This window comes from Pelodiscus sinensis, chromosome 5 (assembly GCF_052426305.1).
Source record: "Pelodiscus sinensis isolate ZL-2025 chromosome 5, ASM5242630v1, whole genome shotgun sequence".
Taxonomy (NCBI): Eukaryota; Metazoa; Chordata; order Testudines; family Trionychidae; genus Pelodiscus; species Pelodiscus sinensis.
The window spans coordinates 1,598,877-1,670,965 of NC_143056.1; positions in this window are offsets into that span (position 1 = coordinate 1,598,877).

The window sequence follows — 72,089 nt, forward strand, 5'->3', positions numbered from 1 at the left end:
TTACCAGGGAATTTAGGCAAGGAGAATGTGCTCACTATGAATCAAGGTCAATTCCGTCTTGTTTTTCAACACCCACGCACAGCGCCTCTCCCTGTGACGCAAAGTAGAAAGGCTGAAGCCCACTTACTATACTGCAGCATCGATGTGGCTGTTTCTGGCGTGCAGCCTGGCTCAGATAGGGGATGTCTACACAGCAGGGCAAAAGTCGAATTAAGCTACACGACTTCAGCTACATCAGTTCCGTAGCTGAAGTCGACATAGCTTACCTCAGCGTTTGATGCTGTCTACATAGCAGGAAGTGGAAGGAAGGGCACGCTTCCTCCGACTTCCCTTGCTCCTTGTAAAATGAGGGTTACAGGAGTCGGAGTAAGAAGTCCTCTAGCTCGCGGTATTTCAAAATAATGGCTTGTGGTTGCAGTTAGTCAGGAGGGGCCAGGGTTTACTGCCGAGGTGTCCTCACAGGTCTCTGTCTCCGTCAATGAGGATAACCAGACGGCTGCTTGCGTGTGTGCTCAGTGATGTTTGCCGTGTCGACTTGTGCACTTAGTCTTCACAGCAGACCCTGAGAGAGCCCCCAAAGACCACAAACCAAGGATCGAAGGTGCCAGGCCAGGTGGATTGTTGAGTGTAGAACAGTCCTAGCTGTCAGTGACTACTGAACCACTACACATATGTACCCTAGAACAGTGGACTGACTCAACAAGTGGGAAACCCCCACCTCCCCCTAGGTCAGTGGTCCCCAACGCGGTGTCCGCGGGCGCCATGGTGCCCGCCAGGCCATTTATGTGCACCCGCGGAGCAATCTGGGCTGTCCCCGCCCCCGAGCATGCGGCAGGTGCCAGCCCCGGGAGCATGGGCGGCCCCTGCCCCGGGGTCACAGCGCATGCTGGTGCTGGCCCTGGGCATGCGGTGCCTGGGCGGCCCCTGTCCGGGGTCGCAGCACATGCCAGTGCCGGCCCTGGCCCTGGGTGCACGGCACATGCTGGTGCTGGCCCCGGGCTCACGGCACCTGGGCGGCCCCTGCCCCGGGGTCACAGCGCATGCTGGTGCTGGCCCTGGGCATGCGGTGCCTGGGCGGCCCCTGTCCGGGGTCGCAGCACATGCCAGTGCCGGCCCTGGCCCTGGGTGCACGGCACATGCTGGTGCTGGCCCCGGGCTCACGGCACCTGGGCGGCCCCTGCCCGGGGTCGCAGCACATGCCGATGCCGGCCCCGAGCGTGTGGCGCATGCTTGGCCCCGCCCCCAGGCACATGGCCTGTGAGCAGCCCCGCCCCCGTACATGCAGTGCGTGAGCGGCCCTGCCCCCAGGCGCCCGGAAGCCCCAAAACGTTGGGGACCACTGCCCTAGGTCATACAAAGACTGTCCCCCCAAGACACCACTTTATATGCAGGTACAAACAAATCACACCTCACTACTGACATGTCAGGTTACCACCCTCTGACGGTACTTAGATATCCCTGAGTTCACTGGAGATCCCTCCCCACCTCCCTACCTTCAGCCGGTCCCTTATCCTGTTTTCCTAATGCGGGAGCCAGGTCCATCCACAGCCGACCCAACACCCCGTACCTCGTGGTTCGATTAGAAAATTTCTATCCAGCATGCTGTCATTTTAGACCCTTTCCTGAACCTGGGTCACTATCTGTGGGGAGTGGGTACCAAGGTCTTTCTTAACGAGCTGCTGGTACCATGTGCTTTCCACTTATGAGTGTTGTACTTCAGTGCTCAGTGTCATCTGGTCAGGGTTCTTGGGGGTGTCCTGGGGCGCTCCTGGCAGGACCTCTACTCCATTGATGATGATAAACTTTCGGCTGCATGTGTCAATGTCAGTACTCCCTTTATCTAGAGTGTTAGACCCTGTGCACTTGGGTCAATACAGGAGATCTCTGAGATCCCCCAGAAACGACAGATTCAGGCAAGGATAAAATCATTGAGCAGGTTAATTGTCAAATGCTAGGCAGCAACAGTCGTTAGCAGACAGTCTCAATGCGAAGCCACTGTGCATTCTGCAAGCGTTGACAATGTACCGACACTTAGCACCATAACAGATATTGCCACATAACAGATATTAACAGTGATTAGCCAGTGTTAAGCCACTGTGCATTCTGTAAGTCTTGGCAATTGTGTTTAGTTCCTCATGGTGGCCTGGGAATGTTAGGCCCGGGACCATGACTGAGGAATGTATGTTTATGACTGAGCCTTAGAAGCACTCCCATATCTATGACTGGATCTACGGTTTATCTTTGTAATGGATATGGGCATAGAGGACATGTGTGTACATATGACACAACCTTATAATTGATTTTCCAATTGGTGTTGTGATTGGCCCCTGTGGTATTGCAGATAGCACCTCAGGAGTGTAGACGTGCAGTTTGTTATTTTGAAATAACGTTGGTCATTCGGAAGTAACGCTGCTGTGTCCATGGACCCGTAGTATAGGCGAGTGTAGAACTCGCATCTGCCAGTCCCAGTGTGAAGCATGGCTCTGGGCCAGTGAGCACAGGGAGCGGTGCGCTTTCTCCAGGCCAAGCCGATCCCCTGGAATGCTGCAGGAGCCCCAGTGCAGCCGTTCAGCTGGAATGTGTGGGCACCTCGGGCCCGATTAAGCCAAGCTAAGGCACTAAACTATGTCAAGATTAAGAGGCCCCCCAGCATTACCAAAAAACACGTATTATTCTAACAGAAAGGGCAATGAAAATCAAAATCATGAAGCTTTATATTTGCACAGATACCGGTGCATAGGTGATGATGCAACAAAAACTAGTCATTTTTCTGTATTTAGAGGCCTCCCATAACCTGAGGCCCTAATTGTAGCTTAATTAGTGTCACGTTACTGGATTTTGAGGGGAGCAGCCAGATCACTGTTGTGCCCGGGGGGGGGGGGGGGGGGGGTGTTTGCCCCAAAAGTTGGTACAAAGGGGCCATGGGAGGGGTCAAACAAAAGCTTACTGTCTACTGGTTCTGTATCTGCTCTTCATATCTCTGTACAATGTCTGTGAGTGGAGTTAGGAATCTGTAATCTGTATGGAGACTGGAAGTCTCTCTGAATGTGGCTGATCAATGGGCGAGGAAGGCTCAGCCTATGGACATGCTAATTAGCAAGCCACCAGGGACAATAGGTCTCTTAAGTGCCAGAGACCCACTTGGGAAGGAATCTAGGTGCCTGGCCACTGACCACATGACTCTTTCCAGCTTAGAAGAAGCCAGGGGGGATATAAATAGGCCATGTGGCCGACTCCATCTTGGTGCTCAGCTCAGCTCTTCATCCCAGAGGCAGAAGTGCAGGGATCAAGGAGCCAGAAAGAACTGTGGACCCATCCTGCCATAGGATGTGCACCAAGGACTTTTAAGCCTGCAGCTGTAACATCTCTGCTAGAGCCTGCATCGAGAACTGGGAGATTCGATGCATGTAACATTGATACTTTAACAACCTCACTCTCATGCTTTTCTTTCTGGTAGTAATAAACCTTTAGATTGTAGATTCTAAAGGACTGGCTCAGCGTGACTTGTGGGTAAGATCCAGAGGGGAAATTGATTGGGACCTGTGGCTGGTTTCTTGGGACCAGGAAGAACCTGTATGGGGTAGGTGAGATTGGGTCCTGTAACCCCTCACTTGTGTGTTAGGCCCAGGGCTGTTTGGGGCACAGAGAGAGCTGGAATGTTGGAGGGGTTTTGCTCGTGAGGCTTCTAGCTCTCCAGATAGGCAGCTGAAATGCTCTGTGGTACTGGTTTGTGGACTATTTGGGAAGGTCTTCAATCAGGGGCTGTAAGGAGCCCCGAGTTGGAGCATTTCACCCTGAGCGGATGCCCTCAGCAGTGCCCAGACCTGGCCTGGTCTGTCTCACTTAGCTCATGCAGAAATGTGGCACCGTTTATTCCCATGCCTGTTTATTTTCTATTCACAGACCATCACCAAGGGCTGAGGTCCAGAGGTATGTACTCATTTTAGATAGACCTACAGCTATAGGGTTGGAGGAAGTGCAGGACTGCCAATCTAGGAAGTGCTAGCATTTTTTTACTGAGACGATTTTAAAGATGGAGACCTGTTTTGTGGATCTGTCTGAAGCCTTCCATAACTTGACACCTAGGAAAGACGCAGTTTGGGAGGGATGAAATACCTTTGCTGAACAAATTGTGTTGTATTTTGGAGTTTCATCTTTCTGGGATTGGGTGCCGTACAGTGAGTGGCACTGGGATCTCACTTCGAGTGGAAAAATTCAGGCTTGTGTTCAATCTTCAATTTTATATACTGCCCAGAACCCTGTAAGCTCCAAATTAATGACTGAAAAGCGTTTAGTACATGAAAGTGCAGCACACGTTTGGAATTATCTCCACGAAGGTGGGAAAATGTATGTAGATAAATGAAAGGGTCAAATACTGCATCTTAATTCACACATGCAGTTCCGTGGAAGCCATGTGAGTTGTCCAAGGAAGATTTTGACTCAGGGATTTGTAATGTAAAACTAACTAGAAACAGGAAAATATTGGCAAAGTGTCTTTCTTTGTCTACAGATATGTTTGCAACCTGTCAAATCCCTCTGGTATCACAGAACGAGGGTGTGAATTTGCATAATTAGATGGGATGATGTTTTTCATATGTAGAATTGTAAATTGTAAAGTTCCAGAGAGTTATGTCATTTCAAGTGAAAAAAAATCACTCTAGGAATAATAGAATTTTCAGTACATGTGAAGTGGTACTTTATAGGTATTGAATTCTCATTGTTTTTGTAATTATTCTTTTTCCTTTCAATATCCACCACTGAAAGCTATCACTACATCTACTTACTGAAATGCAACATTACACACCGCAAATTGCATTTACTGAAATTCCCCCATATGAAAACTGCTGTTATTCATTCCTCTTTTCATTAGCCCAAGCTCACCGGCTCCACTTTCAGTTGCCATTGCTAATAAAGAATGTTTATCTGTCCATCACCCCAGTCACTGCTTATTCATTATTCTCCAGTTGCCTTAAAAGATGTGATGTTATCTAGCCCCATTGCTTAAAAAAAACATAAACAGACGTATCCGACAGTTCTGCAGCATGCAAAAGAAAATGCAGGTTTAAATTAGTTTTAATTTTGTAATTAAAATTTGGGGGAGAAACTCAACCTAAACAATAAGGGGGGGAAAATCCCCATTTAAAGAGGAGCTCTCCAATACTTGGGGAGAAGAGTGAAGTTAGAGGGTTCTTATCAATATGGAAAGAGGGCGAGTTATTTTCCCCAAGATATTAGTTGTTGAGGTCTTTAAAAAGCATGCGTAGGAATGAATTCTCATACCTGAGCAGTGCAACAAATCACTAATATAATTTATTTTCTTTAGTTTCAGTGGGATATTGAAGGATCTGTAATTGCTGCAATTAAAAGGGCTAAAAACTAATTACAGAAATAATTAACAGCAAACACAGGCTAATGCAATGTGATTATAGAGGAAGCAATAGTAGGTCAGACTATGCTAGGCTTGTTGGGCTCTTCCTTCACAGCTCTTGCTGCTTCCAGCTGCCTCCTGCCTTTCCCGTTCTGGCTCCTCTTTGAACAGCACGAGTCCAGCTCTGTCCTTTCCTCCCTCCCCTGCTGCTGTCAACTCCCGTCCTTTTGCCTTTCACTGCGAGGGCTCGGACAAAGTCTCCAGTGTCCTTTTCCTCGTTAAAGCTCCGAACCCATCCTCCGTTCTCATCCTCCTTGACCTCCTTGACAGGCATCCATTCTTTTCTGGAAATCTCGTCCAGAGTTGGGCACTAAAATAACACTCATAAGCACCAATAATACAGCTTGCGCAATGTCGGGGCAGTTATGGAGAATGGTGAAATGGAACTAACCGAGGAAGATACTGAAGAGAACCAGTCCCCAGACTGATCCTTGTGAAATCTCACTGGCTACGCCCTTTCAGTGTGACTGTGAACCATTGATAACGACTCTCTGAGAACGGTTAGCCACCCAGTTACGCACCCACCTTATAGTAGCCCCATCTCAGCTGTATTTTCTGAACAGGACATGTGAGATTGTATCAAAAGCTTTACTAAAGTCTAGATATACCACCTCTACTGCTCCTGCATCCACAAGACTTGTTATTCTGTCACAGAAAGCTAGTGGGTTGATTTGACACCATTTTATTTTGACAAATCCATGCTGACTGTTACTTGTCTTATTATCTTCTGGATGCCCATTCCCTTATTCTCGTATAGATTCTTGCAAATGGATTCCTTAATTATGCGTTCCATTATCGTTCTTGGCACAGATATTAAGTTGACTGGTCTGTAATTCCCTTGGTTGTCCTTATTGCCCTTTATTTGCCATTTTCCAGTCTTTTGGACGCTTTCCTGTATTCCATGACGTTTCTCAGAGAATAGTTAATGGCTCAGATATCTCCCCAGTCATCTCCATTTCATCAGGCCATGGTGACTCGAAGACACTTAATTTCTCTAAATACATTTTAACTGGCTCTTTTCCTACTGCTTCTGAACCTACCCCATTTTCACTGGCATCCAATCGCCATAAAACTTCTCAGTGACAACGGGAACAAAGAAGTCATTAAGCGCCTCCGCCATTTCCACAGTTTCCGTTATTGTGTTTCCCTCTTTATTGAGCAATGGGCCTGCACAGTCCTTGGTCTCCAGTACATTCCAGGAATTTGTTGGGTAATCTGAGCCCAGCTGGGTTATTCTCCCAACTGATGTCTGGACAGTTGAAGTTCCCCATCACCACTAAGCCCTTCGCTTTGGATGATTTAGTTAGTTTTTCAAAAAAATCATCACCCAGCTCTTCTTCAGCCTGGGCTGGTGGTCTGTAGTAGACTCCCTAGCATGACATCACCTTTGCTTTTTACTCCTTTTATCCTTATCCAAGGACTCTCAACATCCATCTCCACCTCAGTCCAAGTGTGTTCATTTTTAATATATGAGGCAAAACCACCTCCCTGTTTTCCCTACCTAACCTTCCTGAGTAATCTGTACCCTTCTAAACCGCTATTCCATTCCTGTGTATTACCCCATCACGTCTCTGCGAGGCCGCTGGGACATGGTGTTTATTTACTAGCAAGTTCTTGCTTTTTTCCCATGCTAATTAGTAATAGACATCTAAGGCACTAATGTGATGTCACGCACCCCCGTTGTATCTTGTCTCTCTTTTCTCCCCACTCTTACAGCCCATATTCCTCCCCAAATTGGGACCCATCTCCCAGGGCTCCTTATGTTTTGACTTACCTATGGGCTTTGGTCACCTGCCCCCTTTCAAACTAGTTTTCCTAATTAGGTTAGCCACTCGGTATCGAAATATGCCTTTCCCCTTCCTCAGTAGGTAGGCCTCATCTTTGCTTCGCAGTCCTTCTTCCTGGAACAGCATCCCATATCTATCTCTCCTTATATCTCCTAGGCATTGTAGCTTTGGATATTCCCAATAGCCATATAAATGTCTGGCTCTCTTTTGACTCCTACTCGATGCTATCCTTTGGCAATGAGTTCCACAGGTCACTATGTCTTTAAATCCTGCTCTCTCAACACATTATATAAGCTCTAGTTTTCCTGTGTCTTCTTTCCTTTTATCAGGAAATGGCAAGGCACTGTGTTATTGTCATTTTTGATCATTTTTGGCCTGGCCAAACTTTAAACCTTTAGAAAGGTTTCTCTAATTGATTAATTGGTGCATTGATTACTAATTCTGTAGACATCAGTGGTCAATAAGGGTTCAGTCTTATAAATGGCTACAGCATCTGGAAGAATGCTACTAATGTCTTTGGAATGAGCACATGAGAAACATTTGCAACTGATCACAAGCTCCTTGGTTAACAAATTCACAAAGCAGATCAACAATCACGTAAACACTGAAATGACCCAGCACCTGGAGCGAGTACCAAGTGCTTCTTCCCAGGACCGACATCGCTCCCACCTCCTGCTGTGAAAGCCCAGACTGGACGGTATTATCTTTGTCCCCATCGCTGCCACCACCACCAGTGGCTGTCCTTCTGGAGTCTCCTCAGGCTGGTCCCACATTTGTAATGGGTCCAACTACTGTCACTTTGGTTCACACACATCAGTGAAGATACTGGAAGGGACTTGAGAGTCATCGAATCCAGTTCCCTGCCCTCACGTCAGGACCAAGCACCGTCTAGACCATCCCTGACCGGTGTCTGTCCAACCTGCTCTGAAATATCCCCAGAGATGGAAAGTCCACGACCTCCCTAGGCAACTTATTGTTCTCATTCAGTCACAGAACCACCTGGGGTTAGCCCATTGCTGATGCCCGGCTTTGACAAAAGTCCCCCAAATACTCTGACTTGCTTTAACTGGCATGTTGCTGGGGATATGCCCCACATCTCAGCAGTCCAGCCTACGCCCTTAATGCAGCAACCTCTTTTGTGGCCTGGAGTCATTGCTCTCCCGTGGCGAATACAGTCGAGGGTCGGGTACTGCTGAGTTGTTTGTTACAATCTTTCTTTAGGTTGGAGGCCTTGTTTGGCTAAGGCCTGAGATGGCAGGTTTTTGTGCAGTGCCTTACCCCACACCTTTACCTTGTGCCATGGAGCTACAGCACAGAGCAGGCTGCAGTACAAACAGAAAAAATGACTCCCCTGTTTGCCCTACTGATTGCTGCAAGGACCCTCACTTACCAAAGGTTCGTGGGGATTTACGCGGACAAGGAGCTGCAAAAGAAGACCCCAAGGGCCGGTTTGCAATGGGCCAGCTCTATACACACGTCCCTGTTAACTGACACCACTCAGTAGGGCTTAACAGGTTGTGTAATTAGAATCAGTTCACTGGCTTCTTTCCGATTCCCTTTCTTCTCTCCATGTGCAAACCCTATGCCTCACTCACACTGTGAGTACTTCGGATGAAATATTCATTACAACCTGGGAAGGCATGGATCCCATTTTGCACACTCCAAATACAGCTCCACCTCTGTAGAAAAGTTTGCTTTGGATATACAGACACGTGAATGACTCTGGCTTTTCAACAGTGCAAAATAATAATAATAACAGAAGAAAAATAACTACTTTCACATACTTGAGCCTTTTGCTGGAAACAGCATTTTAACCACACCTTGCATTAAGATACTAGCACTGTGAAATTACAGCACTGTACAAGTCAGGGAAATGTTGCCTGGAATAACAATAAAATCAACGGGGTCGCCAACCCACAAGAGATGTATTTCCTAGAAGTGTAGTTGCTGTGCCCTTCGTCATACACTCATAGAGCACGGGACCAAGAAGGGACCTCGAGAGCCATCAAGTCCAGTCCCCTGCCTTCAGCCCTGTGACCCTTTCATAAAACACCTTCCTTAAAAGGTAGGAATATTGTTACAAGTGCTCCACATGGGGTATGGAAAATCCTCCTGGCCGAACAAACTTGCTCTTATTCTCTGAAGAGATTATAAGTTTGATTGGAAAGGAAAATTGTAAACATTGACTCAACATAGGCCTACGTAAGGGATTCGGATTTAAAAAATAGCAGTGCAGGCTGCACCTCCATAAACCGGAACTCTGTGATCTGGCACACAGCTCAGCTAGGCTGCAGAGGGTGGGGGAACCAGGAATTTTGGGGGTGGGCAGTGTAGGGGGAGGGAAATAAAGGGGCCCAGAAATGACCTCCCATAGTCCAGAAAAATCCCTCCTCCTGGACCAGTCAGGTCCCAAGGGTGCCAGACCAGGGAGGTCAGCCCTGTAGCAGTAAAGTAACTGGTAAATTGTATAATAGCTGGCTAACTGACATCTCATAATGCAGTTGTCAAGGGCAAAGCATCATCTAATGGACAGGTTTCCGGAGGGTTCTGCAGCAACTGGCATTCAGCCAAAAGCTCTTTGGCATTTTCATCAATGATCTGGGAGTAAAGATCAAATCGCTGCCGGCAAAATGTGCAGCTGATACAATTCGCAGAGTGGGAAATAATGATGAGGCAAGTTTATCTGTGATTGCCCAGTGAGCTGGGCCTGGCCACTCAAAATGTGTTTTACTCCAGTGAAATGCAGGTGTCTGGGAGCAAGCAATGCAGGCCCAGGCTACACAATGCAAAGCCAGGCACTGGCAACCAAGCAATGCAGGCCCAGGCTACACAATGCAAAGCCAGGCACTGGCAACCAAGCAATGCAGGCCCAGGCTACACAATGCAAAGCCAGGCACTGGGAACCAAGCAATGCAGGCCCTAGCTACACAATGCAAAGCCAGGCATTGGCAACCAAGCAATGCAGGCCCAGGCTACACAATGCAAAGCCAGGCACTGGGAACCAAGCAATGCAGGCCCAGGCTACACAATGCAAAGCCAGGCACTGGCAACCAAGCAATGCAGGCCCAGGCTACACAATGCAAAGCCAGGCACTGGCAACCAAGCAGTGCAGGCCCAGGCTACACAATGCAAAGCCAGGCACTGGGAACCAAGCAATGCAGGCCCAGGCTACACAATGCAAAGCCAGGCACTGGCAACCAAGCAATGCAGGCCCAGGCTACACAATGCAAAGCCAGGCACTGGCAACCAAGCAATGCAGGCCCAGGCTACACAATGCAAAGCCAGGCACTGGCAACCAAGCAATGCAGGCCCAGGCTACACAATGCAAAGCCAGGCACTGGCAACCAAGCAATGCAGGCCCAGGCTACACAATGCAAAGCCAGGCACTGGCAACCAAGCAATGCAGGCCCAGGCTACACAATGCAAAGCCAGGCACTGGCAACCAAGCAATGCAGGCCCAGGCTACACAATGCAAAGCCAGGCACTGGGAACCAAGCAATGCAGGCCCAGGCTACACAATGCAAAGCCAGGCACTGGGAACCAAGCAATGCAGGCCCAGGCTACACAATGCAAAGCAGCAACTCTGGAGCAAATTCAGAGGTCATAGCTGACAACTCCACATGGGCACCTAGCACAATGCACTGTCAAACAGGGTAATGTGGTCCTTGGACGTATGGACGGGGGGCAGGGAATAGGAGTAGGGAGGTGATTTAAACATTTTTTAGCTAAGGAACATGCAGGAGATGGATTACACCAGCCCTCAGTAAAGCATTTGACACAGCAGTATACGGGAGATGATTAGTTAAATTACGGAGGAGGGGGACCAGTACCTGGATGGACAGGCGGGTGAGAGACTGACTGAAGGGGAGTAGAGAAGGAGCAGAGCTGAAAATCAATTCTGGACTGGAGGGAAGTTCCACGTTTCTTGGTCTGGGGCCCATCTCACGCAATATTTGTATTAATGACCAGGGTACAAAAAGGAGTCGTCTTCAAATGAAGATTCCCAATGATACAAAATGTGGAGGCATTACCAGACAGAGGTGCACTGGACTCCTGTACAGGACAAGCTGCCTGGCCTCGCAGACTGGGGTGACAGAAAAGAGTTTAAATTCAGTAACACGGAGAGAAAGGTCACACACTTGAGGAATAAGAATCATTTCTGCTACATTAGTTCAAAGAAACAGTGGAGGGTGACCTGGGTGTGTGGGTTGACCCCAGCACAACTGAGCCACCAGCGGGATGAAGCAGTGAAAGAGTCAAATGTGGGTTATGTGGAGGGTGGGGCGTAGCATTTCCAGTAGCGATAACGAAATAGGAGGTTGTGAGAGCTCATTTGGATACTGTTTGCCATTCAGGTAGGGAAAGGGGATTTTGGGGAGATAGGAAAATGACATTTAATCAAAGTGTATCCAAGTGTTGTACAGCAGCAAAGAGAATGCAGGAAGAAGAGACACGTTCCCACCCATGATGTGAGGTCGCCCTTGGAGCTCTCCCCTCTATAACTGGTGGTGTTAGCAGTCCCTGTCTACTTCCCAAAATATCTGTGTTTTCATGGGATCTGAGACAAAGAAGCCTGCTTTTTGGCAGGGAAAATACATTCCCAGGATGAATTTTTCCATGTTTGATGTTTTCATGTTTTCATTTTACCTTGTTACTTATGGAACTTCCTTTATGGCACCGTTGGCTAGTATGACTAGTAAGCAAGAAGGGAATGCTAATCCAGTCATTGCTACTGAGCATTGGGAGAAGCAGCTGTTCCAAACACATCTTTTCATGGATCTCTGTTTCCTCATTACAGAAAACATATGCAATAATAACTCTTGCTAATGAATCACGCAGCGCTGCTTGTATCACTGTAGCCACCGGCAGTCCTCTGATGGGGTCTCTTCCCTGGAGATCTGTTTTCCCACAGACTTAGGGTGTGTCTAGACTACAGTGTTTTGTGGACTTCTGTTGACAAAACGATACTTGCGTCTACACTGCCGCTGAGTTCTGTCGACATAACGGCGACAGAACTCAGTAGTTTTGTCAACGGCTGCAAACCTCATTCTACAAGGAATAACACCTTTTGTTGACAGAGTTCTGTCGACAGAAGGCGTTATTGCATCTACACTGTCCTTTGCATCTACACTGTCATGTCAACAAAGTGGCTTGCTTTGTTGACAGAACTGGATGTGGTCTAGACGCTCTTTGTCAACAGAAGCTTTGTTGACAGTATCTGTCGACAAAACGTCTGTCAACAAAAGCCTGTAGTGTAGACATACCCTTAGAGGTGCCAGCCATAATGGGGTGTAGCCCAGTACACAGTCCTGCAGTTCATCAACATGGGTCACATAGGTTATAACCAACACTCTGGCCTTACTATCCAAACACTGTTTGCCACAACCATCAAGATTTGGGGAGAATGATTAAAATTGCATATGCGAGAAATAGAGGATGAAAGGAGTTGTTTTTCTTCTTTCATATGGTGACACTGGGACAGGGAAAGCAATAACGTGGCTGCAGTTGGCCCTGACGGTCTCTTATCCTGTCCAGAGCAGAGGGGTGTAGCCAAGCAATGGCTGATTGCTCTAGGATGAGCATGGATAAGAATGTTCATGGATAAGAACATAGGAACATCCAGACTGGGTCAGACCAAAGATCCATCCAGACACTGGGCCAGTGACCCGTCTGCCAACAGTGGCCAATGCCAGGTGCCCCAGAGGGAGTGAACAGAACAAGGAATCATCCAATGATCGCTCCTCTGTCCCCACTCCCAGCTAGGGACACCCTCCCTGCCCATCCTGGCTAACAGGCATTGATGGAGGTACCCGCCATGGATTTATCTAGCTCTTTCTTGAACCCTTTTCTAGTCATGATTTTGCAGACCTCTGTCGAATCCACCCTTTTCCAGGCTGTTGAAATATCCAGTATTATGAATCGTGCCTCGCCAGGCAGCCTCGCCAGGCGCGGTGTCCACTGGGGAGTGGGCAAGGGAGAGAGCCGATAGTTGGTGAGCACAGGCCATGCCTCCTTGAGCTGCTCTGCGACTTTCTGTGGGATGCTGGAAAACCAATCTCAAGTTACTACTTGCTAGCAGGTACTAAGAGGGAATTTAGATTGGCAGGGGGCAGAGGGGAGGGGCTGGGCTGACTGAGGTCGGGCGCCCGGCTGCGGGAGGAGACTGGGAGAGCTCGGCTCATTCGGTCCAGCCGAAGGAAGGCCAAGGGGCTCTGGTAACGTTCCGTCCATAGGGCAAGGGAGTAAAAGCTGGGAAGGGCTGTTCAAATGGAAGGCCCGTTTTGGCAGGAGGACCAGTGGGGAGACCCTGACCACACCGATTCAGGCTGGACACTGGCTTTCCAGCCAGCCGGCGGGGAAATTCAGCAACCACTTCCCAGTGACAGGCCCTGACGGGGCTCGGTCACCTGGCAGAGGGAGGCACGGTGAGAACCAACGATCAGAAGTGGGATCCAGGCCCCTTCAGAATAAAAACAAGGCTTTGTGACAGCAGCACTCACCCCTGCCACAGGCCCGGGTGCCGGTGCGGAACAGCAGTCACTTCTTTGCCCAGGTGGCCTCGGGGAGCTTCAGCAAATTCAGCAGTGCTTGTTTACATTGAGCCGTGCCCCAGGATGGGCCGAGTTACTGAAATCCCCAACCATTGTAGGAAACAAGGCCTCTCTGTCCACCGCTCTACTGCCTGCAGCTCCGCAGCTCTGGTCTGCTAACTCAGCCTACCTCCCAGGCTTTGGGGGCCATTCCTGCCCCGGGAGCCTCTCCTCCACCGCAGGGGGATTCTCACTGACCCCCAAACCTTCTCAAAGGCCCAGCTTTTCCCTCCCTAATCAACTACGGTCAAGTAGTCCACCGTCCTCAGTGCCGGGCTGCCGTGTTCTCCTGTCTGTCACCCAGCTTAACAAGGTAGATAGGGTTGGACAGCTGTTCTTCCATGTACCCACACCTTTCCTTGTTATTTCTGTCCTAACTGGTTATTTTGGTCTAGTCTTTAACAGGTTATTTCAGGTTTTCCAAGTTGTGGGGCATCTGTTATTTTTTAAAGGGCATGAACTTAGTACAGGTTGTATGCCGCCCTACTTTAACGCGCCCTCTGCAGACCTCATGCTTTCGCTTGTCACCGTCGGTCTAGGCGAAAGGGCCCGAAGATGTCTGAGCCCCCTTTGCTCTCTCAGTGAAAGGTGCCAGGCGTGTGCCAGGCCTATAACTCCCTCGTGTTACAGCCGCACGACTTTAATATAAACCTGTTGTTACCTATTGTATTAAAACAAAGAATCAGAACCCCAAGGAAATATGGAATTGGTAAGAAAATCTCTCCCTTTGCCCTGTGAGCTACCGTAGAGTGGTGCTTACACTGCACACACCTCGCATGCTCACCAGACGGGTAGAGACAGCAGAGTGGAGAGCTGCCCAGAAAGCAGGACCGAGCGTGTACATGGGCAGCTGGGATGGCACGCCGGAATGGGCAGCCGGAATGGCACGCTGCTTCTTGTGCCATGTGCATGTGCCCTGATCGCAGACGAGGGGGCGTTTGCTCTGCCTCATCACAGATCACCCTCGTGGGCCTCCATCCGACACGGGGAAAATATACTCGCCCATGGAAGTAGCTCAGCCTCCTGCATTTCGCCGGGTGCTGAGTCATGGAGATGAATGGAGCTGTGCCAGTTTACCCCGTCGGAGGCTGTGGCCCATGTAGCCAGATTCCCTGCAGCGTAATTTCATGCATATTGAGGGTCTCTGCTTTGCAGAAGCTCAACACACAATTATGGTGTCGAATGGTGTCCTCGGGGGGTCAATTTTACTTCATTTCAATGAATAGTCTTCCAGCCAGCAATTCTGCTTTTCAATTGGCGCTGTCGCTAGTGAAGGGTTTCCTTTTGGATCCGTTTTGTTAACTGGTTGATGATGCCTACAGTCAACAGCAATAACACCGACTCAAAACACGCTTATTATTAGAGCTTTCCCAGAAATATGCGGGATTTCCTGACCATCTTATTTCATTATAATACACTGCACCGCCAGTTATCCCGTAACAGAGTAATTGCCAAGCAAAGGTTCTTCTAATTAGATCTTGGGGATGAAATCATCATACTAAATAGTCATAATGTTGTGACATACTCAAGTGGATGGAAAATTATGCCTTCTCACTGATTCAATGGATAGTCACTTCTCTGACACCCACCTCTGCCTTCACAATACACAAAACACCTCCGTTCTCCGTGCCTCTTTAATTCTAAGGGATGGTGCACTCTTGCTGTCAAATATAGTCTAGATCTCGTCTGTACGCCCCAAATTCATTGCGGCCCTAAACATGGTTTGGGTTTCGAGGAATCACAGCAAAGCACATCATGACTGTGGAGATATTAGTTGCAATTCCGTTAAGGTTGAGGTTTGATACAGCCTGACTGTTAGGCATAGCTACTGCTTACACTTCCCCCATTTCGGCTCTAACTCTCAGAGGACACCGAGTATTTTCTGAGCATTAACAAGAAAATCCATTCATTACAGGCTGAACTGCCCTAGTCCGGCTCTCTCTGGCCCAGCAACATCCACCGTCTGGTATGAGTTTAGTTAGCCAGGTGTGCACTTATCACGGGTGTGGCTTAGTTTCCCATGGTCCCATAGAGCTTGTTTACAGACCCCAGTCCTGGCTCAGTGTTCGATGCTGTGATTTAGCTCTGATTGACCCCTCAGTGTCTTCTTAGCAGTGGCAGTGTTGGTATTGCTGCTAGATAAAACTTACAATCCCATGTTTTGGCAAATTCTCTAGCTTGGCACAAGTCAAGTCCTGGGAGTGCTGGACTAGAGAGGTTCCACCGGTAGGTTGAGTCACAATTCATGAAAAACTGTGTCCTTTAAGAAGTTTAGCGTGCCGGTGTTGTCTGGCATGTCCCCAATGAACATTTTCAAACCATAACGGACTTCTCAAAATTTCCATAAAGTTAATTGGAACTTATTTCTTGGCTATATTTGAAGAAAATAGATAATGAATAGGGCTGATCAAGGGTTTCTTGTCCACTGTTTTTTTTTTTTTTTATAGAATGGTCAGATTTTGACAAAATGTGGTTTTCCACAGACATTTATTATTATTTTTTATTTAAAAAGTACTTTTTTCTGTATTTGGTTAAAATGCTGTTGTTTTTTCAACAAATATAGTAAAAATGTCATGTGTGAATTTTTCTTCCACTAGCTCTAGCTATTACCAATTGGTATAATTAATCGTAATGATTAAATATGCCACAGAAACAGACCAAATAACATAAAGTAGGGCTATCATGAGCCAAGCTATTATCAGGCTTCTTTCTAATTTGCATGCAACAATTCTATTGGCTGTGATTATTCAGTGGACTGAGGGAGACAGAACACTGGTGTCAGGAAACGTTTTCACTGGTTGATTACGTGGCCCAAATGTCACAGCTCTTTACAGGTTCATCATGCACACAACAGGTTTAAATCACAGGAACCTTGTATTCTGGACCTTGTTCTCTGCCTTGCCGGTGACCTCTCTTCCTGTGTCTCTTATACCTTTCCTTCTTGCACCTCCCGCTTTAACCCCCTCCCTATTTTCTGGCAATAGAGACTCTCAGTGCTTCTCTGCACAGGAAAGTTTTACCAGTTTTCATGCCCCCCCCCCATGCGTTATGCAATCGGCTAATGAATATGAATATGCAGAATGCAAAGATGCTACGGGCAAAACGCGTCGTGTGACATTTATCATTTTGAAAGTTACAATCCGCTGAATGTGCATGTGCTATTTCTGAGCATGTGTCAGTTTGGGATGTGACATTAGAAATACTAATTGTGGATCTCTTTGTGATTCTAGATGTACTACCGAGGGCCATTAGCAACACACCGGAGATACAATGGCCCAGTGCCCAAGACAATGATCTGTAAATGGGTTTGTTTTTCATAGAACCAGAGAATCCCAGGGTGGGCAGAGACCTCAGGAACCGCCGAGTCCAGTCCCCAGCCCAAAGCAGGACCAGCTCCAACTCAATCAGTTGTTTCCTGTGAGCCCAAACGGTGCTGGTCCTACAAAGTCAAGTGGCCAGGCCACCTGATGCTGGAACCCATTTTGGGTCAGGTGCTTCTCCTCTCAAAAGTTTGAAGCAAGCACAAAAGATTCCCACTTTTGGCAAAAGGGGATTTAAAGGTGGGAAACCGATCAAAGGGGGTGGTTGCCAGATGCCAGGACACCCCCACTTATCACTTAAGATGCCACCTGGAAACATCTAAACTGAAGAGGAGGAGGGACCGGCCCCAGGCTAGGAGCTGCCTGGCTTGTGGCAGAGGTGCTTAGAACAACTGTGAGGGTAAGAACGTGCATGTAACAAGCTACTTAGTGGATTAGGATTAGCTGGCGTGTTTTGTTTATTTTGGCTTAGTAACTGATCTGTCTGTTTCCACTTGCAGCCACTTAAATCCTACTTGTAATACATTGATTATTATCCTTGGTGAGACAGACACTTGTCAGGGATGGTCTAGACGGTGCTTGGTCCTGCCGTGAGGGCTGGGGACTGGACTCGATGACTCTCAAGGTCCCTGCCAGTTCTATGATTCTGTAGAGCCCAGTGCAAACAATTGTTACGGGGGGGGGGGGCAATGCCTGTGCATCTTTCTCTTTCACTGATAAAGGGAACTGACCTTGGGAGCTTTCTCTGTATAAAACTTGTATGTGGAGTCGGCTGGGTTATGTGGGGGCTGGTCCCTTTGGGGCTGTGTTCCTGGGTGCTCTCAATGACCTTATAGCTCAGCCCACCCAGAGCTGAGCTGGTTCGGTGTCTGTGTAGCTCCGCTGGGGGCTGTTACCCCATCTCTGTGCCTTGGCTGAAGGACACCAGAGCTTCTGGCCCAGCAGGACAGGGTGGGGGGCGCCGCAGAGGGCAAGGAAGCAGACTCAGTGGCATGACCTGCCCACCAGGTGACAGTCCCAATGGGACCCCTGAGATCGAACCCACCACACAGTGACAGTATAATTAGAAGGATATTTACAGAGGCCTTCCTACACCAGCCCCTGAAAGCTATTTGAATGCTTTTGAAATTCCCCTTCCTACGCGCCTGGACTCGTGACATACCTGAATTCTGCAGTTCCAGGAAGGAGAACGGGGTGCATGAGATTTTTAAAGAGCAGATTCAATAGAAACTCATACAAATGCAAATAGCTTTGCTGCTTGTTAGCAATAACGTTTCTGGGTATGTCTACACTACAGAGTTTTGTCAAAAAAAGGCCATTTTTCCTACAAAACCTGAGTTACGTGCACGCTGCAATTGTGTTCTTTCGAAAGTAAATCAAAAGAACAGAGGGGTTTGCCAGAGCTGGTTATCCTCTTTCTACGAGGAAGAAGCCTTTTCCGAAAGAGCTCCTTTGGAAAAAGGTGTGCGTGGGAGAGAGGGCGTTCTTTCGAAAGACGAGGAAAGAGCAAGAAACACAGATGCCCTGGTAGCCATTCCGTCCATAGCAATCCCAGCTTACGTGTGTTGGGATTTTGTGGTTCCCAAAGAGTCAGATGCCAGGCAGAATCGAGGGTCTTCCATACTTCATTCAGTTCAACAAGACTTTATTCAGTGCACACAAAGGGAAAACCCCTGCTACAAAAATCAGCCAGAGCCCCTCGAGCAAGGAGACCCTCCCCTTGCTGTTTTATAGCACATGGCAGTTACATAACAGGTTACATAACAGGTTACATAACACAAACCTCTAAACCAATCAGATTTAACCTTTCCATATATGAATTTGTTCGTCACATGCTTGTACTTCTCCACTCCACATGTTGAGCTCACCCCCCTCTCCTTGGCCTTTTCTAGACTGTTCCTAGGGTGGTGAGCCACAGCATGCTTCTTTATGCATTCAGACCTTCTAAATCACATTTTGTTTTAAATGAACACAAGCATTCCCTTCACATCGAGAGAGCGTCCGTTCAGTGTGGATGCTCTCTTTTGAAAAAGCAGATGCCTTTTCAATGCACTCTTGTGTGGACGCTCTCTTTCGGAGGAAGTGTTTTCAGAAACTCTCTTCCAGAAGCCTGCTGTCTAGACGTAGCCTCCGTGCATTGTCTGGTGTTCCAGAAGCCACTGACGGCTGGGGGGTGGGATGAGATTAGACACCACCGCTTGCATCTCTTCTGCTGCCTGCTCACATGAAAATGCTGTTTTACCAAGAGGCTGAGGCCATCCGTTGGCTACCTCTGTAGCTGCATTCTAATGCTGAACCACACCACAGGGAATGTATCTCCAGGCGCGGGAAAGGCGCTTTGGAGACAGCAAGGACGGAAGGGAGAAAAAGGACGGTAATTGTCAGGCCTGCGTATCCATGAACAGTGCACCAGCCACTGATCTGCCATGGAATTATCTCCAGAGCTGAGCCAGGCCAGGTTTGCTGCCAGACTTCTCCTTGCCCCGTGCCCAGGAGAGTGAGTATAAAAATCCTGCCCTCCCCGCACAGAGTCCCCGTATGAATAGCTAAGGTTGAAATGGAGGCGACATGGTGTTGGGTCTCCCCCTCCACCATCGGCTCTAGCAATTCTGCAGGAGAAGTGCTGTGGGTCTCGTGCCGGAGCACGCTCTGGGATCAGCTAGCATCCCTCTTGCACACACGCTCGGGGCTTGTGGGCTGAGCGAGCCTTCCCCCCAGTGGGTCCTTCTCTTTAACATCCCAAAGAAAAGAAAATTGCAACATAAACTGTCCTTTGGCACCTGGAGAAGGAAGGAAGCACAAGCACTTTGGACTGAACATCACCCGTTCCTCCAACTGGTTTTGTGCTAGGTAGAAAGATCCAAAACTGGGTTGGGGAACAAGTAATCTGCCCAGGTCCCTAGAAAAAGGTGCCTCTGCTAAAAGACAGAAACCTCCTTAAGCGAACAAAATGCATTCACCTCGGTAAGAAACTTTTTCAGGAATAAATTAAGTCGAGACATTTCCCCTGAATAAGCCAATGTGTAGGTGTGATATAAGCCAAGTTATTAAAGCATCGGCTAATTCTCCAATTTATCACCGTTACGAAAGAATGGCCTCTAGAATCTTTCATTAAGAACTAGCAAGAGCCGGGACGCGGTAGCTCTCCAAAGAGCAGCATGCGCCGTGCGGCATCTCAGAGGGATGGCATTTTCTGAGCCAGCTCTTTGGCTGCTGCACTTCAGCATTTCTCCACTGGGCACCCTTTGATTTACACCAGATGAAGATTTGGCCCATAGTAACACACCGGCGAGATCATGCTAATGAGGCACGGGATATTTAAATCTCCGCTTCATTGCCTATTTCAAATGCCTGAATTTGCATCCCTAGTTCAAACTAGGGTACAAGTGTAGACATACCCTAAGGCTGTGTCTACACTGGCCCCTTCTTCGGAATAGGCATGCTAATTTAGAACTTTGGAATAGGGAAATGCGCGGGGGATTTAAATATCCCCCGCAGGATTTAAATAAACATGGCCACCGCTTTTTTTCCGGCTTGGGGAAAAGCCGGAAAAGAGCGTCCAGACTGGCGCGATCCTCCGGAATAAAGCCCTATTCCGGAGGATCTCTTATTCCTACTTTCGTGTGTAAAGCCCACTTCAAGTAGGAATAAGAGATCCTCCGGAATAGGGCTTTATTCCGGAGGATCGCGCCAGTCTGAACGCTCATTTCCGGCTTTTCCCCAAGCCGGAAAAAAAGCGGCAGCCATGTTTATTTAAATCCCGCGGGGGATATTTAAATCCCCCATGCATTTCCCTATTCCAAAGTTATAAATTAGCATGCCTATTCCGAAGAAGGGGCCAGTGTAGACGTAGCCTAAGGGTACATCTCGACGGCTTTCCTCTTCCGAAAGAGGAAATGAAAATTAAATGCTGATTAGCATATCTCATGATTCATTTGTATATCCTCCTCTGACCCTTTCTGCGGAAGAGGTTTTTTTTGCCAAAAAAACCACTGTCTAGACGTGGCTTTTTCATTAAAAAAACCTTTTTTGTAAGAACTCATATTCCTCAAAAAATGAGGTTTACAGTTTCTTTAGAAAAAAGGTTTTTTTTTCACAAAAAAGCTGTATCTAGATTGTGTTTTGGGGTGAAAATACCTCTTCCACAAAAAGGATTGGAAGAGGATATGCAAATGAAGCATGAGATATGCTAATCAGTGCTTCATTTGCATTTCCTCTTTCAGAAGAGGAAAGCCGTCTAGATGTACCCTAAGTGGCATTAGTGGGAATTGGCTTTGACCCTGTGTTTACACAGACCACTACACCCTGAAGAGCTGTGTGAGACATTTGCTAGGGCTGTTTTAGGAAGGCAGGAGGTGTGTGCTGTGCCAGGCCTGTCGACTCTGGGGCTTCACCCCGCACATAGCTAAGAGATCATGTAGCTGCCCAGTTGCAAACCCCGACTACGATCAGGGCGAATGACTAACTTTCCACCTGAGGTTATCAGAGAAACAAGGTGGGGGAGAAAAAGGAGCCGTCCTGTGGCAGCTTAGAAACAAATTTCTGACAAACGTATTAGGCCCTGAGCTTTCGTGTGTAAAGCCCACTTCATCAGATGAGTAGGAGTGGAAATGGCAGAATCTGGGGGGTATAGATAACAGCAAACAAAGTTGCCTGCAAATTGTAGGACCCATGTTAATGAAGCTAATTATGTCAAGGTGGCCATGGCTAATCCACAGCATTTGATGTGCAGATGCAAATGTCGGGGAAACGTTAATACAGTAAAAACGGCCTTCTCCAGACAAGGAGAAGCTATATCTCCTTGGTATCTTCCAAGCTGGAGCAAGTCACGTGGCCCAGAGACCTACCCCAGCAGTCGTGTTATTAGCTGGTTTGCAGGTCCCAGACACATTCCTCAGGTATGTATTGACCTCTCTGAGAGCCTGGCTAATTAGCATAGTCGCCGAATGAACATTCCTGGCCCATTGCTCTGTCTCAGAGGGTACGTCTACACTGGCTCGTTAGTTCGAGCTAGGTAGGGTAATTAGGGCAAGCAGAGTTGCAAATGAAGCCCGGGATTTAAATATCCTGGGCTTCATTTGAATGTTCCCGGGCGCCGCCATTTTTAAATCCCCCTTAGTCCGAACTCTGTGCCCGTTTGAATTAGGATCTTTAATTCGAACTACCTACTCCGTGCTGCGTGTAGCCACGGGCACGGAGTTCGGACTAAGGGGGATTTAAAAATGGCGGTGCCCGGGAACATGCAAATGAAGTCTGGGATATTTAAATCCCGGGCTTCATTTGCAACTCCGCTTGTCTTAATTACCCTACCTAGCTCTAACTAACGAGCTAGTGTAGACATACCCAGACAGAGAAACTTTCAGCATCAACAGAGGACATGTTTATAACTCCACATACAGCTATCACACGAGTACATGAATAACACACATAGAATCAGTAGGACTCAAGCTTCCATTTGACATCGCACATGACCCCCTTTGTACAGACTTTGGGGCTAACACCCTCCCCCCTCTTTTGAACGTCACACAGTCCCTCAGCTTCTCCATGCTCCTCATCAGAGCAAGCTCCCGCAGACCCCGGAACACCAGCAACACAACCTGCCAGGAGACCGGGTGCAAACCCTGCGGCCGTGTCTCTAATGCTGCGATGGCTGGGAAGGGTCTGGCATGAATTCTGACCCAGCAGAGGTGTATTACAAAGGTGAGCCACTGAGCTGTGGCTAAATGTCTGATGCCATTGCTCACTCCGCGGGGAATGAAGAGTTCGGGGGGCATGCAGAGCTCTCAAGTCGAGCTGTGCTGCTGTTTCTCCTGTGGAAGTGAGCATCTGCGTTGGAGCAAAGGCTATCAAATCAGCTGGCAAAACCGATGGGTGTAATTGGCAAGATCAGTCATTAAACTAAATGGACTATTTAATCTTAAGAGTATCACTTTCTAATGAGCAGAAAATTACAGGGCACAGTAATGAAGTAACTGCATCTCAAATGTAAGGCTTTGATCTGGTGTGAGCTTACCTCGATATCATTTGTGATGCATCAGGTCATCCAAAAATGGCTTTGGGCAAAAGATCAAGTGTGTGCTTGGCAGACGAGGATGCATTTCTCTGCACACAGCTCTGCGTGGCCTGGGTTCCTTGGTGCCTCCGATTGCACAATTCTGTTGTCTCTGGGAGGAGGTGGAAATTTACATGGCTGCAGATGAAGAAGAGGCATGCAAGTCATAGAATCCCAGGGCTGGAAGAAACCTCAGGAGTCATCAAGTCCAGCCTCCTGCCCAAAGCAGGACCAACCCCAACTCAATCCGCCCAGCCAGGGCTTTGTCAATCCAGGACTTAAAAACCTCTAGGGATGGAGATTCCACCACATCCTTAGGGAACACATCCCAGTGCTTCCAACCCTCCTAGGGAAATCGTTTTTCCTAATATCTAATCTAGACCTCCCCCACTGCAAGTTGAGCCCATTGCTCCTCATTCTGCCATCTGCCACCACTGAGAACAGCCTCTCTCCACCCTCTTTGGATCCTCCCTTCAGGAATCATAGAATCATAGAATAATAGTACTGGAAGGGACCTCAAGAGGTCATCGAGTCCTGCCCCCCGCCCTCAAGGCAGGACCAAGCTCTGTCTACACCATCCCTGACAGATGTCTATCCAACCTGTTCTTAAATATCTCCAGAGAGGGAGATTCCACCACCTCCCTTGGCAATTTATTCCAATATTTGACCACCCTGACAGTTAGGAATTTTTTCCTAATGTCCAATCTAAACCTCCCCTGCTGCACTTTAAGCCCATTACTCCTTGTCCTATCCTCAGAAACCAAGAGGAACAAATTTTCTCCTTCCTCCTTGTGACACCCTTTTAGATATTTGAAAACCGCTATCATGTCCCCCCTTAATCTTCTTTTTTCCAAACTAAACAAGCCCAGTTCATGAAGCCTGGCTTCATAGGTCATGTTCTCTAAACCTTTAATCATTCTTGTTGCTCTTCTCTGTACCCTTTCCAATTTCTCCACATCTTTCTTGAAATGTGGCGCCCAGAACTGGACACAGTACTCCAGCTGAGGCCTAACTAGCGCAGAGTAGAGCGGCAGAATGACTTCACGAGTTTTGCTTACAACACACCTGTTGATACAACCTAGAATCATATTTGCTTTTTTTGCAACAGCATCACACTGTTGACTCATATTCAACTTGTGGTCCACTATGACCCCTAGATCCCTTTCCGCCATGCTCCTTCCTAGACAGTCGCTTCCCATCTTGTATGTATGGAACTGATTGTTCCTTCCTAAGTGGAGCACTTTGCATTTCTCTTTATTAAACCTCATCCTGTTTACCTCTGACCATTTCTCTAACTTGCTAAGGTCATTTTGAATTATGTCCCTATCCTCCAAAGAAGTTGCAACCCCACCCAGTTTGGTATCATCTGCAAACTTAATAAGCGTACTCTCTATCCCAATATCTACATCATTGATGAAGATATTGAACAGTACGGGTCTCAAAACAGACCCTTGAGGAACTCCACTTGTTATCCCTTTCCAGCAGGATTTAGAACCATTAACAACAACGCTCTGACTACGGTTATCCAGCCAATTATGCACCCACCTTATCATGGCCCTATCTAAGTTATATTTGCCTAGTTTATCAATAAGAATATCATGCGAGACCGTATCAAATGCCTTACTAAAGTCTAGGTATATAACATCCACCACTTCTCCCTTATCCACAAGGCTCGTTATCCTATCAAAGAAAGCTATCAGATTAGTTTGGCATGACTTGTTCTTCATGGAACAACTTCAGGAAGTTGAAGGCTGCTCTCAAATCCCCCCTCACTCATTTTGGTTGCCCTCTGCTAGACCCTCGTCAATGTGTCCACATCCTTTCTATAGTGGGGAGCCCAGACTGGACACAATACTCCAGATGTGGCCTCACCAGAGCCGAATAAAGGGGTATAATCACTTCCCTAGATCTGCTGGCAATGCTCCTCCTAATGCACCCTAATATGCCATTAGCCTGTTGACTCATATCCAGCTTCTCTAACCCCCAGGTCCTTTTCTGCAGAACTGCTACTTAGCCATTTGGTCCCCAGCCTGTAACAATACTTGGGATTCTTTCATCCCAAGTGCAGGACTCTGCACTTGTCCTTGTTGAACCTCATCAGATTTCTTGTGGCCCAGTCCTCTAATCTGTCTAGGTCACTCTGGACTCTATCTCTGCCCTCCAATGTATCTACCTCTCCCCCTAGCTTACTGTCATCTGCAAACTTGCTGAGGGTGCAATCCATCCCCTCAGCCAGGTCGTTAATAAAGATGTTGAACAAAACCAGCCCTAGAACCTACCCTTGGGGAACCCCACTAGAAACCGACAGCCAACCAGACATCGAGCCATTGATCACTACCCGCTGGGCCCAACAGTGTAACCAGGGGTATGTCTACACTACAAAGTTAGTTCGAACTAACGGACGTTAGTTCGAACTAACTTTCATAGGCGCTACACTAGCGCTCCGTTAGTTCGAACTTATTTCGAACTAACGGAGCGCTTAGTTTGAACTACGTAATCCTCATTCCACGAGGATTAAGCCTAGTTCGAACTAGCTAGTTCGAATTAAGGGGTGTGTAGCCCCTTAATTCGAACTAGTGGGAAGCTAGCCCTCCCCAGGTTTCCCTGGTGGCCACTCTGGCCAACACCAGGGAAACTCGTCTGCTCCCCTCCCGGCCCCGGAACCCTTAAAGGGGCACGGGCTGGCTACGGTGCCCATGCCAGGTGCAAGCCTGCCAGCACCCAGCCAGCAGACCCTGCACCTGGCACTGATCGAGCCACCCACCTGATGCCCCCCAGCCCTCCCCCTCTTCCCGGGACCAGGCTGGAGGCTCCCGGGAGCTTGCCCGGGACCGCAAGAGGCGGGCACCCGCCTGGGCTAGTGTGGACTTCGTGGACCTTGTCCACGACCGCCGCACTAGGCACAGGAAAGCGGCCAGCTAGGACAGGAGAGCTGCTAGCCTGGCCACCCAGGAGCAGGTGTGCAAGAGAATCAAGGGGGTCCACTGAGACCCCTGACCCTGAGCCCTGAGCTTACAATGGCCGTACTGGGTCAGACCAAAGGTCCATCTAGCCCAATAGCCTGTCTGCCGACAGCGGCCAACCCTAGCGATCCTGGAGGGGATGGACCGAAGACAGTGACCAAGCCATTTGTCTCGTGCCATCCCTCTCCAGCCTTCCACAAACCTTGGGCAGGGACACCACTCCTACGCCCTGGCTAAGACTACTCCATGGACCCAACCTCCATGACTTGATCTCACTTCCCTTTAAACTCTGTTCCAGTTCTAGCCTTCACAGCCTCCTGCAGCAAGGAGTTCCACAGGTTGACTCTTTGCTTTGTGAAGAACAACTTCCTGTTACTAGTTTGAAGCCTGCTACCCATTCCTTTCCTTTGGTGTCCTCCGCTTTATGGGAACTCATGAAGAACTTTTCTGTATGCACCCTCTCCACCCAACTCCTGCTGTTAGAGACCTCTATCCTGTCCCCCCTCCATCTCCTCTTTTCTAAGCTGAAAAGTCCCAGTCTCTTTAGCCTCTCTTCATATGGGACCTGTTCCCAACCCCTGATCATTGTAGTTGCCCTCCCCTCTCCCAGCCTTTCTCTTCCCCTCTCCCACCTCCTTTTCCCAGTCTCCCCCAGTTTTGTTCAATAAAGACAGACTCCATTTTGGAAGACACGTTATCTTTATTTTGTACATCAGGAAGGGGGGCTAGGGAAGGGTAAGTGGAAGGAGGTGAGGGAGGAATGGGGCACGAGCCCCCGATGGGAAGGACTGGGCTGGCTCTGTGGGCTTCTGGGGGTGGAAGCTCTCCTGCAGCCCCCCAATTTCCCCCTCTCCCCAGATGGCAGCCTGCGGCAAGTGCAGCTGGGCTGATGGCCGAGTTCTGTGATGTGCCCAGTGTGGGCACTCAGGGCACTCCAAGCCAGGACTGCTTTGCAAGCGGGGCACCCCTTAGAACTGTCTGTCCGGGGTGGGGGTCGGGTCTCTTTAAGCGCAGCCCTCAGCTAGCCTGAGACAGCATCTCCACGCTCTAAGTCCTCATCTGATGCCCTGCCGGCACTGCTTCCGGCCATCCTTAACCCCGGTTCAGGGTCCACTTAATGTGGACATGCTAGTTCGAATTAGCAAAACGCTAATTCGAACTAGTTTTTTAGTCTAGATCCGTTAGTTCGAATTAGCTTAGTTCGAATTAACTAATTTGAACTAAGTTAGTTCGAATTAACGTTGTAGAGTACACATACCCCAGCTCTCTATCCATTTGTCCAAACCATACTCCCTTAACTTGATGGGAAGAATATTGTGAGAGACAGTATCAAAAGCTAAAACCAATGTATATCACATTCACCATCTTTCCCATAGCCGCAAAGCCAGTTACCTCATCACAGAAGCTACTCAGATTGGTCAGGCACGACTTGCCCTTTGTGAATCCATGTTGACTATTCTTGATCACTTCCTCTCTTCCAAGTGCTTCAGAATGGATTGTTGCACATCCCCTCCATGATTTTTCCAGGGACTGGGGTAAGGCCGACTGGCCTGTATAACTACAAAAGATTGTCCTTGTCCCTTTTTTGAAGATGGGCACTACGTTTGCCTTTTTCCAATCATCTGAGATCTCTCCCAATCTCCACAAGTTTCCAGAGATAATGGCCAAAGGCTCCTCAATGACATTTGCCAACTACCTCAGTACTCTCGGATGCAGTAAATCCGGACCCATGGATTTGTGTTTGTTTAGCTTTTCTAAATAGTTCTTAACCCGTTCTTTCTCCACCGAGGGCTGCCCACCTCCTTCCCATACTGTGTTACCTAGTGAATTTGTCTGGGAGTTGCCCTTGTCTGTGAAGACAGAGGCAAAGAAAGCCTTGAGTACTTCAGCTTTTCCCATGTCATCTGTCACTAGGTTACCTCCTTCATCCAGGAAGGGCCCCACACACTCTCTGGTTAACCTCTTACTGCTAGCATGCCTGTAGAAACCTTTCTTCTTGCCCTTCACATCCCTTGCCAGCTGCAATTCCAATTGCGCTTTGGCCTTCCTGATAACTCCCCTGCATTCTCGAGCAATATATTTATGCTCCTCCCTCATCATCTGTCCAAGTTTCCACTTCTTGTCAGCTTCCTTTTTTTGTTTAAGCTCACCAAGGATGTCCCCGGTAAGCCAATCTGGTCGCCTGCCATATTTGCTTTTCTTATTGCTCATCGGGATGGTTTCTTCCTGTGCCTTTAATAAGGCTTCTTTAAAATACTGCCAGCTCTCCTGGACTCCTTTCCTCGTCATGTTAGCATCCCAGGGGATCCTGCCCATCAGGTCTCTAAGGGAGTCAAAGTCTGCTCTTCTGAAGTCCAAGGTGTGTATTTTGCTACTCTCCTTTCTTCCTTTGGTCAGGATCCTGAAATCTACCATCTCATGATCACTGCTTCCCAGGTTGCCACCCACCTCTACTTCCCCTACTAGTTCCTCCCTGCTTGTGAGCAGCAGGTTAAGCTGCACATGGCCCCTGGTTGGTTCCTACAGCACTTGTACCAAGAAGTTTTCCCCAACATTCTCCGATATCTTCCTGGATTGTCTGTATCCTGCTGTATTGGTCTCCCAACAGATTTCAGGGTGATTAAAGTCCCCCATGAGAACCGGGGCCTGTGATCTGGAAGCTTCTCTCAGTTGTCTAAAGAAAGCCTTGTCTACCTCATCCACCTGATCCGGGCTATAGCAGATGTGATGGACCGGGCCGTGTCTGGGCACAGCTGAGGGCGTCCGCTCAGGGTGAATTGCTCGAATCCGGGGCTACTTACAGCCCCCAGACCGGTGACCTCTCCAAACAGGCCACAAACCAGTCCCACAGAGCGCTTCAGCTGCCTGCCTGAAGCTTCCCGAGCAAAACCCCTCTGACACCCCAGCAATATCCGTGTCCCAGATGGCCCCAGGCCTCATACACAGGTGGGGGGTCCTAGCACCCAATCCCACCTACCCCGAACAAGTTCTGTCGGGTTCCAAGAAACCAGCCACAGATCCCTGGTCAATTTACCCTCTGGACCTTACCCACAAATCACGCTGGGCCAATCCTTTAGAATCTATATCTAAAGGTTTATTATCACAAGAAAGAAAAGCCTGAGAGTCAGGTTGTTAAAGGATAGTACGTTACATGCACCGAATCTCCCAGTCCTCGATGCAGGCTCTAGCAGAGATGTTACAGCTGCTGGTTTAAAAGTTCTTGTTGCACATCCTAGCATCAGGATGGGTTCACAGGTCTTCCGGGCTCTTCGATCCCTGCAATGCTGCCTCTGGGATGAAGTGCTGAGCTGAGAACAAAATGGCATCGACCACGTGGCCTCTTTATACCTCCTTCCTGGCCTCTTCTGGTCTCAGCCGGTCACCTGGTCCTCAGCCTCCCTCTGCTGGCAGCTCTTAGGTCTCCGCCCTCATGCTTTAGGTGTGTCCTTGGGCCATCGAGTGCCATTGTCCCACAGGGCCTCGCTACTCAGCCTGTCCATAGCAATGCTCAACCACATTCAGAGAAATATTCAGCTTCCACACAGACTACAGATTCCTACCTACACACACAGACATTATACACTCACATGACTAGCGTACACAGGATCAGCAAACAATAAGCTCCCATTCAATACCCCACATGGCTCCCTTTTATACCATTGTTGGGGCCAGCACCCCCACCTATGGGTGCAGCCATGATCTGGCTGCTTCCCTGAAATTCCAGTAATGTGACAGCAGACACCAAACACAACATCACCGCTGGTGCTTCCACCTCTAAACTTAACCCATAGCCTCTCAACAGGCTTTTCTCCCTCTCTAGACTGGAGCTCTGAGCAATCCTACTGCTCTTACATACAGCGCAACTCCTCCTCCTTTTCTCTCCCGCCTGTATTTCCTGAACAGTTTATACCCTTTCATGACAATGCTCCAGTCATGCGAGGAATCCCACCAAGTCTCCCACCAAGTGTCGCAGTGCAGCCCCATACATGCTGAGCTAGCTGACAATGCCACCCAAGCAATGGGTCGGGAGTGGCCTGAACCATTAACAATCTGACCGCAAGAAAGTGACAATCGTGCATTGTTCAGCAACAGCACAGCACTTCCAAGGATTTGGGGGTTCTGCAGATGATGCCTCAACCCGCTGCATTCAGCCCTGCTCCTTACAACAGGTGCAACGTGGTCACGTGGGTGAGAATCAGAAACCCGGGGGGAGAAGAGGGTGTCTGGTGGGGCAAGCTGTACGAGCTCAGGTCAGCAGCCCCAGTGACCCCGACAGAGAACAGCAGCCCTTCTCTGGCGTTAGCATTGGGAGCACAGGACGTTAACTCCATTTTTTAAAACAAAGCCTAAAAATACGCGGTGGTGCATTCCCTCCCCTGTGTCCCCAGAACATCCCTCTGCTGCTAGTGCAGGCTGGGCGTGTGGGCAGCTCTGGGTCCTGAATGCAGCCCCATTCTTCTCCCGTCCAGAGTCACTCCCGAGACGCTGCTGGGGATCTCACAGGGTGGCACGGGGGTGGAGCAAGGTTGGAGTTATGTCCATGTTACCTGGCCAGTTCGGCGCGAGCGGACAGTGGCTGGTGATTGCTGCCACAAGGGAAACACAGGGCAGGTACTAGGGAAAACGTTCTCAGAGGGTGGCTGAGCTCTGGAGTAGGATTCCAAGAGGCGGCTGGGGACCCTCTGGTTGGAGGGTTACAGGAGCAGCTGGAGAAATGTCTGCCAGGGACGGGTTCATTCGCTGCGGGGGGGTGCTGGGTGACCTCGCAGGTCTATGATTCTGTGAAATGACAGTGCCCCATTGGGAACGATCACTGTGTAACATGCAGGAGGCCCCTTCCAGCAAAGACCAATCTCCCCCTGCAATCTATCACCGGGTGAGCTGCTGGCACTGCGTCCCCCAGGGTATGTCTACACTACCCTCCTAGTTCGAACTAGGAGGGTAATGTATGCATACCGCACTTGCTAATGAAGCCCGGGATTTGAATTTCCCGGGCTTCATTAGCATAAGCGGGGAGCCGCCATTTTTAAATCCCCGCTGCTTCGAACCCCGTGTAGCGCGGCTACACGGGGCTCGAACTAGGTAGTTCGGACTAGGGTGCCTATTCCGAACTACCGGTACACCTCGTTTCGAAGCAGCGGGGATTTAAAAATGGCGGCTCCCCGCTTATGCTAATGAAGCCCGGGAAATTCAAATCCCGGGCTTCATTAGCAAGTGCGGTATGCATACATTACCCCGCTAGTTCGAACTAGCGGGGTAGTGTAGACATACCCTTAGAGAGAGAGTCTGCCAAACCGCAATTCATCTTCAGACTTGACACCATCACCCTGGGCCTGGTTGACGCGCTACAAAGACAATGTCTCCTCCCTTTAACATCTGCATTTCCATATCCGAAGCTGTGTCTGGGACACATCCCTCCTGCTTAGTTAGCCTCATCAGCATGGGCCCTCCAAGTGACAGGCACTTCTGCTGCTGTTATATATCTCTCCGGGTTTCTGTTATTTCTTCTCCATTCCTCTGAGGAAGGGGGGTTTGCCCACAAAAGCTCAAGAGTCTCTCTAGTTTGGTTCATCTCTAAGGTGCCACAGGACTACTTGTTGTTTTTAAAGTTACGGACCAACGGGCCCTCCTTCCCCCCGAGATAAGTGACCTTCGGTTACGTTTGGCAGGGACAAACAGCACAACAGTGTCATTTTCTTTTCCCTCCTCAGGAACCCTTCCGCTCAAAGTCCTGTCCTTCACCGGCAGCCTTCCCCAGGCAGCCGCGTGCTTCTGGCATGTGACCTACTTGGCCAAAATGCCATTGTTGGACCTATCGCAGGCCTGACCATGTGTGAATGGGACGTCTTTGTTTTCTGACAGAGCCGGCTGTCACGGGAGGTATTTGGGTTTTTTCAGTATTTATGCTCTGATACAGGGGCACTTTGCAGATATGTCCCCAAATACTCTATGTGCAGAAGACACTCAAACATGGCCTTGTGATCCGCCCATTATTCCATGTAACGGCAGTCCCTTTGGCCTTTTCTCCCTGCTTCCCACACACCCACGTCCATCTTGGATCAACTCTTGCACGTTACTCGAAATCAGGATTTGAGTTGCCTAGCTGGGAAAGTCTTGCCAGGTTGTGTTACTTACAGAGACGTCTGATGCTTCCTTGCTTCTTCTCCAGGCGGAAATATCTCAAGGACTCTGATTCACTCAAAGAAAACCAGCGGCAAGGGCACTGTGAATGGCGCGAGTCCCAACTGAGAGCGGAGTTAATGTCTCTGTTACTTATCTGAACTGGCACTCCAATCCCAAGTTACATGATCTAATCATTGGCAGCATCTCATAAAGCCAGCCTCTTCTCATCGGTGTGCTTCTAGCCAAGCACCTCTCACCCAGAGAGCACCAGAGAGTCGAAATCCAGGCCCACGCGTTTCCCTGTGGCTAGTGCCCGAGCCTGCAAAGCTGACACGGATTTGATTTACTCTCTGCTCCTTGACTCCAGAGCCTGTCGCTCCAGAGTCTATTTTTCTGCCCAATCGTACTCTTTTCCATGAAAGGCCTTCATTAATCCCTTCACAAGCATCATTACAGCTGTGAGGCAGAGCCATCAAAACCCAGCAGCAGCCACTTTGAGCATTTGTGGCCTCGCAGCCAGAGGCAGGTGCGCTGTGGATGACTTGTGTGATATCAGCTGAATACAAACACAGCCGACAAGCTCTGAAATAAGTTCTGCACCAAGGAAGGAAAATAAAACACCTCAAACAAGCACACAAAGTACAGCTTGGCTAGAACACAGGGCCACAGCTGGGGCAGGGGAACTGTGCGCCATTGCTGCGTGCGACATCTGGTAGCTAGTGACCTTTTCCAGAGTACTTCACAGGCCTGGCAAGCCACCGTCTCCTTCCTTCTCCAAAAAGCCGCCAATTAAAAATGCATTACCGCTCCGCTCTCACGCAAAGCCAGCAGCGCCACATGTGTGTTGTGCAAACACTCAGAGCCTGTTCACAAAGACTTTTCACATCAGGTATATTTAAGAATTAATTGAGCTCACCTGTGAAACGTTAGCAGCAAGGAAAAATGTAACAACACCTCCGTCTGCATGCACAGCTCCTTTGGGATCATGCACAGCTGATAAACCCACCTCCCTTTGCCTTTCCAGTCCTCGTCTCCTCTGTGGTGATGGACTTGTGGTAATGCCTAGGAGCTCCCGGGAGTGATCGGTGCTGTACAAAGTAATGAAAGTACACTTCCGGCCCCAGAGCGCTTACCAGTGGGACACACAAACAGGTGGAGAAGGACACACAGCTGAGTGCAAGGAGAGCACAAAGTACTGATGGTATTGCCCCAAGAACGAATCCATGGGTCCCAGAGTGGCCCTTGATTTGTTTACTTCCAGGTTCCCTGGGTGATGACTATTAATTGGTTCCCACAAGGTACAAGGAGGGGGCTGGTCCCAGTAAATTTACAGGGCTTGCCAGAGATATACCTGTGCCCTTCAGGAAACCCCCCAGTATCAACTATATTGGTACAGCCCTGGCAGGACACAGATACGGCCTTCCACTCAGAGGTTTCAGACCTGGGCAGTACTTTTCTAAAACAACAGAACCCAGCAGCAGGGCTGCATCCTGTACTCCTCCCCACCCTCCGGCCTCCTCACTCCCTCATTGGCGCACCTGCCATGTCAATCAGGTGGACTTGGAACATTGCCCTCTTCTCATTGTTCCCGGAAACTGTCAGTCTGTGTCCTTATTACTCATCAGTCCTTCCCCTTTCTTTAGGTGCTTGGGGCTAACCCCGCCCCCAGGCTGAGTGCTAGGTAGAGGTCAACAGTCTTGGCATGTGATACGACACCATGTGCAGAACACAGTCATGTAAATCATTCCAAATGTAAACCATGACAGCCTTGGTCCTTACGCTTGTACGGTGACAGCCTTGGGCCCTTATGCTTGTACCGTGACAGCCTCGGGTTCTTATGCTTGTACCCTGACAGCCTCAGGTCCTTATGCTTGTACGGTGACAGCCTTGGGTCCTTATGCTTGTACCCTGACAGCCTCAGGTCCTTATGCTTGTACGGTGACAGCCTTGGGTCCTTATGCTTGTACCCTGACAGCCTCGGGTCCTTATGCTTGTACCCTGACAGCCTCAGGTCCTTATGCTTGTACGGTGACAGCCTTGGGTCCTTATGCTTGTACCCTGACAGCCTCAGGTCCTTATGCTTGTACGGTGACAGCCTTGGGTCCTTATGCTTGTACCCTGACAGCCTCAGGTCCTTATGCTTGTACGGTGACAGCCTTGGGTCCTTATGCTTGTACCCTGACAGCCTCAGGTCCTTATGCTTGTACTGTGACAGCCTCGGGTCCTTATGCTTGTACGGTGACAGCCTCGGGTCCTTATGGAGGGAGTTGGCTAATGTCATTGCAGAGCCTTTGGCCATTATCTTTGAAAACTTGTGGAGATGGGGGAGGTCCCAGACGATTGGAAAAAGGCGAATATAGTGCCCATCTTTAAAAAAGGAAGAAGGACAATCCAAGGAACTACAGACAAATTAACCTCAACCTCAGTCCCTGGAGAAATCATGGAGGGGATCCTCAAGGAATCCATTTTGAAGCACTTGGAAGAGGGGAAGGTGATCAGGAATAGTCAACATGGGAAAGTCATGCCTGACCAACCTGATTAGCTTCTGTGATGGGGTAACTGGCTCTACGGATGTGGTGAAGTCGGTAGATGTGATATACCTTGACTTTAGCAAAGCTTCTGATACGGTCTCCCTGGCTGTGTCTAGACTACATGCCTCTGTCGGCAGAGGCATGTAGATTAGGGTTGTAGGAAAAGGTAAATGAAGCCGCGATTTAAATGATCACGGCTTCATTTACATTTACATGGCTGCCATGCTGAGCCAACAAGCAGCTGATCAGCTGTTTGTCGGCTCGCCGCTAGTCTGGACGTTCCCCTGCTGACATCAAAGCCCTTTGTCGGCATCCCGTTATTGCTCGTGGAATGAGGTTTACCGGGGCTGCTGACAAAGGGCTTTGATGTCGACAAGGGGAACGTCCAGACTAGCGGCGAGCCGACAAATAGCTGATCAGCTGTTTGTCGGCTCAGCGCGGCAGCCATGTAAATGTAAATGAAGCCGCGATCATTTAAATTGCGGCTTCATTTACCTTTGCTGAATAAACAAATCTACATGCCTCTGCCGACAGAGGCATGTAGTGTAGACGTACCCTTACAGTCCAAGGGGGTAGGTACTTATGCTCAACACAGAGAAGTCCAACAAACCCAAAGGGAAAAGAAAATAACCTGACTGCGTCTGACTAAACATTCCCTGTTCTATTCATGTCTCTGATGCCTCAAGAGTTAGCGCTTCCTTAGGCAGGGATGTTGCTGGATACTCCAGACCTGGCTCCTGGCTCAACTTGCGCCCTTCTCTCGGCTCTGGTCACCGAACAGCAGGAACAGGAAGGCCACTGATTTCTATTCACAAGCCCACACTCTGTGTCTCTTGACTCCCTGGCCTCCAGCTGCCCTAGCACCCTGGGGGCTCTGTGGGGCCCACTCTCTGTGGCTGTAACCCTGACAGGCAAGGCAGCTGGGGCTCGGTCCCAAGGAGTAACTACAGAGAGAGACTTTAGTGAAGGGAATGGCTGGAATGTCCAGGAAAGGATGTGACCCTCTCCCCGCCCAACTCGTCATAACAGGACTCTGGGGGGCAAGCGGGAACTCAGCCCCTCCTCGGGGCTCTGTGGGCCAGCTCTGTGATCCCTGACACACTCAGGGCCCAGGCATTCAAAATAAGCCTGATCCAAAGCCCTCTGAGGTCAATGGGAGTCCGTCCATTGTTTCTAATGCTCTGCGGGAAGACAGTGCATTATAGACCCCTCAGCCTAGGGTGCCTTCTCCAGGGCAGTGACAATGACTGTGACGTGCTCAGGATAATGACTGGCCACAAACACAGGAAACCTGATAGTATTCCAACTACCCTCCCCCATGGACTGGGCATGGGTGGCCCTAGGGTAGGATGCAAAGGACAAACCTCTACAGCCCAGCAATGACTCCTAGTCCTGGAACACACAAGGGGGGAGGCAATTTTTTATTTAGTCCTAAGTGGCTCACAGGGTCTGATCCAAAAGGTTACTAGAACAGAGGTGCTTGGTAGTAGTGACCATCATGCAGTTAAATGCACTACACACTGGTGGGGGGAACAAAGAAGAAATCCACCAGAGTAGCATTTAGTGTCAAGAATGGGAACTACACAACGATGAGGAATCTAGTGACATGGAAATGAAAAGGGACAGACATAAAAGTGAAATGCCTGTAAGATGCCTGCTCTTTGCTGTTGTTTCTTAAAATAATCTCACAACGGTGACTCAAAATAAATGTATGCTCCAAAAATAATATAAAAAAACAGGACCAAAAATATCCACTATAGCTAAAGAACAGAAAGAAGAGGTGGCTAGAGGGAAAAAAAGACATTACTTAAAAACCAGAAGTCAAAATTACTGAGGAAAATAGAAAGAAGCAGAAAGTCTGGCAAGTGAGGTATAATTGGGCAGGTCAAAAAGAATTCCAAGAGCAACTAGCAAAAGACGGAAAAGTGGGAAACCTGCCAAAATAAAAAAAAAAACAGCGAGGCCAGTAGATTATCCAAGTGCTAAAGAAGCAGTCAAGAAAATGCCAGTGCAGAGAAGCTCAAATAATTCTTTGCATCCGTCTTCACTGCATTGAATGTGAGGGAGATTCCTACACTCGAGCTGCTGTTTTAGATGAAAAATCGGAGGAAAAGGCCCAGGCTGAGTTCTTACTTTGGGGGGAGGGGTGGAACAAACTGGAATATTATCTGGCAATTGTCCATCAGGACCAGATGGCATTCACCCCAGGGTTCTGAAGGATCCTGCCGCTATAGGCCATGTGACTGCAGGGTAGCTAGTTGACACCAAATATTTAAAAAGGCTCCAGAGGTAAGTCTAGGCAACATGCATAGCACAAGACCCAGAGGTCACCCAGTGTCATCGCAGAATCACAGAACTGGAAGGGACCTTGAGAGGACATCGAGTCCAGTCCCCTGCCCTCACGGCAGCAGTGAGTATCACCCAGGCTATCTGGAACAGGTGTTTGTCTAACTTGCTCTTACAAATCTCCATTGCGGGAGATTCCACAACTTTCTAGGGCAATTTATTGCAGTGCTTTACCGCCCTGAGAGAGAATCATAAAATCCCAGGGTGGGCAGAGACCTCAGAAGTCATCGAGTCCAGTCCCCTGCCCAAAGTAGGATCAACCCCAACTCAATCATCCCAGCCAGGGCTTTGTCAAGCTGGGACTTAAACACCTCTAGGGATGGAGATTCCACCCCCTTCCTAGGGAACTCCTCCCAGTGCTTCCCCACCCGCCTAGGGAAACAGTTTTTCTAATATCCAACCTAGACCCCCCCCACTGCAACTTGAGCCCATTGCTCCTCGTTCTGCATCTGCCCCCACTGAGAACAGCCTTTCTCCAGCCTCTTTGGAACCCCCCTTCAGGGAGTTGAAGGCTGCTCTCAAATCCCCCCTCACTCTTCTCTTCTGCAGACTAAACAAGCCCAAGCCCCTCAGCTGCTCCTTGTAGGTCATGTGCTCCAGCCCCCTAATCATTTTGGTCGCCCTCTGCTGGCCCCTCTCCGATGCATCCATGTCCTTTCTATAGTGGGGGTGGGGGGCAGAACTGGACAAATGCTCCAGATGTGGCCTCACCAGTGCTGAATAAAGGGGAATAATGACTTCTCTGGATCTGCTGGCAATGCTCCTCCTAGTGCACCCTGATACGCCATTAGCCTTCTTGGCTACAAGGGCCCCCTGTTGACTCATCTCCAGCTTCCCATCCACTGTAACCCCCAGGGCCTTTTCTGCAGAACTGCTGCTTAGCCAGTCGGTCCCCAGCCTGTCACAATACTTGGGATTCTTCCGTCTCCAGGGCAGGAATCTGCACTTGCCCTTGTTGAACCTCATCAGGTCCTCCAATTTGTCCCTACACTCTTGACTCCAACATATCTACCTCCCCCCCAGCTTAGCATTACCTGCAAACTTGCTGAGGGTGCAACCCATCCCCTCGTCCAGGTCATTGATAAAGATGTTGAACAAAACCAGCCCTAGCACCAATCCTTGCAGCACTCCGCTAGAAACCGACAGCCAACCTGACATCGAGCCGTTGATCACTACCCGCTGGGCTCGACAATCTAGCCAGTTGGAAGTTTTTCCTAACATCCTACCTAAACCTCCCTTGCTGCAGTTTAAGCCCATTGCTTCTTGTCCTGTCATCAGAGGCCAAGGGGAACAATTTTTCTGACTCCTCTAACATTTTATGAAATTTTAAACAGTTATGTCCCCTGCCCTACTCTGCCATCTCTTCTCGAGAATGAAAAATAAACGTTTTCCTTCCTATGTCATGTTTCTAGATCATTTTTGTTGCTTTTCTCTGGATTTTCTCCAGTTTCTCCCATCTTTCCTGAAATGTGGTGCCCAGAACTGGACACAATACTCCAGTTGAGCCCTAATTAGCGCAGAGTAGAGCAGATAATGACTTTTCAGGTCTTGCTCATAGTGCTCCTAGAATAATGCTTGCTTCTTTGCACCAGTGCCACACCTGTAGCCCAGGGTCCAGTGAGCTTCAGCCGTAGCCCTGGGAACAACAAGTTGTGCCCTACAAACTGTGGCCTGTTGGGAGAACTTCCTGGTTCCTGCTAGGATGTGCCGTTTGCCCCCAGCACGGTCTCAGCAGGGACTGAGCTGGGAGCACGCAGGCTGCATGCAGAGGGCTACTGAACTGTGGGTCTGTTCTGTGTTCTCTACAGAATAAAGCCAGTTCCTGGGGGTTTGTCTGAGTAGGTCTAGTCTGAGGCGTGCACACACTGACCCACAATGCAGAGAACACAAAGGAGCCACAGGTCTAGTCTCCCAGAGTTGTGTAAAAAATCACAAGTCTTCCCCTATGTGGAATAACCTCACACTGGGCTGGTGAAGAGGAGCTGGTCAGCTGTGCGATCTACTGGGCCTCCCCAGCACCCTTTCTGCAGCAGCCTTTTCTATGGAACCACTTCCAGTTCTGTGTGCGCAACTGATTGTTACTCCTAAGTGGAGCACTTTGCATTTGTCCTTATTGAACTTCACCCTATTGACCTCAGACCATTTCTCCAGTGTGTCCAGATCACTCTGAATTTTAATCGTATCCTCCACAGTACTTGTAATCTCTTTCAGATGGGTGACATTTAATAGGTCCTTTGACCAAAACCTACAAATACGCATCCGTGAGGATGGTATATCTGATAGGAGATAGCTCTGTCACCTGGCAGACAGAGACATAACATGACCCAATGGCTAGAAGCTGCAGTTTTCATTCTTACTAGAAACATGGCAGATGTTCTCAACAGTGACGCTAAATAACCATGGAAACAGCTCGCTTAGGGATCTCATGGATTCTCCACTCTTTGCAATCTAATCGGGAATGGAGCTCTCCATAAAAGAGACGGTACAAATTGAACAGAATTTATGGGCTGGGTGCAAGATTTATTGAGTGAGATTCTATGGAGCATGTTATGCAAGAGGTCAGTCTACTTACCCCAATGATCCTTGTCTTTAAATCTATGCATGTACATATGGAGGAGGAGCCCTTCCACAAATATTTGTGTAAACAGAAATCTATTTGCTAATAGAAGAAGAATTGCAAACAGCTGTCTGAGATTCCAGTTAATGTTTCCATAAGCTTTCCCCCCCATTATTCAGCTCACATGAGTGGGAAGCTATGTTCATTGCATTTTAGAGCTACCAATACTTATTTTCCAAATTCTTCTTTTGCTCCTCAAGGGAAGGTTTTCCAGAGGATGGTAGTGGCTTCTCTGGATTAGGAAGTTCTAGAAGAAATATTTGTATAGAAGCACAAGGAAAACTCTCTGAATATATGAAAAAAGGGTTTGTGGCAACGTAGCCAGCCACAAAATACCATGTTAGCTAATATGATGAATGCAAACATGGAGGCTACAATTCAGGAAAGCGCTTAAGTGTGGTTAAGGCCCATTAACTTGCCTTTAACCCGAATCAACCTGATGAAATGTCTCTATTGCAAATTATGTCTATCGTTTACATCTGTTTCTGAAGAAAAAAAAGATTTCTCCTGTGAGGGTAGCAGTGGCCTGCCCGTCTCTTGCCATGTGTATTTGCACAGGAGGGTCTATGGGCCACATTAACTCCTCATGGGGAGGAAGCCCAAAGAGCACCACATTGCGTTTGCAGGTGGAGCCAAAGCCAAAGAACCCGCGTGCGGAAGGAGGGCAGCGGGAAAGGGAATGACACCGACAAAAACAGGAGGAAACTTTTACAAAACATTGACCTCCTCTTGAGAAACCCCTCGTTCCCTTCCAAGCCATTGGGAGTCACAGGATCCTCGCCCCACAGTACCAGTGTAGGGAGACCCAGGCCGACCCAGCCTGCCTCGCCACATTGGGTGTCTTTGTGCAATGCCTCCATGGCTCATTGGGCACAAGGTCCCACCTTGACTTCCTCCCACCCAGGTACCCCTGAAAAATTGACCACAAGCCTCCCTTAACATCCTGAGGAACCATCCCCCATCCCTGGCCCTAGTTTCTAACCACCAGGCGCTCGAACGGTTCCCTCTGGTTTGTCACTCCTGAAGGCGTGAAACTTTCCGCTCTGGCAGACGCGCGTTACGCGGTGTGCGTAAGGGAGATCTGCCTGGTGTAAATAGCAGGAAAGCTTGTTTCCCTGGATTCAAGCACCTACCAGTTACACCCAAAATCACAAATCAGCCTCAGCCTTTACCCTTCTAGCCGAGCTACGTTCCCTCCTCTAAGACCAGCTACTATTGGCTCAAAACCAGTTCCCAGCATGCCCTCTGTCCCTGAGGGGGTCCAGGCCTTGGTGGACGACACCCTGCTTAGATACTGGCCCTCAGTTTCTGGCTAGGCTTCACTTCAACCCCTTTTCCTCTAGCAGGGTCCACAGGGCTTACTCCCCACCCCCTTTCCCCTCTGCCCTTGGTCATTCCTGGTTACACAGAGCAGGGAGGTTTCCCAGACTGGGGTTTTCTTCGCAGTTTCCAGCTGTTTCATTGTCCCCCATTGTCTCTTCCCGGCTAGTCCAGGGTGCTTGGAGCCTCTTTCCTGAAAACCTCTGGCCCCAGAGTTGCCCTCTATGCCTGACGGCTTCACCACCCTGCTGGGAGCTGCTGCTGTTGTTCCATCATGGTGACAACTACAATTCTACAGGCAGCTCCCCGGTGTGGGTCCTTCCTCTGCTCAGACATCCCGAGCCCTGACCTGTCTGCTGCCTTCCCACTGAGCAGCCAGGGGGATGCAGCCCCGGATCTGACCCCTAACATCTCCCCTCTCTCCGTGGGCTGAGGTAAAACACCCCCAGGGCAAGCCCGCTCCTGTGTGGTATGGCTGGCTAGAAAACTTCACCGAGAAATAAATGAAATGAAAACCAGCAGTGACAGGTTTTCAGGGTTGTTTTCTTCTGCTGCTCTTCTGGTTTTCCTTCTATTCCCCCACCAGCTCTACATAATACTGGAAGTTATATTTGCCGTAAGTCCCCAGATATTAGTCCAACACTAATCAATACCTACTACCTCATAGAGGAACCGGGCTGTTCTGTGGGGCGGAAGGGGGGAGAAATCCATGAACACTAAAATCAATATTGTCACTGAAATAGCCAACTGCTGCCTGAACAGTGACAACCAGCAGCCGGGGAAATTAAAAATATTGTTCAGTGTAAAGTGTCATCCACTGCATTATGCAGTGTCAAAGAGCCTGTCATTCCAATGGCTGTAGTGTGTAGAAAGAGCCTGATGAAGAAAGCAGACAGGTGACACTGGAAGTGCTGTTTTATGCTGCTGTCTTTAACATGGTTTAGGAATTTGCTTTCACACTAGAACTTCTTTAATACTGGATGTGTCATCTGCATTAATTGAGAATATGTGAGTCTCGTTGTTTTCTCTGTCACACCAATGTAACTCAGTATAGTTTACAAACTCACTCGCAAATTTCAGTGCAATATTCAATACATTCACAACGCACTGTAAGATGTGGTATGGTAGAAGAATGGCCATACCGGGTCAGACTAAAGGTCCATCTAGCTCAGAGTCCTGTCTGCTGACAGTGGCCAATGCCAGGTGCCCCAGAGACAGTGAACAGAATGGGAAATCCTCACATGATCCCTCTCCTGTCATCCATACCCAGCTTCTGACAAACAGAGGCTAGGGACACCATTCCTACCCATCCTGGCTAATGGCCATTGATGGACCTAACCTCCATGAATTTATCTAGTTCTTTCCTTAACCCCGTTAAAGTACACGCGGCACGGAGTCCGCACTAGCGGACATTTAAAAATGGCGGCGCCCGGTGAGATGCAAATGAAGCCCGGGAAATTAAAATCCTGGGCTTCATTTGCAACTCCAGTTGCCTACATTAACACCCTAGTTCGAACTAGGGTGGTAGTATAGACATACCCAGGGATGGTCTAGATGGTACTGGGTCCTGCCGTGAGGGCAGGGGACTGGACTCGATGATCTCTCGACGTCCCTTCCAGTTCTAGTGGTCTGTGATTCTATGTGACTTATTTACATCTCGTTACTGCTTTCAATAGCCCCTCGACATGTTGACCATTGTCTGCTAAACTGTGAGGCCTTTTCATAGAGAGAGACACAATGAGCATTCCCATTTAGAAACTGTAGCTGTCTCATTCCCTCTGGGTATGTCTACACTAGCTCGTTAATTCGAGCTAGGTAGGTTAATGAGGGCAAGCAGAGTTGCAAATGAAGCCCGGGATTTAAATATCCCTGGCTTCATTTGTATGTTCCTGGGCGTCGCCATTTTTAAATCCCCCTTATTCCGAACTCCGTGCCCACGGCTACACGCAGCATGGAGTAGGTAGTTGGAATTAAAGATCCATGGAGTAACGGTAGTTCAAATTACGATCTTTAATTCCAACTACCTACTCTGTGCCGCCTGTAGCCGCGGGCACGGAGTTCGGACTAAGGGGGATTTAAAAATGGCGGCGCCTGGGAACATGCAAATGAAGCCTGGGATATTTAAATCCCGGGCTTCATTTGCAACTCCGCTTGCCCTCATTACCCTACCTAGCTCGAACTAACGAGCTAGTGTAGACGTACCCTCTGATACTTAGCTCCACTGTAATAGATATGCAGATAGCTAAGTCCCGCAGAGTCTAAGCTCTGGTCTGTTCCATGGCCAAGAGGGGAGCTGGGGCTATGGGAAAGGGAACACAATATCAATCTCAGCAGATGCAACTCATCTGCTGCCCTGGGCGTGTCTGACCATGGTGGGGCTCAGACGCTGGACTCAGCCTGAGTCCCAGCAGAGGCTGTAGACATACTGAAGATTGGTTCCCTGGGAAGCTGTTCACATGGTGCACCTCAGGGAATGGGTGCAGGAAGCTGAAAGGGCCAAGTTCTGAAAATGCATCAAACATCCTTTTGTGCCAGGAAAGACGGCTGCGTGTTTCATACATTTGCCCTGAGGCGTGTCCAAGTGCACACTGATTGGAGGTACTATCAAAACCAAGGTGCTTTATGTCTTCATGCGACTGGCTTCTGAGCCAAGAAATACTCGCTGCTTGGATTCTGCACATCAGCCACACACAGCAGCGTAGTGCTTACAGTGTCGTGGAACTCACAAGAATACATACGGGATCCCATTTTAGCCCAGGGTCTCGGCACCTCCCCTGTTCGATTAGTATTTCCACAGCTAGAACAGTGTGATCTGTGCGTGAGAACAAGGAGAAAGCAATGCCACATAAGGAATAAGTCACGTACTCTAGGGTGCTCTCGTGGTGCTACGTTACGGCACATTTCCTTTTGTTTTAGAAACTAGGTCATGATGAGATGGTGGCTAGTACCAAGGAAGTCAATGAAAATACTCGACTAGCAAGGTGGTTCTTAGACAGCTCTGGGTCTCAGAACCCATCATGGTCCCTTGCCATTCTGTGCTGCTCCATACACTCATGCTGTGGCCATCTCTGGGCTGTCTGAGCACTTAACCCATGAGAGAGGTTTTCATTCAGGCTATGTCTACACTACAGGGTTTTTGCGCAAAAACCAGCGGAGCATTCACACCTCAAGATCGTTTTTGTGCAAAAAAAGAAAATACAGTAAATTGACAGGACAGAGGGCTTTTGCCAGTAGAGTTATTCCTCTCCCCATGCGGCATAACTCCTTTTTGCATGACAGTTCTTGCACAAAAAGGCAGGTGTGGACACTCCACAGGGGTTTCTTGCACAGCTAGAGCCTATCAACAAAACCACAGGTGCTCTGATGGCCATTCTGTTAATGTCAATCAGAGCTTTCCTGCGTAAGAGTGTCCGTGCAGTGTGTACGCTCTCTTGCACAAAAGCACAGGGCTTTAGTGATGTGCGCTAGAGGTGTGGATGCACTTTTGTGCAAGAAGTTGTTGTGGAAGATCTTCCGCAAAAAGCTTCTTGCTCAAAAACCCTGCAGTGTAGACAAAGCCTCAGTGTCAGATTCTTTTTACAATGGATTGATTTATCTTTGAGATGCGACTGAGGCATGAAAACGTCTTTACTAACAAGGAGGCAGCTCAGGTACAAAGCACATGTAGTTCAGTTTGCCACTCTCTGCGGGTTATTTACCGAGGAGTCTGGCTATGCTGCAAGATCCGATTCACGTGACATTGTGTGAAATGGTGCTGAAGTTTACCCAAGGAGGGAAAGTCCCTGTCGTGGGGGCGCCTACCCTTGGAGGCCCCTTGGGTCTAATTCCCTTTAATGGCGTGACTTGGCCTTCCCATAAGCCCATTTACAAGACCCCACAATGGTCTTAGTCTGTACCCTGACCCCTTACTCAGGGTAGAGTATCTCAGGGGCATGAGTCCGTACACAGGTCCCCTCTGCTAGGGGTAATATGGCCTAGCGGCCGGGGTCCATACACAAGTCCCCTCTGCTAGGGGTAATACAGCCGAGAGGCCTAATCCAGAGGCACATAGGAAAACTCCCCCCCACAGGCTAGCTACAGAGGAGGCCGGGGGACCTGGTACCTCCCTCTCTGCCCTGTCCCAGCCCAAGGCCCTACTGGCTGTGGCACTGTGAACTGCCAGCTCAGCGGGGAATCCTGCCGCAACACGCTGACCGTTCTGAGAGCAATTCCCCACCCTCCCCCGGGCTGCTCCCTACCGCTCCTTGTCCGATGTGCCTTCCCGCCCTCTTACGCCGGGGCTGGGGCTCCTCAGGTCGCCTCTCAGCCAGGCCCATCTGCTCCTCTAGCTCCGGAGCTCTCTCCGCGTCTCCTTCCCTTCCACAGTCGTCCAGTCTGAGCTTCTCCAGGGGCTTCTATAGTCTTTCTCCACTTGCAGCATGCCCAGCAGGGCTGAGGGGGCGGGGCACGTACCCGTCACACACCCCGGACCCAGCCCACCTCCGGACCTTCCAGGCTCCCCTTATCCTGCCTTCCTAATGTGGTCTCCAGCTCCGGAACTGGGGCAGCCTGTGGTGGCTATTCAGCTGCTCCCAGGGCGGCTGGAGCCTGTTCTGGCCTGGGTTCCTCCCCGCCTGCCCTGGAGAAAAAGTCTGCATCTATGTGGGTCTTACCGGGCCAGTGAGCCTCCCTGAAATCGTAGGGCTGCAACGATAAGTACCGCCTCACGATCCTCGGGCTGGTCTCTTTCATGCTCTGCAGACATCTCAGAGGGGCGTGGTCGGTGACCACTTGGAAGGGGTTGCCAAGCAGATAGTACCTCAGCGCATCGACTGCCCATTTTACTAAGGCCTCCTTTTCCACCGTAGAGTACCTCTGTTTGTGTGGAAAATGCTTTCTACTCATATAGAGAATGGGGTGTTCTTCTCCATCTACCCCCTGGGACCACACAGCCCCGAGTCCCACTTCGGATGCATCAGTCTGCAAAGTAAACCGTCTCTTCTTAACCTTTGTTAAATGGTCTCTGAGGACTTGGAAGGCCGTCTCACACTCGTTCGACCACCAAAATGTTTTTGGTTTGAGTTCTGAGTCAGGTCGGACCAGGGCACGGCCAGCATTGCGAAGTCTGCCACAAAGCGGCAGTAGTGTCCTGCTAGTCCCCAAAATTGGCATACTTGTCCCTTCGCTGTAGGGGCCGCGTAATCCTTCAAGGCTTGGACTTTGTTTATTAGGGCGCATAGAGTTCCCTGTCCAACTGCGAACCGGAGGTAGGTCAGTTCACAATGTCCTAGATGGCATTTACCTGGGTTCACTGTGATTCTAACTCCCCCCAAAGCCTTTAGCATGGCCTCCGGGGGCTGGAGATGTCAGGCCATGTCTGGCTATAAATCAGAAGAGTCTGACTTCTTATCTTGACGACCAGGCTTTTTCCTTCGACTTCTGTTAGTCTGTGGGCTGCAAACAAGCAACAAGCTCCAAAGCCCACTGGGGGAGGGATAGCTCAGTGCTTTGAGCACTGGCCTGCTAAACCAGGGTTGTGAGCTCAGCCCCTGTGGGAACCATCTAGGGATCATAGAACACTAAGACTGGAAGGGACCTCAAGAGTCATCGAGTCCAGTCCCCTGCCCTCACGGCAGGACCCAGCACTGTCTAGACCATCCCTGATAGACATTTATCTAACCTACTCTTAAATATCTCCAGAGATGGGGATTCCACAACCTCCCTGGGCAATTTATTCCAGTGTTTGACCACCCTGACAGTTAGGAACTTTTTCCTAATGTCCAACCTTAACCTCCCTTGCTGCAGTTTAAGCCCATTGCTTCTTGTTCTATCTTCAGAGGCCAAGATGAACAAGTTTTCTCCCTCCTCCTTATGACACCCTTTTAGATACCTGAAAACGGCTCTCATGTCCCCTGTCAATCTTCTCTTTTCTGAACTAAACAAGCCCAATTCCTTCAGCCTTCCCTCATAGGTCCTGTTCTCTAGACCTTTCATCATTCTTTAATCGATCTGGGGCAAACTGTCAGGGATGGTACCTGGTCCTGCCACGAAGGCAGGGGACTGGACTTGGTGACCTCTCAAGGTCCCTTCCTGTTCTATGAGATAGGTACATCTCACATTTAAAGCTAGAAAAAAAACAACCAGTGGTCTGGTAGCACTTTATAGACTAACAAAACATGTAGATGGGATCATGAGCTTTCGTGGGCACAGCCCACTTCTTCAGATGACCGGAGTTATGAGTAGGGGATGTGAAAACTCAAAATAAATAGGAGAAGGAAAGGGAGGGGGGAGAATGATGCTGTCTCCCACCCCCCTTCCTGTTTTTTCTCTAGGTATCTGGAGAATGGGTGCTAAGCTGGAGTGGAGAAAAGTCTCTGAACGTCAGAGAGGGTGTGCAGGACAACGGAAGTATGACACCTTTGTCTTCAGATGCCAGACAAGAAGTTTTGTGTCTTTCCCAGAACTGAGACCTGACATTGAAAATATCTGCAGCAACCGGGGTCACAATAACTTTGGGAAAGTGCTTACGTTCAATGTAAGCGCTTCAGAACGGATTTCTCCATTAGCTGCAGTGTCTCAGCACCAAGAATGAAGGATTATTGTCTCAGGCCGCTGGCCGCCTTACGCTTCATCATCAGAAGCAACTGAATGTGGGTGTTAGACACTCTAAAATAACCGTTGTTTTGGCAGCGAGCACCCGCCAAGCGGCGAGGCAGCAACCTCAGCCCCAAACCATCACTCGGACGGCTCCGCGCGGGAGCTTTTCCACCGGCAGAATTGTCATGGAATTGAGGGGTTTCAGGAGATTGGGGTTAATCCAAAACCACTGAAGTCAATGAGAGTCTCTCTACTGACTTCAGGGGCCTCTGAAATTCACAGGCCCTGCGTGTAGCCCCCATGAACCTTCTTCAAAGTTGGTCGTTTTCACTGTGCAGGGTGGGACGAAGTTGGTTTTTCATTTAATTATTGTGCAACAAACAGCGATCAGTCAGGATGGGGGAGGAGGGGAGGGGTCTCTCCATGGGGGAGGGAAGCTACACAAGCAGTTCAGGTGCTGACCGTTTTCTGTCTGGTGCGGAAAGGCGCTGTGTGCTGATTCCAAGGCACTGGAAAGGCTCTGTGCCGGGAGACTCGGCTGCTAGATGTCTCCTGTGCTGCAGGACGGCTGCGCTGCTTTAACCAAGTGCTGGTCTGAGCTCAGCTCATTAGAACAACCACAGCCGATCCAGCCAAAGGCCCATCCAGCCAGTGTCCTGTCTGCCCACAGTGGCCAGTGCCAGGTGCCCAGAGGGAGAGAACACAACAGGGAATCAAGTGATCCCTCCCCTGTTGCACATTCCCAGCTTCTGGCAGAGACTTGGGACCCCTCCCTGCTATGGGCCTATCCTCCATGAACTTACCTCGTCCTTTTCTGAGCCTGTTACACCGTTGGCCTTCACTAATAGTAAGTCTCGTCAACGATGAGCTTGGCTGAGCGTGTGGGAACAAAACCGGTCATCCCACAGCGCTCAGTAAAGCCCCGCAGCAGGACCAACTGGGCTCAGTCAAACCACCTGGGGGGGGAACTCGGTTTTGGCCCAGCATGGGGATTTGGGGATCATGTCCATGCAGTGAGCCCATGGGGGAGGTGGGGAGAGTGTGGAGCCCCTGGTGTCTTCCTCTGTAGTGGCGCTTTGCCTAGGGAAGGCAAGTTTCTCCCATAGCTGTGGCCACGAGGATGTTACCAAGCACAAGGTACGCCCAGGGAAGGCTGGCGAACCTGGAGAGCCACACGCTGCTCTTTGTGAACGTTCGGTCTGATCACATCGAGACGTGGCTCTTCAATGGCTCTTGTGCAAATCACTGTCCAGTCTTTGTTCCATGCACTCGTGCGTTGCACAGAACATTCTTCACAGTGCCGGCTCCCTTCCCGGGCGCAAAATAACGCTCCCGCCCGCAGGGTAACTCCCCTGCAGTGGAACGTTGCCAGGAATGCAGAGACCTTGCCGCACAGGGCATGGGGCGATGTTTCTCCCATGTGCACGTGGCGCATTATTCCAGCACCATGTTCGGTTGGATTGTCTCTCTTCCTCGCAGCACAGAGGTTGCTCGGGAGATGGGGAGGCCGCAATTCTGGAAGCAGCGGGTTGCGGTGGAAGATGGAGCCGGCTGTGCTGTTAGCCCCAGAAATGGTTTGTGGGTCCTAGAAGCAAACACAAACACGGCTTAATGAGGAGCGCACACGGGGAAAGGAGCCGCAGCTCATCACTGGGGCACTTGCACAAGGTGCAGGAAGGTCCGTGCGTTTACGGCAGTCCTGGCTTTGGAGGCAGTCAGCTGTGGGTTTTGGTTCATGCCAGTTTTGTTAGCACTTGGAGCGAAGGCAGAGGTGGCTGCTGTTGGTGCCTGGTGATGATTTTTCCTGCCTCTTGTCACAAATGGAACATTTCCACTGTGCAGGGTTTGGAAGTGGTTGATTTTTCATTTATTAATTTTTTTGTGCAACAAACAATTATCCATTCCCTCTGCCCACGACACCCTCCTCCCAAGTCCTCCATGGTCTGTGTTCCTCCCTTTCAGTCATACCCCTGAGAAATGAGTGGGGAGCGAGGGGCAGCAAGAGGAGAAAGCAAACTGCAGACTTTTTTTTGGTCTTTTCCATCCAATAAACCTTTTTTTTTCTTTTTAATTAAAACATCTTCAGGAGGCCATTTTGCAAGAGTTAAGAGGCACAATTGCTCCGGGTTTTTTCAACTATGCTAGTTGGTTTATTCTGAACTCCTATTACGTTAGGACTTTAAACAATTCTTGACTCCACCATGCTGTGCTTCAGCCTCCACTCTTCACTGACTCCTTGTGTGTGCCCAGCCCTCTCGCGCTCCTCGCAGCTCCCTCGGACCCCTCCTCCCGTCTGCTCTGAGTTCCCTTGGCCAGCAGAGGGGGTCTCTCTGGTCGGTCTGTGAGGCATCTACCAAAGCTTGGGAAACAAGGAGGAGCATGGTCCATGCCAGGGCACCTTGCTGCCCACCGTTCCTGTGTGTCAACTAGAGCGACCCTGTGGCTGCTCTAATTCTACCAGGGCTAGGCAGGCCCCCAGCAGTACTGGGAAGACAGATTGCAAGCATGGCTCAGCAGTGGAGGAAGCTGGTAAAATAGGAACCTGCAGCCCTTAATTCACCTGCCTATGGATTTGGCTCAGTGTCTCATTTGAGTCTCATGAAAATGCAAGAATGAAGCTGTTACATGGAGGGAAAACTTCTACGGCCTCCCCCCCCCCCCCCCCGTTATTACAGGTCAGGAACCGATGTCAAGAGGATAGGGTTGTTAGGGCTGTTCCCCACTCTGACACTCTGAGAGCAGAAGATGGGGGCCCACAGAGCTAAAAAAAAACCCCAAAAAACCCTTTGCCTCTATGGACACTGATTACAAAAAACTCCCTCCCCCCTGCCCCCACACAATACACAGATTTTGGAGAATTGCTGCCACCATGAAGTGGTTTTTATCCCTAAGAAAACCAGGGGTGAGCACTGAACCCACCCCCAGGGGCACCTCAAGCTCCTTTGCCCCAAAAGGGCTTGAAAAAAGAAGAGAGAAAACCAAGCGGCAGTCTCTGGTAGCCGACTCCTGAGTCAGAGGCCTGCAGACTCCCACAGACAGACCTTCCAGGACACAGGAATTAAATCATCACCTTAAAAATAGTAATTTTTATTACAAAACAAAAGCTAAACTTGATGAAGCATTCTTTGTTGCTAGCTGATACAGAACAACTAAGGAAAATAAATTAAAACACGGAGAAAAGTCTCTGGGCCCAGTGCGAGATGGTAAATGGGGAGGGGAGGCAGAGATTCACACAAAGGAGATCAAACCAGACTACAAAATAAAGAAAAACATACCCTGAATGCGACTGGATTCATGTTTCCCTTTTACTTACTTCTAATCTTCAGTGCACTTCCATGCCCCAAATCCCTTGGAGGCATGGCATTCCTGCCTGGGTTTAAATCATTCTCGGTACGTCTAAACTACATGGCTCCGTCGACGGAGCCATGTAGATTTCTTTGTTTGGCAAAGGGAAATGAAGCCGCGATTTAAATAATTGCGGCTTCATTTGAATTTAAATGGCTGCCCCGCTCTGCCGATCAGCTGTTTGTCGGCAGATCAGGGCAGTCTGGACGCTCCCCTGCCAACATGAATGCCCTTTATCCACCTCCCCGGTAAACCTCATCCTACGAGGCATAATGGGGAGGTTGATAAAGGGCTTTCAGATCAGCGTGGGAGCGTCCAGACTAGCGCGCTGAGCCGACAAACAGCTGATCAGCTGTTTGTCGGCTCAGCACGGCAGCCATTTAAATTGAAATGAAGCTGCGATTATTTAAATCGTGGCTTCGTTTCCCTTTGCCGATCAGCCTAATCTACATGGCTCCATCGACGGAGCCATGTAGTTTAGACACACCCTCTGTGGGTATGTCTACACTACCACCCTAGTTTGAACAAGAGTGGTAATGTAGGCAACCAGAGTTGCAAATGAAGCCTGGGATTTGAATTTCCCGGGCTTCATTTGCATCTTGCCGGGCGCCGCCATTTTTAAATGTCTGCTAGTGTGGACTCCGTGCCCGTGGCTACACGCGGCACAGACCAGGTAGTTGGGACTAGGCTTCCTATTCCCAACTACCGTTACTCCTCGTTTCACCTTTGCTACCTGCCCAGTACAGAGTGAACCCTAGGGCTGAGATGGCTAATAGATGCCTGACACACAATGGGTTTCCGTGATTTCCCGGTGGTTGCAGCCTGCCAATGGCTACTAGTACCACAACTAGCGTTTGAATGTCCACACTGTCTCAACACAAGGGTTAGTATGCACAGGTCTGTGAGATTTCCGGGCCATCTGACCATCCTGCCCCATCTCCTGGCTTGCTGCCAGCACATTGCCCATGCTGCGGCTCTGACAGCAAGTTCAAGGCCCCTGTGCCAAACCAACCCAAGTCATGGCAGGGCCGGACCGAGCCATTCCGGTGCCCCGGGCAGACAGTTTAATTGAGCCCCGGCTGAGACCTGCCCCGTGCCGGCGCGTGGGGGAGGGCGCGCGGAGCTGGCAGCGGCAGGACGCACGAGCCCGGCCCGGCCAAGCCTGGCTACCACCACTGGCACCCAGCCCGGGGCCGCGCGGGGTGGGCTGAGACTGGCCCTGTTGCCATGAGGGGAAGGGCGCTGCTGGCTGGCACTGCGGGGGTTAACGTGGCCCCAGCTCCGGGCGGCAGCTGCAGGGTGGCCGCTGGGAGCTGCTTCAGCCCGTGATCCAGGAGCCGGGCACGCGGCGCCTCATGGCAGCCACAGGGGGCACTGCACACCCCTTATAGCTGCCAACAGGTGCCCCCCATAGGCTGGCGCCCGGCCAGCCCATGCCTTAATCTGGCCCTGAGTCATGGCTGGCAGGGGCCGTGGTAAAGCCCCATGCGTGTGAATCGGCACCGAAATACAGAACAGTAAGGACCTTTCCTGGGACTGGCCCTGCCTTGGGCAGGGGGCTGGACTTGAAGGCCTCCCAAGGTCTCTTCCAGCTCTCTGGTTCTATGATTCCGCACCTGATCCCATTTTCAAAACCCCTATTTTTCATTTCCATTGCAAAGCGGTGCCAAGGGAAAAACCCGGCCCAGCCATTGTGATTCGCACAGTGGAGCACATTTTGGTCAATAATAAAACTATATTTTTCCCCATTATTTTTACAGACTCCTAAATAATTGCATGTTCTAAATTGGGGACGAGGAGTGAGTGTGTGTGTGTGTGTGTGTGTGCGCGCGCGTGTGTGTGTGTGTGTGTGTGTGTGTGTGTGTGTGTGTGTGCGCGCGCATGGAGAACAACCTAAAATGCAAGATGGGAAAATGAGACACGAGAAAAAAATGAATTTGTTCTGAATATAGCACCTGCTTCTCAGGCTGCTTTTGCGAGGCATCTGTACTGCTAAGGCTCCGTGTCTCTTTCGGCGCTTGCGAGCTGCTAATGAACACCCTGTGCATTTGAGGTGCGATGCGCTAATCAGTGACATTTGTCCTGGTAAAGGATTGGGCCTCTCCTGTTGTGCCTCCTCCTGTGAGGCCAGGTGTGGCTCTTGCTGAGCCTGCTCAGTCCCGGGGTGATTCTGTCGGAAGCTCTCGCACCCTCCAGGGAAGCAGTGTCCAGCTGGGTCAGTTGTGTTATTTCAAGCATTTCTGTTACAAAACAAATCAGACCCCTACAGACTCTTCCCTCAGCACCTGTGGAGGCTGAGTAGTTCTTCCCCAATCCGCGTCTCACACCAGGCAGTTCAGGAATAAAGGCCTAGCACACGGAAACAGAAACAGGCCTGAAATGCAGCGAGCAAGACTTTGGCTCAGTGAAACTGCAGGCAGGAAAGAGGCTGGGCTAAAGAGAAGAAGGATAAGCCAGGTCAAGCACAAAGAACGCCGGAAAGTACCAGACACAGGTACCAAGCACAGGCTGCGAGCACATTCCAGAGGGGTTATAGCAGAACGCCTCACTAAGAAACATCTTGGTACTGACTGCTGCTCCACAGCTGAAGTACACACGACCTCGGGTCAGGACTGTGTCCAAGTGGACAGCACGATGGCTAGTCAGATGATAGGAAGATGAATAATAAGTAAACCCCCTTTCTGTGAGGTGAGGGGTGGTAACCAGGTAACAGAAGAGGCCACCTGGTACGTCAATGATGGGTGGCTTGTTTGTACCTGTGTATGAAAGTGCACCCCAGGGGGTGATCGCCGACCGACATTGGCAGGGGTGGCCCATGAGCCTAGGCAGAGTAGGCGGTTGCCTAGGGTGCTGCCGGCCAGGGCGCCCAATGATGACATCATGGCCATTGACGGCCGTGCAGGCGGGGGTGCCGATCGTGCCTTCCGCCTGGGGCGCCAGCTGCTGCAGCCGGCCTCAGGTTGCTCCTGACCATGGGGGGGGGGGGGAGGGACACTGTAAATCCAGGGCGCTTAATGAGTGTTAGTCCACTGCCATGGCTTACATAAGATGTAGTGGTGCAGCAGCAAGTCTGTGTGCTCACAGCTATTAGTGTACGTCGCTTGGCAATAACCCTGCTCGGGTGATTTTGGTCCTTATCCCCTTCCCCTCACCACCACACCATGATGGTGCCAGTTGTCACTCTCACTGTTACCAGCTGGCCTCTTACCATCCTATACCACTTTTCTAGCGGAGTGCCCCAAGGGTCGGTTATAGGGCCGGCTTTGTTCAACATCTTTATTAATGACATGGATGAGGGGATGGATTGCACCCTCAGCAAGTTTGCAGATGACACTAAACTAGGGGGAGAGGTAGATACGCTGGAGGGCAGGGATAGGGTCCAGAGTGACTTAGACAAATTGGAGGATTGAGCCACAAGAAATCTGATGAGGTTCAACAAGGACAAGTGCAAAGTCCTGCCCTTGGAACGGAAGAATCCCAAACATTGTTACAAGCTGGGGACCAACCAGCTAAGTAGTAGTTCTGCAGAAAAGGACCTGGGGGTTACAGTGGATGAGAAGCTGGATACGAGTCAACAGTGTGTCCTTGTAGCCAAGAAGGAGCATTGCCAGCAGATCCAGAGATGTCATCATTCCCCTTTATTCGGCTTTGGTGAGGGCACATCTGGAGTATTGTGTCCAGTTCTGGGCCCACAACTACAAAAAGGATGTGGACACATTGGAGAGGGTCCAGCGGAGGGCAACCAAAACAATGAGGGGGCTGGAGGATATGACCTATGAGGAGAAGCTGAGGGAGTTGGGTCTGTTTAGTCTGCAGAAGCGAAGAGTGAGGGGGGATTTGAGAGCAGCCTTCAACTTCCTGAAGGGGGGTTCCAAAGAGGATGGAGAGAGGCTGTTCTCAGTGGTGACAGATGCAGAACAAGGAGCAATGGTCTCAAGTTGTGGTGGGAGAGGTCCAGGTTGGATATTAGGAAAAACTATTTCACTAGGAGGGTGGTGAAGCACTGGGATGGGTTCCCTAGGGAAGTAGTGGAGTCTCCATCCCTAGAGGTGTTTAAGTCTCGGCTTGACAAAGCCCTGGCTGGGTTGATTTAGTTGGGATTGGTTCTGCCTTGGGCAGGGGGCTGGACTTGATGACCTTCTAGGTCTCTTCCAGCTCTATGGTTCTATGATTCTATGAGCTCACGAACGGAGGGACTATCTTCTCCCATGTTTGCAGTGACCTCCACCCACAGCTCCGTGGAGTCACCGGTCCCCAAGCCTGTGTTGCTTCCCACAGCCTGGTCTGTGGTCTCAAGGTGCCACTCTCAGGTTAGCCCAGCTCCCAGACGAACTGTCCACAGGGCGAGACCGACTGCAGTGACTTCCACAGAGCATCCCCCAATTGTGCCAAAAGGCAGTCTGGAAATGAAACCATCTTACAAAAACCCACTCCACTTTGAGCATTATAGGGCCTCCTTATGAAAAATATGGAAAGCCCTGAAGATACGAAGTGCTTCATATAGAGGGCTATACTAGCAGAGATTATGCCTGTGTTCCTTACAATTAAGATGCACTTTACAAAAAGTAAAAGCTTGCAGCAGCTGTGCTAGTTATGCACTAGTTCAGTAATGAAATCAATTATACAGAATTAGTTTCACTTGGCTCTTTGCCTCTCACATTAACAGAGTGGAATAACCGTCCCCAAGTGACCGTGTATCAGCAAGATGAACAAAACAACCCTTTCCCCATCCAGCTGACGATCTCTAACATTATATGATCATTTGGCTGTGACAGGCTTGACCTGAGCTTTCAGTCCCTGTTCACACGCTTGCCCTGTGTGGGCTTGGGGAGAGAGCAGCAACGCAGGGAGCCCTCTCAGACAGTTTTGCATTTTTCCTCTGTTTTTGTTTGGATATTGGAAAATTGATACTTTCGCAGATGTTTATGGATAAATCCACCCTCCTTTCTTCCCGGCAACGCACGGCGAAGTCACAGATAATGAGATTTTGATGACTTCACACGCACCAGCAATAGGCACATTTGCATAGTGGGAGGGCGGAAAAAGAGAATAATTATTTAAAAAATGTTTTGGCAGGAAAAACTGGGAATTCAAGGCGATGTGATGGAATGGCGTCCCCGTGCAGTTTGACATTTCAGTTCTGGAACGTGTTCAACGCTGTAAATTGTTGTGCTGCTGCTGAACATGTGGACGTGATGCTTACATTTTGTGAAGGGAATTAAACTAGGGAAAAGTCACAGCCGTAAATACTCCTCCCTTCCCCTCATCTCCTCCCATGTAAAGTCCAACTTACCGGAGTTTTGAGTGACTGGATGCTGGAGGGACAGGATATTCTCCTCCTCGCAGGGGCAAGCTCAGAGCGACAGTGGCTGCCTTGCCCAAGGGTTAATCAGGATCCGTGGGCTGCTGCTCCCTGCAGTTCCTGTTCCCAGTGCCCCCCTCCGCTATCCCTGTTACTCATCAATTCCAAGGCCACAAGGCACCACTGTGATCATCTCCTCTCACTGTCTGTGTCACACAGGTGGGAGCACGTCTGTGAGACTGGACATGAACAGTGCAAAGGATGAGCTGTTTGGGGCTAGAGGCAAAACCAAGCAAATCGGGGAGCGGGGAAGGAATTGTGTTAATGTTTCAGCTCAAGCTCACATGGTTTCATAGAATCATAGAACCGTAGAGCTGGAAGATACTATGGTACGCCCACATCTTGAATACTGTGTACAGATGTGGTCTCCTCACCTCAAAAAAGATATTTTGGCCTTGGAAAGGGTTCAGAAAAGGGCAACTAAAGTGATTAGGGGTTTGGAACGGGTCCCATATGAGGAGAGGCTAAAGAGACTGGGACTTTTCAGTTTAGAAAAGAGGAGACTGAGGGGGGATATGATAGAGGTCTATAAAATCATGAGTGGTGTGGAGAGGGCAGATAAAGAAAAGTTATTTATTAGTTCCCATAATAGAAGAACTAGAGGACACCAAATGAAATTAATGGGTAGCAGGTTTAAAACTAATAAAAGAAAGTTCTTCTTCACACAGCGTGTAGTCAGCCTGTGGAACTCCTTGCCAGAGGAGGCTGTGTAGGCTAGGACTATAATAGAGTTTAAAGAGAAGCTGGATAAATTCATGGAGGTTAGGTCCATAAAAGGCTATTAGCCAGGGGATAAAATGGTGTCCTTGGCCTCTGTTTGTCAGAGGCTGGCGAGGGATGGCAGGAGACAAATTGCTTGATCATTGTCTTTGGTCCACCCTCTCTGGGGCACCTGATGCTGGATACTGGGCTAGAAGGACCTTTGGTCTGACCCAGTACGGCCATTCTTATGTTCTTATGTAAATCCCTAATCATTTTGGTTGCCCTCCGCTGGACCCTCTCCAATGCGTCCCCATCCTTTTTGTAGTGGGGGGCCCAGGACTGGACACAATACTCCAGATGTGGCCTCACCAGAGCCGAATGAAGGGGAATAATCACTTCTCTGGATCTACTGGCAATGCTCCTCTTAATGCACCCTAAATGTTGTTGTTTTTTTACCATTTCATTAGTTATTTTATTTTGTTTTTGATTGGGGTAGGAGGAAGGGGAGGTCAATCAAAAACAAATCGGCAGTAAAACCCTTTGAGGGGAAGCACTTTGAATGGAAAAATGAGAACACTTTGTTTGTGAAAGGGCAGAGCGCAACACGGAGCTTTTTCTGTTTTATTGTTTGCCGCATTGCTGGGTGGCTGAAGGGCATCAGAGCCATTGACACGAATTCGCAGATTGTTGTGTTGGACCCGCATCGATCTCTCGTGGCAGAAAGAAGTTTTCCATGAAAAAATGTGGCCCCCTGCCTCCATGTGGGCACAGCTCCCCCCCCCCCGCCTCCATGTGGGCACAGCTCCTCCCCCCCCCGCCTCCATGTGGGCACAGCTCCTCCCCCCCCCCGCTGGAGCAGCCTTTCCGAAGCGTGGGCTAGTGCAAAGTGGCACAGCCGCCCTCCAGGTCCTGTGCCCACACCGGGGCTGAGGGATGACAATGAGGTGGCTGTTCAGAGACCAAAGCGAGGACGTGGGAAGCACACGGTTGTACTGCCACAATAAGCGTCACGGCAGAGATTTGCTCCATGCTCCTAAAGAGCTCAGATGTCCGGGCATGGGCTGGCCAGCTGGAGCATTTCTCAGGCAGCTGCAGGGATCAGAGGGCAGCTCTCCACATGTTCCCCAGTGAGTCCCAGAAGAGAGAGAGAGAAGTTTGGTGCCATGGGGCACCCTCCAATGATGTACTCTGATGCAGGCAGGGTAGGGTATTGTGAGGCAGAGGACACCACTTCGTCATGCCCAGTGCTGCACAAACACTTTCCCATTGGATTGAAATGAGTTAGCAGCGTGTGTGTGTGTGTGTGTGGGGGGGGGGTTGCTCTGCAAGGCTGCCTGGGCCAGGTCCCTCAGAGGAGACCTTGGCAGCACGTGTCATGTAATTCTGTGTGTCGCCCAGCTCTGCTCTCGAAAGGCGCCATTTCCCCATAGCTCTGCTCTCGAAAGGCGCCATTTCCCCATAGCTCTGCTCTCGAAAGGCGCCATTTCCCCATAGCTCTGCTCTCGAAAGGCGCCATTTCCCCATAGCTCTGCTCTCGAAAGGCGCCATTTCCCCATAGCTCTGCTCTCAAAAGGCGTCATTTCTCCATAGCTCTGCTCTCGAAAGGCGCCATTTCTCCATAGCTCGGGCAATGATGCATTGTCATTTCCGAGGGCTTTGCTATCCTGAGTGGGAGGAGCATGGGCAGAACTGAACCCAGGACCTCTGAACCTCCCTGCACGAGCCTCTCCTTGTGCGACAAGCCAGCTGGCTCTGCGCTAGGGCTGCGAAGGAAGCGCCTGTGCTCCCTCTGTAAGTGGCTACAGCGTTACGCCCTGGACAGGGAACCACACCCGACAGGCGGGTCACACAGCGTCCTGGGAATAAAGCGCCAGAATGAGACTCAGAAATGTGGGGTCAATTCCTGGTGCCACCACGGGCTCCCCGTGACACTGCTCAAGTCACTTAGGCCTCCATTCACTTTAGGCCTCCCCAGGGGAAGGGGTAGCTCAGTGGTTTGAGCGTTGGCTTGCTAAACCAAGGGTTGTGAGCTTAATCCTTGAGAAGGGCATTTAGGCTATATCTGCACTTGCATCTTCTTGCGCAAGTAATATGCAAATGAGGCTAATCATTGAATATTGCCAAGCCTCATTTGCATAACTAATGAGCCACCATTTTTGCGGAAGAAGTTCTTGCGCAAGACAGAGCTGTCTACACTGCCCCTTCTTGCGCAAGAAAAACCCGCTTGCACAATGCCGTTACACCTATTACTTGAGAGGAAGAACGGCATTGCGCAAGTGGGTTTCTCTTGCGCAAGAAGGGGCAGTGTAGACGCTCCTCCTTGCGCAAGAGCTTCTTCCGCAAAAATGGTGGTTCATTAGTTATGCAAATGAGGCTTGGCGATATTCAACGTTTAGCCTCATTTGCATATTACTGGGGCAAGAAGTCGCGAGTGTAGACATAGCCTTAGGAATCTGGGCAAAATTTGTCAGGGATGGTACTTGGTGCTGCTGTGAAGGCAGGGGACTGGACTCGATGACCATTCAAGGTCCCTTCCAGCTCTAGGAGATAGGCATCTCCATTCATTAAAAAGCAATGAAGCACACAAATAGGTCCCTTAAGCCATCGGGCCAGCTCCTGCCTCACTGCTTGTGGGATGAGGGCCAGTGTCTTGTTTCTCGGTTCTCCATCCGTACGGCGGGGATGGCCATATGTGGTGAGCCCCTTCGGGTAGGTCCTGTCTCTTAGTACGGGTACATACGTACAGCACCTGGCACAAGAGCGCCTCGGGCTCTGGGATTTGCTGGTGCTGGTAGGAACTCCTGTAGGAGTAGTAGATGATAGTGAGAAGGGGCAGGGACCAGAGGATGTTTGACCTTCTTGACACAGTGGCAATCTTCCATGCAAGCCACCTATGAAGTTTGCTGTTCATTGCAAGGGTGACTGGAAAGTATGACTGGAAAGCACCTCCTTAAACTCCATGGCTACGTCTAGACTGGCATGATTTTCTGCAAATGCTTTTAACGGAAAAGTTTTTCCATGAAAAGCATTTGTGGAAAAGTGCGTCTAGATTGGCACAGATGCTTTTCCGCAAAAGCACTTTTTGCGGAAAAGCGTCCGTGCCAATCTAGATGCGGTTTTGCACAAGAAAGCCCCAATCGCCATTTTCACCATTGGGGCTTTTTTGCACAAAAAAGTTTTTAGCTGTCTACACTGGCCCTCTTGCGCAAAAACATTTCCGGAAAAGGGCTTTTGCTCGAACGGGAACATCAAAGCATTTGCGCAAGAAGCACTGATTTCGGACAGTAGAACGTCAGTGCTTTTGCACAAAATCAAGCGGCCAGTGTAGACAGCTGGCAAGTTTTTGCACAAAAGCAGCCGCTTTTGCAGAAAAACTTGCCAGTCCAGACACAATTTGAATAGGGTTCTGCGTGTATCCCCACAAGGTCTCTTTAGTGGCTGTGGAGTCATTTCAGTTATGGAACTTTTTTGCAAGGTATTCCAGCTTTCTACCTCTGTTTAGTGGATCTATGTGTTGCTTTTGAGGTTGTTTCAACAATCTTAGCTGATTTATCCTGTTCTTCTGAGCATAATGTGAGTAGAACACAGCAAATGAGGCAGAAATCGTTTTAATGTCTTCTGTTATTTAAAATGTTTTATTTTCCTTCCACCCTGGCTGCCTGCGATTTCCTTAATTAGCAGTTACAGACTCTGCTGGTTGTGTTGCTTTGGCCAAAACACCTTTATGTGCCATAGATCTGATGTCAGTGGCATTGGTCAGGATAATTGGTTTCTCTAGTATATTGTTGTAACACAGAAGAACATTGCCTCGGGAACACGAAAAAGCCTCTTTATATGTGCGGTGTAGTTACAACTCCCCCCTCCCCCGGCAGTTATTTATATTTCTTGTTCCTCAGGATGTGGGGGCGTTTATCTATCTAATTAAGGTCATGTGATGCTCTGCTCTGCCTGGCCTCCATTTTGCCGTGTGTGAAAGGAGAAAACACAGAAGGAGAACTCACCCAACCGTGCTTTCTGCATCGATATTTTTTCCAAACAAACCCATGCATTGAAACATACAGCACCCATAACAACCCGAAAACAAGCGCGTTTTCATCCCAGGTTTCCACAGATGTTCCTGAGTTTTCAGCACAAACTTGGAAACCAAAAGTGGTTGGCTCAACCCTGTGCCCCAAACGAGACCTCCAGGTGAACAAGGCAGTCAACAATTCCCACTGGGGATTTAATGCTCAGAGGAAGCAAAAGACCTTTGTGCAAGGGACAGGAAGACAATAAGATCGTGTGCTTTCTAGGCTGTGTTTCCCCTCAGAAGCAAAGGAGGGAGATACAGACTACTAGAAAGTGGGTGACAACTATTTGGAAGACTGTGCTCAAGGAGTCGATATCAGCCGTCCACAGAATGGAAGAGGAAGTTGAGTCGGGGCCGGCAGGGGTCTATCACTCCTCTGGTTCCATTCAACACCTTCGTAAGTGTTTTGGATAATGGGGTAGGAATGACACTGCTTTCATTTGTGGTGAACACCACAACACCCAGGAGGGGTTGTGGGCGTGTTGGAGCACCTGGTGTTATTCAAAATATCCCTGAAAAAAATTGGAGAATGAAATAACTAGGATGAAACTCAAAAAGCACAAATACCAAGGACCCTGCTTTGAGAGAAATAGTCAGTTGTGCCAATCTTCTTCCTGTCTGTCTGTCTGTCTGTCTGTCTGTCTGTCCATCTGTGAGGCGATTTGTTCAGGAACTCCTCCTAAGCAGTAAGAGCCAGGAGCACTGCATTTGGAATGGACCTCTTGCCTTTGCTTCAGGCCCTGCAGCCTGGGAGCTTGCCTGGCCAGAGCTCCCCAGCTCGGCCTGCCTTGCCCCAGCCTGTCCTAGGCCTGGAAGCCTCCAGCTTCCCTAGTGGCCAGGTCCCTCCTGCTCCCCAGCCAGAGTGAATCTGTCTCCACCCCCCCAGGACCCTGTATTCATACTCCTCAGCTGGGCCCTGATTGGCTCATACCTGCCACAGCTGCTGGCTCCGCTGCTCCAGCCCTCCCCCGGGCTGGGTTTTAACCCTTAAAGGGACAGTGTGGGGCAGACGCCCGGTCACACCTCCTAAGCATCGATGTTGATATCCTGAGAGCGCAACCTCATTTCAGTGCCAGTAATACCAGCTAGTAACACCACCTCATTACAAAGCAATTCCGGTTCTGCTGTGTATGAATCGGCAAAAGCCAAGCAGCGCGGGGCCTTGCCCAGTCACACCAGTCACGAGGAAGTGCTTGAGCCACACGTGTTCAAAGACAATGAGGAGAGAAGACGTGAGAATGGGCTGGAGACTCACGATAATGTAGCGTCGGCTCCACCCTCCCAGAGGCCCTTTGCCTCCAATGCGGTGGAAGCCAGATGCAAACAGGAGGCGAAGGAGGGGGCCTGGATTGCCCCTATTCAAGAGTGTTAAAGGAACTGGCAAGTGAACTTGCAAGACTTTCCCGGCTCTGTAAACTCGGGGATCGTGGCGAGAGAACGGCATGTACAGGCCTAGGGGAAAAGTGATCATAGTGAATCTCATTCTCACAACCAACATGCTGCAAGGCTCCAAAGACTCACCGGGGGACGCTGCATGCAATCCCAGCCTTCCCCGGCCAAGAAAGAGGAGTTCAGGGTGGAACCGGCTCAGAGAAGGGCTGCTAGAATGATCGGTGGGATGGAGAACATACTGGTCGAGAGGAGACCTAGCGACCTTGTCTCTTTAGTCTAACCTGACAGAGGCTGGCGGGAGCTCTGATTGCTCCCTATAAATAAATCAGGGGGTAAACTAGAGGGAGAAGTTATTTAAACTCAGGGCCAGTGTTCGCATGGGAGCAAGTGGAGTTAAAGTTGCCACCGACAAGTTTAGGCTGGAAACGAGAGGAAAGTTTCTGCCCATCCGTGGAGCGGCGTTTGGAGCAACCCGCCCAAAGGAGCAGTGGGGGCAGAAACCCAACCTGTTTCAAGACCAAGCTTGGTAAGTCGCTGGAGGGGGTGGGCTGCTGGGATTGGCTACAGTGGCTCATGGCCCATCTGCAACTGCAACTGATAACCATCTCCAATAGCCAGAGACGGGGCATGGGATGGGGAAGGCGTCAAGTTACTACAAGTTGTGCCTCCCTAAACCGGGTGTTCCTGGGCAGAGAGCACAGGGGCAGAGAGGCCAGTGGTGGGCAGGGGGCTCAGGCAATGAGGGGAGCACAGGGCCAGAGGTCTCAGGCAGCGGGGCCAGGAGCCGGGCGGCAGAGGGTCCGCCAGCACGGGGAGCTCTGGTGGTGCAGCCATGGATCCTGCAGCACAGGGGGCTCAGGAGGCATGGGGAGCCCTGCAGCAGGGGGCTCAGGCAGCACAGAGGGGAGTCCCAGGGCTGGGGGGTCCAGCCAGGGCCAGCAGCACAGCTGGCTGATGGCAGTGGGGACTGGCTGGGACCAGAAGCAGAGTTGGTGGGTGACTGCGAGTCTGGGGACAGAGGACCCCCCCAGCCTGGCACATTCCCTTGTTAGGGACCAGCCAGGACCCAATGGGGCCAGACCACAGAGGTCCAACATGTACAGAGAACCCTTTCCTAGATTCCGGCTTGGGAATTTCACCCACATGCTTGGGGTCTAACTGGCGGCTGTATTTAGTGCTGGGAAGGAATTTCTCTCCAGCTCAGATAGACAGAGACCCCTCTCGGGTTTGGGTTTTGCTTGTTTGCTTGCCTAGCCTTCCTCTGCAGTCTGGCCTTTGGGCCGCAAGCTTGTTTGAATGACAGGAAATGGTGATTCCCTGTAACGTGGCATCTTTAAACCAGCCATCAGTAGCTCAGCTAGAGGAGAAGGGTCTAGTGGGGGGGCGGGGGGTGAGGTTCTGTGCCCTGCAATCTGCAGGATGTCAGCCGTGTCCAGCTAGATGATCATGGCAGATTCTAAGGCCAGATGGGACTCTGCTTTTTAATGTATTTTTAGATGCTACTTTTAATTTTTCATAGACTCAAAGACACATTATTGATTTGCCTCCTTCCTCGGGCTAAAGAGCACTGAAGACAGAAGGTGTGCTCAGAAACCTGCCTAATGAATTTGTGCATTCCCTCAAGTGGGTTGAGTGGGACACATTCCCAAAGGGAAATGCAGAGCTTGTGGCCAAAGGGGAGCTGTTCCCAGGAACGAATGTGTCAGAGGAGAGAGAAAAGGAAACTAGGAAAAAGAAGCCTCTGGTGATTGCAATGCGTCTCCCTGTTCAGGGCTCCTGTACCCTTTGGACCAGGACGTATCTATGTAGATGTGAAGAAGGGTGTGGTCAAGTGTTTAAATTATTGGCCTCACAGAGTGGCCTTCCCTTTATGGCAAAGGTGCCCAAAGGAGAAGACCAGCGCACGGACAAAATCTGCCGGCTTGGAACAAATACGTCAGATGTTGGAAAGTTTTAAGAAGTTATTAAAAGAGAATAGAATGTAAAGAGGCTTTGGAACCAGCTCGCACCATTTCATGTAGAATTGTTCAGTGTTTAAGGTCAGAGGGGGACATACCCATCACTTCCTGCATAACACAGGACATCACATGTCACTCCGCAAATGCTGTCTCCTACCTGATGACGGGCCATTGGAGTACAACATGACTTTCAGAGAAACAGACAGTTCTGATAAAGGGTTCCCAGGGATGGAATTTACAGCCCTTGGTAAATTGCTTCCATCACAAACTTCCTTCAATTCCCTGCACCTTCTTTCCAGTCTGACTGGAGCTCGCTGTGTTCTGTCAAAGATCCTGCTGCTGTTAATAAACTCCCCACCTCCCCTCTAAACCTTCCCTTGGGTACATCAATTAGACTGATCCTCGTGAGTCCCTTTTACTATGAGGCCTGGTTCCCAGACACAAAATTTATTCTCAAAGCTCTTTTCTGAACCTTTCCAGTTGGCCAACCTCCTTTCTGAATGGTACTTCACTGAGTAACAAAATAATGCAGCACACAAGGGTAATGCTTCCTTCCTGTGATACTCGTGTGTGGCCCTATTTTTGGGCGCACACATATGGCTCAGAGTCCCAGTTTTCTTGTTACTATCTATCCTTCACTCTGTAGAATCAAAGAATCATAGAATCAAAGGGTTGAAAAAGACCTCAGGAGTCATCGAGTCCAGCCCCCTGCCCAAAGCAGGACCAACCCAAGTCAATCAACCCAGACAGGGCTTGGTCAAGCCGAGACTTAAAAATTTCTAGGAAAGGAGATTCCACCATCTTCCTAGGGAACCCATCCCAGTGCTTTACCACCCTCCTAGGGAAATACTTTTTCCTAATATCCAACCTAGACCTCCCTATCTGCAACTTAAGACCATTGCTCCTTGTTCTGCCATCCATCACCACTGAGAACAGCCTCTCTCCAGCCTCTTTGGAACCCCCCTTCAGGAAGTTGAAGGCTGCTCTCAAATCCCCCCTCACTCTTCTCTTCTGCAAACTAAATAAGCCCAAACCCCTCAGTCTCTTCTCATAGGTCCTGGGCCCCATCCCCGAATCATTTTGGTTGCCCTCTGCTGGACCGTCTCCAATGCGTCCACATCCTTTCTGTAGTGGGGGGCCCAGAACTGGACACAATACTCCAGATGTGGCCTCACCAAAGCCGAATAAAGGGGAATGATCACTTCTCTAGATCTGCTGACAATGCTCCTCCTAATGCAACCTAATATGCCGTTAGCCTTCTTGGCTACAAGGGCGCCCTGTTGACTCATATCCAGCTTCTCATCCACTGCAATCCCCAGGTCCTTTTCTGCCAAACTGCTACTTAGCCGGTTGGTCCCGATCCTGTAACAATGCTTGGGATTCTTCCATCCCAAGTGCAGGACTCTACACTTGTCCTTGTTGAACCTTATCAGATTTATTTTGGCCCAATCCTCCAATCTGTCTAGGTCATTCTGGACCATATCCCTGTCCTCCAAGGTATCTACCTCTCCCCCTAGCTTAGTGTCATCCACAAACTTGCTGGGGGTGCAATCCATCCCCTCATCCAGATCATTAATAAAGATGTTGAACAAAACCGACCCTAGAACTGATCTTTAGGGCACTCCACTAGAAACCGACCGTCAACCTGATATCGAGCTCTTAATCACTACCCGTTGGGCCTGACAGTCTAGCCAGCTTTCTATCCATCTTACAGTCCATTTACCCAATCCAAACTTCCTTAACTTGCTGGCAAGAATATTGTGTGAGACTGTATCAAAAGATTTGCTAAAGCCAAAGTATCTCACATCCACCGACTTCCCCACATCCACAGAGCCAGTTACCTCATCATAGAAGCTAATCAGGTTCATCAGACATGACTTGCCCTTGTTAAATTCATGATGATTCTTCCTGATCACTTTCCCCTCTTCCAAGTGCTTCAAAATGGATTCTTTGAGGATCCCCTCCATGATTTTTCAGGAACTGAGGTGAGGCTGACTGGTCTGTAGTTCCCTGGATCGTCCTTCTTCCCTTTTATAAAGATGGGCACTGTAAGAGTACTTTATTTTTTTCCCTCGGCATGTGATCTGACCTTTGGCTGCATGAAAAGCCTTGTTTACCAAGCAATCCATGTCTGTGTAAATAAATTACTTGCCCTCATAATTATTTCACCAATCTCTATCTACTGCAAATATTATCAACAAAGCTTCTCGATTTTCTTCTAAATAATGAATAAGGTAGTGCAAGGAACTGATCTATCAGTTAACTAGGTTTTAGTCCACTTGATAGGGGTCACACTGATTTTGCATAGTGCCAAGTTTTTAGTTGGATATGTCATGTGATGCCAAATCATAGAATCGTAGAATCCCAGGGCGGGCAGAGACCTCAGGAGTCATCGAGTCCAGCCCCCTGCCCAAAGCAGGACCAACCCCAACTCAATCAACCCAGCCAGGGCTTTGTCAAGCTGGGACTTAAAAACCTCTAGGGCTGGAGATTCCACCCCCTCCCTAGGGAATCCAGCCCAGTGCTTCCGCATCTGCCTAGGGAAATCATTTTTCCTAACATCCAACCTAGACCTCCCCCACTGCAACTTGAGCCCATTGCTCCTTGTTCTGCCATCCATCACCACTGGGAACAGCCTCTCTCCATCCTCTTTGCAACCTCCCTTCAGGGAGTTGAAGGCTGCTATCAAATCCCCCCTCACTCTTCTCTTCTGCAGACTAAATAAGCCCAAATGCCTCAGTTTCTCTTCTTAGGTCCTGTGCTCCAGCCCCCGAATCATTTTGGTCGCCCTCCACTGGACCCTCTCCAAAGCATCCACATCCTTTCTGTATTGGGGTACCTAGAACTGGATGCAACACAGTGCTGACTAAATCAAACGCATGTTAGAAGGACAGTTATCTTTATCAACCAAGCCTGTAATTTGATCAATACATGATATGCAGTTTGTTTGACAAGGTCTATTTCACATAAAGCCCTGCTGACTGGCATCTGTTACATTCCTGTTTTTCACCCAGCTGGGTCTTGTTTTGCTCAGGACAGCTGTCAGGCTAAGCAACCTATATCTGTCTGAGTCATACACATTCCGTTTTTCAATATTGGCATGGCGTTCTCTCCTCGATTCCAATGGAATTTCTCCAAGAGGCAAAGATTCAGTACAATTATGTTTAATATTGCAAGATTTTAAATCTTTAAAACTAGAGACTGTTGATGTACCCAGTGCATCACTCTACTGGGAAATCAAGCCGCAGACAGCTCTGTCCCAGCCAAGAGCCACTGAAACCACCAGGGCTCAACCCCTCATTCTCATTTCCATTTGGCACATTCTCATACATGTGACAGCAGCCTCAGGGTGGCATAAAACATAAACATGGGACATGGCCATGTCCGCTCCAGACAGCACCGCGCAGAGTCCAGGCCAAGAGCCTGGGGCCTCCTTGCACCCACGTCTCGGACCACCTAACCTCTTTGTCCACAGTGGCTCCTGCCAAGTGGCATCTCATTGCTGCAGTTTAGCAGCATGCAATATGAACCCAGTGGTTTTCCTCCCTGGGCATTTGCTATTTCTCTTCTCTCTGCTTGCTCCTCCCCTTGGCTCCTGGGGAGCCTGTGTCTTTCCGCAGCTCTGTAATGGTGCTGCTTTCCCAGTTTGCCCTCTAACTCTCATCGTCTCCCCTTCTGCTCCATCCTCCTTGCCCCTGCATCTCCATTCTGCTCCCCCCGACTCCCTCCGTCAGGCACAGATGGCATGAAGTGCAGTCCCTGCTTTCCCTTTCCTTCCCCATAGGGGAAGTCAGCCAATCCCTGCTTCTTACATAAGAGCATCCGAGTGGCCAGACGGGTCAGCCCAAAAGCCCATGCAGCCCAGTGTCCCGTGACATCATCATCAGGTGCCCGGGCGAGCGGCGCTCTAGGCAACTGCCTAGTTCACCCAGCTCATGGGCCGCCCCTGTCTGTGTGCGGAGTTGTGAATATGGACTCTGTATGGAGACTGGGAGTTTCTCTGTATGTGGCTGAGCAATGAGCTCAGCCTATGGACATGCTAATTAGCAAGGCTCCAGGGACAATAGGTCTCTTAAGTACCCGAGACCCACCTGGGAAGGAATCTAGGTGCCTGGTCAGAGACCATGTGACTGTCTCCAGCTTGGAAGAAGCCAGGAGGTGAGATAAATAGGCCATGTGGCCGACTCCACCTTGGTCTCCAGATCTGCTCCTGACCCCAGATGTGGTCTCGCAGGGAATCACGAGCCGGGAAGAACTGTGGACCCATCCTGACATAGGATGTGCACCAAGGACTTTTAAGCCTGCAGCTGTAACATCTCTGCTAGAGCCTGCCTCGAGAACTGGGAGATTCGATGCATGTAATGTATGATACTTTAACAACCTCACTCTCATGCTTTTCTTTCTTTTAGTAATAAACCTTTAGTTGTTAGATGCTAAAGGATTGGCTCAGCGTGATTTGTGGGTAAGGTCCAGAGGGTAAATTGACCAGGGATCTGTGGCTGGTTTCTTGGGACCGGACGGAACATGTTCGGGGTAGGTAGGATTGGGTGTTAGGACCCCCCACCTGTGGGTAGGCCCGGGGCCATCTGGGGCATGGATATTGCTGGGGTGTCGGAGGGGTTTTGCTCGGGAGGCTTCTGGCTGGCCAGGCAGGCAGCTGGAGCGCTCTGTGGGACTGGTGTGTGGCCTATTCGGGAAGGTCTCCAGTCTGGGGGCTGTAAGGAGCCCCGGATTTGAGCAATTCGCCCTGAGCAGACACCCTCAGCTGTGCCCAGACACGGCCCGGTCCCTCATAATCTGTAAAAAACACAGAACAGGGTCACAGTTCAGGAGCCCCTCCTCTCAGCATGCAGCCCAGTGCTGCTTCTAGCACAGTCCCTGCTGAGACCCTGCTGGGGCAGAGGGCACATCCTGGAGGTACCAGGACGTTCTCCCAACATGCCACAGTTTGTCGTCCACAAGCTGTAGTTCCCAGGGCTGCTGCTGAAACACACTGGACCTTGGGCTACACGGAACAGGCAATCACCAGATGATCCTTCCCCTCTTGCCATTCCCAGCCCCTGACAAACAGAGGCCAGGGACACCCTCCCTGCCCAGCCTGGCTAACAGCCACTGATGGACCTACCCTCCGTGCATCTGACTAGCTCTTTTCTGAACCCTGTAAAGTCCTGGCCTTCACCACCTCCTCTGGCCAGGAGTGCCAGACCCGTAACAGCCTTGTTGCCCGTTTCTGACAGTTTTCCAACACCTGTTCTTCTTCCTCTTGGGAACTGTGTGTGGCTGCAACTCGCCCGCCAGCTCCAGCCCCCTCCTCCCCTTCTAGGCTGGGAAGAGATGGTGCCTGATGCCGGGGTGAGAAGCAGCCGCACACTGAGGCAGGGCAATAGCATATGGCATGAGAACGGCCCAAAGCTTCATCCAGCCCCGGGTCCTGTCTGCTGAAAGTGGCCAATGCGGGGTGCCCCAGAGGGACTGAACAAAACAGTGAGCCATCCAGTGACCTCTCCCCCTTCCCTAGGGTTTCCAGATGGTTTAACCAAAAATACCAAAAACCTCCCCCCCCCCCCAAAAAAAAAAAACCACCAGGAAAAAAATTCTGTTGAGTAAAAAAAAAAGGAGGGGAGACCAAAGTTGTTGAGCAAAAAGGAAAAAAAAGGACCCTGACAGAAGTTATTAAGCAAAAATATTTTTTAAAAAATTAAAAAAGCATGGCCCCTTTAAGAAGAGGCTTTTTGCCAGCAGCCATCTTGTTTTTCTGCTCCAGCCACAAGACAGCTCCCCTGCAGAAGCAGGTAAGCGGGGCGAGGCCTGGCAGGGAGGCCAGGGAAACCCAGGGGCTGGGCCCAGTTGCTGAGTGTGTCGTAGGGTTGCAGGTATCTGGTATTTTCACCTCCTGGCAGGGAAAAAAATCAGAAAATATCGGCCATTTTAGGTGTCCGGTATTTTCTGAATTTTTTTACTGCACAGAAGGCAAAAATACCGGACTGTCCGGGTCAATAGCAGACACCTGGCAACCCTGCCCTTCCCCCAGATGCAGCGCTGTGCCACTTCCCCATGCTCGGCCCTGCCGCTTTCACCGTGTCTCATACATTGAACCAGGGCACTGTAGGCAGCTGTTTGATCCTGCGATTTCTTCACGTTTGCTGTGTTTGCGCATGTACCACCCCACAACTCTCCCAACCTCCTTAAACTCTCCATACTTGGGGTTCCTAGTTCCCTGTCTTCACAAACAAATCCCCCCTCCTCCCCACTGGGAGCCACAAGGAGACCTCCTAGCAGAGAGGTCGTCTTTAACTTGGTTTTCTCTTTCCTTGCACGTCATTTATCAAACCCTTTTGATGCTGAAGTTGACATGCTGATACAGCACCAGTTGTATTTACAGATTTCAAGAGCAAAACAAGATTTGCATTCTGTAGCTCAGAGCTAGATTCCCTGCTAGATATTTTTAGCCACATTCAAGCAATAACATCACTGCAGCCACAGAGTTTCACTGCAAAATTTACTAGCACAATCGATAGAAAGAAAATACAGAGCCTAGAAGAATAGAAGAGAAGAAGAAAAATAACTCCCCTCAAAGGTTGATTGATATCAGATGTCCTTTGCTACGTTTTAAACCTTTAATTATATTGTCTGCAGAAATTATTTATTGTTACAACTACAGCTCTTCCCGAGGTTCAGTATCCTCTAAAGAGTTGACTTTTCTGACGCACCATAGCCTGCACTTACGGAGTTTTGAAAGAAGTATCAGGGCTGCCGCTGAACTATGAGAAGAAAATGACAAAACCGTAATGATGTTACTGGGTCTGCATTTACTGAATGACCCCTGTAAACAGGCGTTAGATGGTCTGTTGTGTTAACTGAAGCATGAAACAAAGAACTCACGAAACATTTAGACCTTGAAGGAGCCATTAAAATGGTTAATCCACGAGAAGTCCTGTGGCACCTTGGGATGGGGCGTCTGCCCCACACTGGCCCTTTAAGGGGTTAAAACCCAGCCCTGGGTAAGGGTGGGAGCCAGCAGCTGCACAGATACCACCCATTAGGGCCCAGCTGCGGGCTGTATAAATAAAGGCTCCGGGATAGGCCCAGAGTCTCTCTCTTGCTCTGGCTGGGGAGCAGCAGGGACCTGGCTGCCAGGGAAGCTGGAGGCTTCCTGACACAGAGCAGGGCTCGGAAAGGCAGGCAGGCAGGGCGGGGGTCTCTGGCCAGGCAAGCGCCCAGGCTGCAGAGCCTGAAGCAAGGCCTGCGGGGATTAGGGCTGAGGGGAGGCAGCCAATGGCACCAGGCCCAGCCCCTTTGCCAATGCTCAGCGGCCGTCCCAGGCTGCAGTTTGCCCTGCGGCAGGGGCTGGATGACGACTGGCCGTGGGTCGCTGAGGCAAGGTGGGCATAGGGCGATTGAGGGTCTCCAGAGCGGGAGGATTCTAGAGGTCAGAGGGCCCTGCGGTAGGGCAGTACCCGGGGAGCAGGGCATCGTGTTCTGGGAGAGACGTGGGCCCTGACCCAGAGTGGTGGAGAATAACAAAGAACAGCGGGTGAGACACCAGCCAGAAGGGGGCGCTCCAGCCCCAAATGCCAATTCCCCGAGTGCCCAGCAGGAGGCGCCCGT